This window comes from Oryx dammah, unplaced genomic scaffold (genome assembly GCF_014754425.2).
Source record: "Oryx dammah isolate SB20612 unplaced genomic scaffold, SCBI_Odam_1.1 HiC_scaffold_1, whole genome shotgun sequence".
Classification (NCBI taxonomy): Eukaryota; Metazoa; Chordata; class Mammalia; order Artiodactyla; family Bovidae; genus Oryx; species Oryx dammah.
Genome location: NW_024070185.1, coordinates 94618656 through 94690744, shown reverse-complemented (window position 1 = coordinate 94690744; position 72089 = coordinate 94618656). Strand labels below are relative to the sequence as shown.

The 72089-nt window shown below is 41.1% G+C and overlaps 1 long non-coding RNA gene and 1 pseudogene across 1 annotated transcript; one reads left to right on the top strand and one right to left on the bottom strand.

Moving 5' to 3' along the window:
• The first annotated feature begins 18234 nt into the window (after positions 1–18234).
• LOC120864576 lies at positions 18235–43722 on the top strand. Its single transcript, XR_005721204.1, has 3 exons — positions 18235–18244; positions 34788–34881; positions 43712–43722. It is a non-coding gene; the product is annotated as an uncharacterized LOC120864576 (long non-coding RNA).
• On the bottom strand, positions 35733–36269 carry LOC120864566 (annotated as a pseudogene).
• Positions 43723–72089: the final 28367 nt, after the last annotated feature.

Below are 72089 nucleotides of genomic sequence, written 5' to 3'. Positions count from 1 at the left end.
GCAATGTGGCCCAGTTTAGGAATACATATATATATATGTGTGTGTGTGTGTGTGTATATATACTTTTTAATATTCTCTTCCAATATGGCTTATTATTGAATAATGAATGTCATTCACTATGTCATGTAGTAGGAACTTATTGTTTATCCATTCTATGTGTTCAGTTCAGTTCAGTCGCTCAGTCGTGTCTGACTCTTTGCGACCCCATGAATCGCAGCACGCCAGGCCTCCCTCTCCATCACCAACTCCCGGAGTTCACTCAGACTCATGGCCATCGAGTCAGTGATGTCATCCAGCCATCTCATCCTCGGTCATCCCCTTCTCCTCCTGCCCTCAATCCCTCCCAGCATCAGAGTCTTTTCCAATGAGTCAACTCTTTGCATGAGGTGGCCAAAGTACTGGAGTTTCAGCTTTAGCATCAGTCCTTCTAAAGAAATCCCAGGGCTGATCTCCTTCAGAATGGACTGGTTGGATCTCCTTGCAGTCCAAGGAACTCTCAAGAGTCTTCTCCAACACTACAGTTCAAAAGCATCGATTCTTCGGTGCTCAGCCTTCTTCACAGTCCACTTTCACAGCCATACATGACCACTGGAAAAACCATAGCCTTGACTAGACGGACCTTAGTCGGCAAAGTAATGTCTCTGCTTTTGAATATGCTCTCTAGGTTGGTCATAACTTGTCTTCCAAGGAGTAAGTGTCTTTTAATTTCATGGCTTCAATCACCATCTGCAGTGATTTTGGAGCCCAAAAAAATAAAGTCTGACACTGTTTCCACTGTTTCCCCATCTATTTCCCGTGAAGTGATGGGACCGGATTCTATGTGTAATAGTCTGCTAATCCCAAACTCCCAGTGCATCCCTCCCCATGGAACCACCAGTCTCTTTTCAATGCCTGTGAGTCTGTTTCTGTTTAGTAGATATGTTCACTTGTGCCATATTTTAGATGCTACATTTAAGTGATATCACATTTAAGTGATATCCCTTTCTGACTTGACTTCACTTGGTGTGATAATCTCTAGGTGGATTCATGTTGCTGCAAATGGTATTATCTCATTTTGTATGGCTGAGTAGTATTCCATTTTACATATCAGGGTACATTGTTAATCAGAAGCAAAACTAGAAGTCTGACTCCAGAGTTTACATTCTTATTACAATATTTCATTTTAGGAAAATTTTGATATTATAGCATTCCATGTAGAAATAAAAGCAAACCTTGGAGCCTCTACCTGTGGTCCTTGGACACCCTACTCTTGGACAGTCTCATAAAAAGAATCTAACCTGAGATGGCAGATAAATGTTTTCATTGCTTGAGCTCACACTTACATTGAGACAGGTTTGCAGGCCAAACATATCTACGATCTAGTAATCCTTCCAAATAATCCCCAAAGGATGTTGCCCTTGCAGGCTGGAACTTGAATGTTTTGGTTGTTTTTCTTCTAATATTGCACCAATTAGAACTGCATGAGCAGCATCTGTCTTGTGAAAATTGACTTCATTAGACCTGAACTCAAATCCAGACTCTGCCTCTTACAGGAAGTAGGTATTAGGCCAATGACTGTACCAGGTGATAGCTTCCAGCTTTTGAAATGAATTCCCACTTTGTAGAGTTTTGGTGAACAACCAATGAGATGTTACATAATATCTCAACCAATGAGATATTACCAATGAGATATCACATCTTTGTAAAGATGTGACACATAAAGTATTTGAGAAGTGGGACTTCTTTTTTTATCTGATAAATGCTATATATTCTACTTAAATTTTTTTGATACTGCTGGTTGAGCGAAAAGTTTCTCCTTGTAATCTGAGCTTCTGTTTGAGATAAAAAAAAAATCACATTGAGAATGGCTTCCAAATAGTCCATCAAGTTGAAATAGCCTCCTATGTGCCTCCAGTGGGGAGTTGCATTCCAATGCCATGTGTAGCTGGGGATTTTTCATGCTTTGCACAAATATTGCAGTGTATCTTACATTTCCCCATATTGGTATCAATGATATGATTATATTTTAGACACGGCCATGTGAAATACACTTTCCTTGAGGTGCCCAGTCTTTCCATAAACACATTTGGCACCTATTATGTTCTTGCCTCAAGTAATATGACAGTGCTTATGGGGTAATGGAAGCTCTAGAATAAAATGTAAAAAAAAGATTACATTATAGAGTGTTTTGCTAACATGGAGAATAAATAAGGGCAGAAGAAGGGAAATCCTTCTACCTACCACTGACTCAAGTATTTAGACTCAGAAAAGACCTGCACAAATGAACAGTTTTATGAGTTGTGGGTGGATCTTATCATATAATTTCTTTCTTTTTCAGATTACCACAGATAGATTATTTTTCCTTCTCTGGGCAATTGGGATCATGATTAATTCTTTGTATTTCTTGACCGTTTTATACATAGAAGAGAGTATTTGGATAAGGTTGTCTATTGACACTTCTTTTTCTTTTTAAAAAAACAAGTTTATATTGTCTTAAGACATCCATATGCAGCAAATTAGCAAAATGCAGAAAAATACAAATAGAAAAAAAAGGTGAACAGTATCTGCAACTCATTATGGTAGCTTACATGGTAAAGAATCTGCCTCCAGTGTGGGAGATCTGGGTTTGATCCCTGAGTAAAGAAGGTCCTCTGGAGAAGGAAATGGCACCCACTCTAGTCTTCCTGCTTGGAGAATTCCGTGGACAGAGGAGCCTGGCAGTCTACAGTCTGTAGAGTTCTGAAGAGTGGCACATTACTGAGTGACTAATACTTTCATTTCACATGCAGAGGTTATTTCTATTAACATTTGAAAGGATTGCTTTCCATTTTTTTCCTATAAACATATATGATACATGACTGGGTTATACTATGGATATAGTTTTATATACCGCTCTTTATTTTTTTGTATAACTGAATAGTATACTGTGAACATTTTCCTGTGTTGTTATAAAAGAGAGAGTGGCTACAACCACTTTGGAGAAAGATCTGGAATTTACTTATTAACCTCCACATATACCTGCCCTATGAATCAGCAGTTCTATCCTTAAGTGTAACATCCAAGGGGAAGTAAAGCATTTGTTTACAAGAATGTTCAGAATAGTGTTATTTATAATAGTAAAAATAATCTAGGAACATCTCAAGTATCCATGAATAGGAGAATGGATAAACTAGTCAACAATAGAAAGGAACATACTATTGATACATGCAATGATGTGAGTGAATCTCCAATACCTTATGCTAAGTGAAAAAAAATCAGACTTTTAAAAAAAGCATATATTGAATTATTCCATTTATTTGAAGTTCTGGAAGCAACAAAATTTATCTAGGATCTAGGATAAAAAAAAAAAATCCCCCAGAGTGGGGGATATTGATAATATTTGTTTGCTACAGTCCATGAGCCTACAGTGACACGTGGTTATCATCCTAAGTCCATAGTTTAATATATTAGAGTTCATTCTTGATATTTTACATCCCACAGGTTTGGACAAATCATCACAGCATGATTTACAATAACCAAGATAGAGAAATAATCTAAGTGTTCATCAATGGATGAATGTATAAAGAAGATATGAAAAAATATATATAAAATATTGCTCAGCAGTTTTTAAAAGAAGATGAAATATTGCCATTTGTAACAACATGGATGGACCTTGAGTGCATTCCGTTCAGTTCAGTTCAGTCGCTCAGTCGTGTCTGACTCTTTGCGACCCCATGGACTGCAGCACGCCAGGCCTTCCTGTCCATCACCAACTCCCAGAGCTTACTCAACTCATGTTCATCAAGTCAGTGATGTCATCCAACCATCTCATCCTCTGTCATCCCCTTCTCCTCCTGCCTTCAATCTTTCCCAGCATCAGGGTCTTTTCCAATGAGTCCGTTCTTTGCATCAGGTGGCCAAAGTACTGGAACTTAAGCTTCAGCATCAGTCCTTCCAATGAATATTCAGGACTGATTTCCTTTAGGATGGACTGGTTGGATCTCCTTGCAGTCCAAGGGGCTCTCATACTGAGTGCATTATGCTAAATGAAATAAGTCAGACAGAGAAGGCAAGCAGTATGATTTCACTCATGTGGAATATAAAAAATAAGCAAACAAAATCAATGACCAAACCCCCCAAAAGAAAAAACATGCAGCTACAGAGAACAGAGTAGTGGTTACCAGAAGGGGAGGGGGTGGAGGAGGGTTGAAATGAGTAAAGGGAGTCAAGTGCATGGTGATGGATGGAAACTAAACTTTTAGTGGTGAGCCTGTTATAATGTGTACAGAATTAGAAATCTAATGTTGTGCACATGATATTTATATAATGCTATGAATCAGTGTTACTTCCAAAAAATTAATAAAATTTTACCTTTAAAACAAAAGAGAGAAAACACTGAATTTTAAGCTTCTCTTTCCTCGTCAGTGAAACCAAAACAGGGAGTTATATTTGTAAAGCATAATGCCTGTGTATAGCATTGTTCTGTTATGGACAGCAATCCTTCAAAACAGGAAAATTGCTTCAAAACAAAGAGTTAATAGGTTTAATAATAATATATAAAAAGCTCATGCAACTCACTTGTAAGAAACCACTTAAACGTCAATAGAGAAATGGGGAAAAATAAATGAAGCTAAAAATTTAGGAAATATATATAGCCTGTAACCATGAAATAATTTTCAAACTCATTTCTTAAAAATTGATAAAATAATCTCTCTTTTGTGCATTTCTGAGGGATAGAAATGTCTTGCAAGGAGAAAGGCCAATGGTTAGGTAGCCATGTTTTCATGTATCTCGTTCAGGAGGCCCTTTCTCTTTCCCCTCTTCTGTCATCTTTCCCATTGTCACTTCCTCTCCCATCTTTCTCCTTTCCAGGCTTTCTGGGCCTTCAGTGAATCCCAGGGCTCCGGAGAAGGCGCTTGGTCCGTGTTTGCATGAGGAAAGCATACGGGTTATTGCGAATGCTGTTACAACCTCTTCCCTGGGCTCCTGCCCATCCCCATACATAGTTATCTCATCTATTACGGTATTGCACTACTGTTCGTTGTTGTTCAGTGGCTCAGTCACGTCTGACTCTTTGCGACCCCATGGGGTGCTGCATGCCAAGCTTCCCTATCCTTCACCATTTCCCGGAGCTTGCTCAGACTCATGTCCAGAACCAAGGAGATGGAGTCAAGGGATTTGGCTTTAAGCTGGGCTCTGCCACTTAGTAGCTGTGTGACTTCAGACAACTCATCCAACTGCTTTGATCCTCAGTGTTCTTTGTAAGATAGGGTTAATAACTCCTGCCTCCTACAGCAGTCATTTTGTTGTTATTGTTGTCTCATGTTATTTTTGGTTTGTGTTTTGTGTGCACAGTCTTTATTTCAAATATTTGTTAAAATACCATTGGTTTATTCCTCAGCACAAGTGCAATGTCCATGCCCTGAAGAAACTTAGGAAATATTATAGAACTTTATATCATGTGAAATGCTGGAGTGGATGAATCACAACCTGGACTCAAGATTGCTGAGAGAAATATCAACAACCTCAGGTACAGAGATGATACCACGCTAATGGCAGAAAGTGAAGAGAAATTAAAGAGCTTCTTGATACCAGTGAAAGAGGAGACTAAGAAAGTTGACTTTAAAATCAACATTCAAACAACTAAGATCATGGCATCTGGTCTCATCGCTTCAAGGCAAATAGAAGGGGAACAATTGGATACAGTGACAGATCTTATTTTCTTGGGCTCCAAAATCATTGTGGATGGTGACTTAAATAAAGAAATTAAAAGCCACAAAATTAAAAGATCCTTGCTCCTTGGAAGGAAAGCCATGACAAATCTGCTGCTGCTAAGTTGCTTCAGTCGTGTCCAGCTCTGTGCAACGCCATAGACCTAGACAGCATATTAAAAAGCAGAAACATCACTTTGCTGACAAAGGTCCGTATAGTCAAAGCTATGTTTTTTTTCCATTAGTCACGTATGGATGTGACAGCTGGACCATAAGGAAGGCTGAGCACCAAAGGACTGATGCTTTTGAACTGTGGTGTTGGAGAAGACTCTTGAGAGTCCTTTGGACAGCAAGGAGATCAAATCAGTCAATCCTACTAGGAAATCAGTCCTGAATATTCTTTGGAAGAACTGATGTTGAAACTGAAGCTTCAATACTTTGGCCACTTGATGCGAAGAGCTGACTTACTGGAAAAGATCCTGATGCTGTGAAAGATGGAGGGCAGGAAGAGAAGAGGGTGACAGAGGATGAGATGGCTGGATGGCATTCTTAAGTCAATGGACATGAGTTTGAGCAAACTCTGGGAGAGAGCGAAGGGCAGAGACACCTGCCATCCTGCAGTCTATGGGGTCACAAAGACTCAGACTCAACTTAGCAACTGAACAACAGCAACAGAAAGGAGGGCAACACTTTAGCTGAAGCCTGACTGTTGCCCAGAGAGCTAAATATGATCAGGTAGGTTGATCACTTTCTATAGTGTATTATAGATACTTTTATTTTGGACTAGTTTATGTTGGTTCACAGGCTCAGTGGTGAGGTTCCTGAAATGTTGTTTTCTATCTTGTAAACAGTGAAAGTTGGTGGCATGAAGCTCTCAGAGGTGACATGGTAACTAAGAACAGGGAGGTTACTCAAATTAGGTCAGTTATTGAATATTAACACAGAAAGAAAATTTGTTACATATGGATTTAATGGAAAGTATGCCCTAATTTATGTCAAGCTGATCCATGAAACTGCTCCTGAGACTCTGTCTGGAATAATCTGTGTGATGCATTATATCAAAGATTGTATTCTGATTATATTTCTTTAATTCAATCGGAGGGATTGCCTTGGGCTGACCTATAGTAGACTGTGACATCAAATCATTACATGGAGCTAATGCACAGAATACAAATGGAGGTTTTGTCTGTTGCCTTGAGAAGCAAAATACTGAGACTATCAGGAAGTAGGTTGTTATCTAGAATTGTTTGGCTATTTGGAGTGTCCAGGGTTGTGTAGACAGGATTTCAGGATTTCAATTTGCAGTTTATGCTTTCATCAAACACTTCTATGAGCACTCACTGTGTTCCAGGCACTGTGCGAGGTGCTAGAGACCCAAAGCTGAGCAGTATACAGTTGGATACTGGCTTGAAGGAATTCACTCTTGTGGAGGAGACAAATGTAGTTTTTAAAAATATAGTTTATGTCCATGTTCTAGCACTTATCCATGTGGGGAAAGTGCTATGAGGGCATGGAGTGGAAGCAATGAATTCATCCTGGGAGAATCACAGAGATGGTGGGACTTTGGGTGGGTCTTGAAGGGCAAAAGCGGGGGTTTCCCTGAGAAGTAAGAGAGGGATGGTCATTCTTGAGGAAAAGGACACGGGCTGAAGTTGCATGGATTGGTGACAGTCACCATGTGGGTGACGGGGGGCTCAGAACACATGGTGGAACAGTGAGAGGTTGGTGAGGTCACATCATTGAAGACCTGAGCGGGTGACTTTCTACAAACTGAAGAAATATGATTCCAAAATGACATAAGTAATCAAAGTCATGCTTACTGCAAAATCTTAAAAACACTGCCAAATTGCCTGAAGTGAAATGGTAAAGTTTTGGTTCTCTTCCGCCTCCAGGCTGCAAATTCTACTCTAGAGAGACCCATGACTGACAGTATTTTTTGAGAATTCACCCCTACATTGTCCATGCATCTATTACACATATGTGTGCAGGTCTGCGTGCATTCAAAAATACATGTTTAGACAAATTGAATCAATGTTTATGTACAACTTGTTGTATTGTCCATGAAAAATTAGATTTTATACATTATTCCAAACCAGTCCATATATTTCTATCTTACTATTTTGAATGGCTGTGTGGTATTCCAGTGTTCTTGCCTGGAGAATCCCAGGGATGGAGGAGCCTGGTGGGCTTCCGTGTATGGGGAAGAGTCAGACACGACTGAAGCGACTTAGCAGCAGCAGCAGTGGTATTCCATGATCTAGATGGGCCACAATTTGACTAAGGTTCTTCTCAACTTTTAACTTTGGAAATGTCCACTGACTTTCTCAGATCTCAAGTTAAGATAGCAGTAAGATAATATTGATAATCATTCAAAATATACTTTGGGGTTAAAAGCATCCTGCTAGCAGAAGAGGATAACTGTCTTCTCAGGTCTCCTTGAGTTATTTGTCTCCACAGAAGTACTGTGCTAGTTAGTTTGATCAGAAGTTCTCAGCACCTTTCTGTTCCTGGGGGTGCTGCAGAGGAGTTGGCATCGAGGGCTAGCTGCTGAAGCGTCAACAGAGGTTCAGGGGTCAGGAACGCTTAAATCTGCCCTGAGTAGAATGCTGCTGAGCTGGATTCACGTGAGTGGTGACTGTTTTCTCATTTTAATCGGTCAATCAACAAACAATATTTGAATACTTGTGCCCAGTATCAAGCAGTAGGGCAAACATGATTCCTGCCTTTGTGTAACTTATAATCTGATTAGAGAAACGAGATTCATGAAGCAGTTAGTACCATTCATTAAGCAATATGTAAGTGGTCTTGAATTATGTCCTATAGAGAAGCACTGTAGCCACTGTTAAGAAGGACGAGGTAAGTTTGGCTAGGGTAATCGGGAAGGTCTCTCTGGGTAGAGTGAGGTGTGAATAGGTTTAGGAAGATGAGTAAGATTCCAACAAATAGGACACTAAAGAGAGGCTTTCCAGCCAAACCCAGGGTACAGTCATAACCATTCAGTTGATTGATAGGAATATTCAATCCAGCTGTTTGGTTAAATAAAAGAAAAGACCTAAATTTTCTGTCTGTAGTCTCAGACACCAAAGCATCCTACAAGTCTCCTTTGCTCATGAGTCACAAATTCTTCCTGGCAAATAAAGAAAGTAATGGTTACTTCCAAACATGAAAATAAGTTGTAGGGCTTTGATACTGTTGAGGTTTATACCCCAACCCTCCTATTTTCAGCCATGTCATCACTCATTTCCCGGCTGTCTGGAGGAGTTTGATTGGCTACTGCTTCTAAAACCAGGGCAAGACATTATGTTTGACTTTTAGATATATTGAACCATAATCAGAAGATAGCCCAAGATTTATGAAAGAAGAACTCAAATGGATAGGCTGCTGTCATGAAATCTGTTCCATTGAAAAACCATGGTGTGGGTGAGTTGGGGAAAGCCTTTGAGGATAACTTTAAGTAGTTTCTTAGTATATATTCCCAGGGTATACCTCAATCTCCCATATGGTTTCCCTAGATGTGTGTTAGGAAGAGTTCTCTTTTAACCTGGGTTATGGGAAACCAAAGGAGGTTTTTAAATCTAAGTGAACAAAGGATATGATGGAGTGAAGCCCATCCCAGGAGTTTGAAGACCTGATCTGTATCTTGAATCTGCCATTTAATTTACCTTATCTTGGTTGAGTTACGTCACTCATTTGGAAGGACTAATTTTGTGAAAATAAGAAACATTGTTCAAGCAGGCAGAATGTTGCATCTTGCTCTGAAACCCTCTCAGAAGCACAAAGTTGAAGTAGGTCAGGTGTTCTGTGTCGTTGTTTGGTCACTACGTTGTGTATGACTCTTTGCTACCCCATGGACTACAGCATGCCAGGTTTCCCTGTCCTTCACTATCTCCTGGAGTTTGTTCAGATTCATATCACTAGCTTCCCTGGTGGCTCAGAGGTTAAAGCGTCTGCCTGCAGTGTGGGAGACCTGGGTTCAATCCCTGGGTTGGGAAGATCCCCTAGAGATGGAAATGGCAACCCACTCCAGTATTCTTGCCTGGAGAATCCCATGGACTGAGGAGCTTGGTGGGCTACAGTCCACAGGGTCGCAAAGAGTCGGACACAACTGAGCAACTTCACTTTCAAGTCAGTGATACCATCCAATCGTCTCATCCTCTATCGCTCCTTTCTCTTGCCCTCAATCTTTCCAGTGAAAGTCTTTTCCAATGAATTGGCTCTTCACATCAGGTGGCCAAAGTATTGGAACTACGGGATCAGTCCTTCCAATGAATATTCAGGGTTGATTTCCTTTAGGATGGACTGGTTTGATCTCCTTGCAGGTGTTCTAGTTGTAGGGAATTATGGACGCATGTGAGGGCAGTCCTAAACTTCTTAAACTGTATGCAAAATTTGGTGTATATGTGTATGTTTCTGGGGAAAGACTCCATAGCTTTCATTTGATTTCTAAAGAAGTTCACGGCTTCCCCACAGTTAATCATCTCTGGATGATAGAAACTAAAGACATTTTAACTTTGAAAATGTTATCATCCTTTGATTTGCTATCTTTGTAGTAAGACTTACAGAGTAAATATTTTTACAGGCAGAAGGACTGGAAGAAATTCTTTAAAATCATACTTTCTTCACTTTGATCTGAGGCTAATTTCATATATGGAGGAATATATTTTCCTAGAGAATTCTTTGCAGATCAAAGTCTTATAATTTTTGTTCTATTAAACTTGGAGTTGTTTATATGCCAACTGTGTTTATTGAAGTATTAACACTGACTTCTCTAAAATGACCTTGGGAAGAAAACATTGCTCTTTAGGTACAAGAGTGTTCCCCAAGGTTTTCTATGATCTAGCCTTGAATTATGAGGTTGGGTATTCCAGGCGAAACATTTGTTCACTGTCTTACTTCCCTGAGAAAAAATGTCTTTTCTGGGTTATTTACTCTTATTTCCTCAGTGTTTACTTTTTTAGATGGTCACTATAAGGCTGTGCATTTGAACTGAGTTTCTGAGTCTTCCACAGAAGCAGAATGAAGCCACTGCTCCATGTTACCCAATGTCTACTGTATAAAATAGTCAATAAGGTCCTCTCCTTTATAAATATAGTCAATAAGATCCTTGGGAGGAAAGTCTTTGCAAAATGAATGCAATCTTTCTATTAAAAAGTGACCTATGCAATTTATTTCCCCTTTTGCTTTATCTGGCAGCACTCTCAGAGCCAGTTCATGCTAAAGGATAATTTGCAAGTGGTTATTCATTATAGGTATTTGCATGCCTCTATTTATTTTTTACTGTATTTACTCCACTATTACAATTTCTCATTTTTTTGGATTATAAAAGAATACATTTTCATTGAAAAAGAATGTACAGAAGAAAGTAAGAATCATGAGAACTCTCATCATTAGGAGAAACACTTGTTAACTTTCTGGCTTCCAGGGTTTCTTTTATGCATAGACACTCTTTTCAAGAATCAGTGCCTAAGGGGCTTGCATAACTCAGTGAAGCTGTGAGCCATGCCATGCAGAATCACCCAAGACAGACAGGTCATAGTGGAGAGTTCTGACAAAACGTGATCCACTGGAGGAGGGAACGGCAAACCATCCCAGTATACTTGCCAAGAATGCACTGGTCATAGCAAACACCCTTTTCCAGCAACACAAGAGATGACTTTACATATGGACATTACCAAGTGGTGAATATTGAAAACAAATTGATTACATTCTTTGTAGCCTAAGATGGAGAAGCTGTAAATAGTCAGCAAAAACAAGACCTGGAGTTGACTGTGGCTCAGATCATCAGCTTCTCATAGCAAAATTTAGGCTTAAACTAAAGAAAGCAGGGGAAACCACTAGGCCAGTCAGGTATGACTTAAATCAAATCCCCTATGAATATGCAGTGGAGGTGATGAATAGATTCAAGGGATTAGAACTAGTAAACAGTGTGCCTGAAAAACTATGGACAGAGCTTCGTAATATTGTACAGGAGGAAGCAAACAATGCCATCCCAAAGAAAAAGAAAAGCAAGAAGGCGAAGTGGTCATCTGAGGAGGTTTTACAAATAGATGAAGAAAGAAAAGAAGTGAAAAGCAAGGGAGCAAGGGAAAAATACACCCAACTAAATGCAAAGTTACAAAGAATAGCAAGGAGAGACAAGAAGGCCTTCTTCAATTAACACTGCATAAAAATAGAGGAAAACAGCAGACGGGGAAAGACTAGAGATCTCTTCAGGAAAACTGGAAATATCAAGGGAACGTTTCACCCAAAGATGGGCACAATAAAGGACAGAAATGGTAGAGACCTAGTAGAAGCAGAAGAGAGGAGGAAGAGATGGAGAGAATACGAGGAAGAATTGTACAAAAAAGGTCTTAATGAACCAGATAACCACAAGAGTGTGGTCAGTCACCCAGAGCCAGACACTCTGGAGTGTTAAGTCAAGAGGGCCTTAGGAAGCACTGCTGTCAATAAAGCTAGTGGATGCAATGGAATTCCAGTAGAGCTCTTCAAAACCCTAAAAGAGGATGCTGTGAAAATGTTGCACTCAATATGTCAGCAAATTTGGAAGACCCAGCAGTGGCCTCAGGGCTGGAAAATGTCAGTCCCCATCCAGATTCCCAAGAGGGGTAGTATGAAAGAATGTTCCAACCATCGGACAATTGCACTCAACTCCCATGCTAATAAGGTCATGCTTAACATCTTGCATGCTAGGCTTCAGCATTATGTAAACTGAGAACTTCCAGATGTCCAAGCTGGGTTTAGAAAAGGCAGAGGAACCAGATCAAATTGCCAACATTCTCTGGATCACAGAGAAAGCAAGGGAATTCCAGAAAAACATCTACCTCTGTTTCATTGATTTCACTAAAGCCTTTGACTGTGTGAATCATCACAACCTGTGGAAAGCTAGCTTTTAAAGAGATGGGACTACCAGACCATCTTACCTGTCTCCTGAGAAACCTGTATGCACCTCAAGAGGCAACAGTTAGAACAACTGATTGGTTCAATATGGAGAAAGGAGTACAAGAAGGCTGTCTGTTATCATCCTGTTTATTTAACTTATACGCTAAGAAGAGGTGGCAAGAATACACAGAAGAACTATACAAAAAAGATCTTCATGACCCAGATAATCACGATGGTGTGATCACTGATCTAGAGCCAGACATCCTGGAATGGGAAGTCAAGTGGGCCTTAGAAAGCATCACTACGAACAAAGCTAGTGGAGGTGATGGAATTCCAGTTGAGCTATTTCAAATCCTACGAGATGGTGCTGTGAAAGTGCTGCACTCAATATGCCAGCAAATTTGGAAAACTCAGCAGTGGCCACAGCACTGGAAAAGGTCAGTTTTCATTCCAATCCCAAAGAAAGGCAATGCCAAAGAATGCTCAAACTACCACACAGTTGCACTCATCTCACATGCTAATAAAGTAATGCTCAAAATTCTCCAACCCAGGCTTTAGCAATATGTGAACCGTGAACTTCCTGATGTTCAAGCTGGTTTTAGAAAGGACAGAGGAACCAGAGATCAAATTGCCAACATCCGCTGGATCATGGAAAAAGGAAGAGAGTTCCAGAAAAACATCTATTTCTGCTTTATTGACTATGCCAAAGCCTTTGACTGTGTGGATCACAATAAACTGGAAAATTCTGAGAGAGATGGGAATACCAGACCACCTAACCTGCCTCTTGAGAAATCTGTATGCAGGTCAGGAAGCAACATTTAGAAATGGGCATGGAACAACAGACTGGTTCCAAATAGGAAAAGGAGTACGTCAAGGCTGTATATTGTCACCCTGTTTATTTAACTTATATGCAGAGTACATCATGAGAAACGCTGGACTGGAAGAAACACAAGCTGGAATCAAGATTGCTGGGAGAAATATCAATCACCTTAGATATGCAGATGACACCACCCTTATGGCAGAAAGTGAAGAGGAACTAAAAAGCCTCTTGATGAAAGTGAAAGAGGAGAGCGAAAAAGTTGGCTTAAAGCTCAACATTCAGAAAACGAAGATCATGGCTTCGGGTCCCATCACTTCATGGGAAATAGATGGGGGAACAGTGGAAACAGTGTCAGACTTTATTTGTTTGGGGTTCAAAATCACTGCAGATGGTGATTGCAGCCTTGAAATTAAAAGATGCTTACTCCTTGGAAGAAAAGTTATGACCAACCTAGAGAGCATATTCAAAAGCAGAGATATTACTTTGCTGACTAAGGTCCGTCTAGTCAAGGCTATGGTTTTTCCAGTAGTCATGTATGGATGTGAGAGTTGGACTGTGAAGAAGGCTGAGTGCCGAAGAATTGATGCTTTTGAACTGTGGTGTTGGAGAAGACTCTTGAGATTCCCTTGGACTGCAAGGAGATCCAACCAGTCCATTCTGAAGGAGATCAACCCTGGGATTTCTTTGGAAGGAATGATGTTAAAGCTGAAACTCCAGTACTTTGGCCACCTCATGTGAAGAGCTGACTCGGAAAAGACTCTGATGCTGGGAGGGATTGGGGGCAGGAGGAGAAGGGGACGACTGAGGATGAGATGGCTGGATGGCATCACGGACTTGATGGATGTGAGTCTGAGTGAACTCTGGGAGTTGGTGATGGACAGGGAGGTCTGGCGTGCTGCATTTCATGGGGTCGCAAAGAGTCGGACATGACTGAGCGACTGAACTGAACTGAACTGAAGCATATCATGCGAAATGCCAGGCTGGATGAGATACAAGCTGGAATCAGGATAGGTGGGAGAAGCATCAACAACCTCAGATATGCAGATGATATCACCCTAATGGCAGAAAGCAAAGAGGGACTAAAAAACCCCTTGATCAGGGTGAAGGAGAAAAGTGAAAAAGCCAGCTTAAAACTAAATATTAAAAAAACCAGGATCATGGCATCTGGTCCCATTACTTCATGGAAAATAGAAAGGGAAAAGGTGGAAGCAGTGACAGATTTCCTCTTCTTGGACTCTAAAATCACTGCGGATGGTGACTGCAGCCATGAAATCAGAACTCAATTGCTTCTTTGAAGGAAAGTTATGAGAAATTTAGACAGTGTGTTGAAAAGCAGAGACATCACTCTGCCAACAAAGGTCGGTATCATCAAGCTATGTTCTTCCCAGTGGTCATGTATGGTTGTGAGAGCTGGATCATAAAGAGAGCAGAGAGCCAAAGAATTGATGCTTTTGAACTGTGATGCTGGAAAAGACTCCTGAGAATCCCTTGGACAGCAAAGAGATCAAACCAGTCAATCTTGAGGGATATCAACCCCAAAAACTCATTGGAAAGACTAATGTTGAAGCTGAATCGCGACTATTTTGGTCACTGATGTAAATATTAGACTCATTAGAAAAGTCCCTGATGCTGGGAAAGATTGAGGGCAGAAGCAGAAGAGGACATTAGAGGATGAGCTGGCTGGATGTCATCACTGATGTAATGGAGATGACCTTGGACAAACTCCAGGAGATAGTGAGGGATAGGGAGGCCTGGCATACTGTAGTCCATGGGTCACAAAAAGTCAGACATGGCTGGGCAACTGAAAAATAACAACTCTTTTCGTAAGGCTGCCAATTGTACAGGCTGTTATATAAACTCACTTTTATTTTGCTATTATTTATAATAATATATTATGAGCATTTCCCATTTATATTAATTTTCTTTATGAGCATGAGTTCTGATGATAGTATGGTATTCTATAATAAAGATCTACCATTGTTTTTAAGAATTCTAAGGTTGATATCTTTATGCATAAATGTTTGTTTTCCTTTTTATTTACTTAGAATAAATACCCAGAAGTGAAATTACTAAACTTATTTTACAGATTTTCATTACTATTGAAAATTTTCTTTCTATAAATGTAACAATTTACATTTCACACCAGAGGTGTTTGAGGGTAGCTATTTCCTCACACCATTGTTGACACTAAGGAGCATTTTTTTTTTTCCCTTCACTCATCCAATAAAAAAAGATACAGTTTGTTTGAGTTTGCATGTCTTTGATTTTAAAATGACTTAGTATCTTAAACATTTTATTAACTATTTGGAGGTTTCTATATGTGTGAACTGTCTGTTGTTGTCCTTTGCCTATTTTTCCATGGGGCACTGGCTTCTTTCCTTATTGTTTTACAAATGTTCTTTATATATTAAGAAGCATATCCTTTTGCCATCTATCTTGCATATGTTTCTCCCATTTATCTGTTGGTCATCTATTGCTGTGAGAGCCATATAATATGGGGAGTACAAATAAAGACACCAGAGCTGGATTTTCTGGATTCATAGCACAACTCTGAAATTCTTTAATACCTGTGTTCATCTCTTTCCTTATTTCTCAATTTGGATCACAGTGCCATCTTCCTGATATATCAATACTTGGAGTGGTGCCTGGATACAATGTGTACTCAGTTAATACTAACTAGTTTTATCAATTACAAATTTATCTTCAAATCCTGTGTTTTATATTGTACTGATTTCATAGCTATCTTTTATCTTTTTTTGTGGGGTGTGGACAAGGATGGGGGGAGAATCAAAAGGAGGATAAAGTGTATGAGTCAATTCCATTAGCACTTCGTGTCAGCCTTGTAAAGAAATAATACTTCTCCAATTCCAGGTTTGATTTCCACCCAAAATAAAGGTAGGTGCTTAGAAAAAAGGTAACCTGATAGGCTTGGAATGTGCTGGTCATCAAACACATGGGCTCTTGCATCTATTTAATTGTTCTGTTTTAAATGACCGATGATGTTCCAGTGACCTTTTCCTATGAGGATCTCAGGACATCCCATAGGTCTTTAATTTAAGCTTCATCCTTTCCATCCAGGAAGTAATCCAAGTAGGGCTCTCTTGTTTAAAGGGGAAGAAAATGACAGGCATACTGGGAGGTTTATTCATGAAGGAGCTGCCAGTTAGCTATCTACCCCAGAAGGACATAGAATAATTTGGCTTGAGACTGGAGACCCCACCAGCTGAAAATGAAACAAATTATGTTCCAAATCGGATTCGGAAATGAGAAGTTCAGAGCCTCCAGTTTGAAAATAATCACATCCGCTGTATCTTCATCCTCCAAATGAGGACTCTCTTCCATTTTAGTTAGTGTGAAATGTTCCTTTTATTTCTGTTCTCCAAGTCTTGACATCACTAAAAATAAGTGACTCAATTACACTTGTGCATAAGCAGCTGGAAAACTACCAAAAATCTTCCCAGCTCTAAACGGTGTAAACAGAGACACCAGAGGAGGGAAGGAGGAAAAAAGGAAACAAAAGTGAAGAGCACAGGAGAATTTTAAAAATAAAAAGTTACACAAAAGAAGGTCCCAGGGAAGAGCTGTGGAGTGTTAATTCCATGTCTTGGTTCCTGGTAGCATGTCGCAGTCGATAAACCTCTGGGTCCACAAAGCAAACCAGGTGGAAAAAAGGATCAGGAAACTTTATAAACACCTTGCAAATCAATGTGCCCAGCCAAGACACATTCCAACGCTTATCCTGGGAAAATGTTGGCAGACGCCTCCGGTCCGATGCCCCAAGGATCTTGGGGGCCTCATCTACAACTTGAGGACTAATGGGGAAAATGGAAACAGAATCCTAGCTGGCCAGCCAGCCCCAAAATACAACCACAAACCCCCATCAGTTTCCAAAGACTGGTCTTTTGTGGTAGCTCTTAGCTCAGAAGGCACAATTACAAAAATGAAATGTTCCAAGCATCCTATACACCCACAGCATTCTTTCGTTTACTGTCTTGGGTGGAAGAATATACTTTGTCTCCTAGAGTCCTCTTGCCAGGAAAGAAAAGCAGGTTTGGCCAGCAGAAACCTGATTGTCTTTATTCCTTCCTCACTGTTACTCGGGAGAGGAAGGGAAAGGTCAGATCAGCTGTGCGGTTCGGCCATATCGCCCTGTGTTGAGCTGTGTGTTATCTATATGCTTTCGGGGAGAACTTCACTGGAGATGAAAGTAGGTCACCAGGCGGTGAAAGGGGCAGGAGCCTTGACCGAGAATAAAGAGACTCAAGAGCTGGGTTAAACCCGGGGCCTGGAGCGCTCAGTGCTTCCTCTACAAAGTTGGCCAGAGAGGAAAAGGCGAGCGTTTCTCTGGGTGACCTCTCTCTCCTTCTCCCGCTGTCTCTGCCCCTGCTCTGCTCTTGTTTCAATCAGTAAATGAAGTGTCTGTGGGAGCCCAGGAATCTGTGAAGGGACCCGCAAGGGCAGTGGCAGAGAGCTTTCCTCTCTTTCCACACAAAGACAGGCCAAAGGGGAATGGTTTAAATTGCTTCCAGCAGGATTTAGGTTCGCAGGAGGAAAATCTCTCCGAGTACGATGAGCCTCTGGAATGCATTACTAAGGGAGGCAATGGAATCCACTTCAGAGATCTCCGAGGACGCCTTGGAATGCTAATCTTTCCTTAATGGCTAATATTTTGGTGTAATCAGAGGCGGAGGCATGGATGAGCTTTTAAGTCCCTTTCACTCCTGAGATTTGAGTCTGTGCTGGCAGGAAGATGAAATATCAATCGTCCTGTGACATCTTTAGTATCCAAACCCAGCTTCATGTAGACTGCCTGAGGCTCCTTGGGCATTTGCTCCCCGACTGGTGATCAGGTTTGGGACTTGAGTGTGTAGATCTGGTGGTGGGAGTGGGGGTAGGGGTGGGATGGGGGAGTGGGACTGGGAAGAAAAGAATCACATTGAAAACAACAGGAGTAAAAGGACCAGCAAGGGAGCTGGAGCCAAAATTTTTAGGAAGTGCTGAAATTTGAGTGAGGGAAATGACAATAATCTATCAAATATTCTAAGGGGTAAGAACCCTGCCAGACTGGAAAGCAGAACCAAGGCTCCCATGCTGGGTAGAAGGAAGATGAAAAGGGAGAATATTAAGAGCAGGATTCTTAACTTATGGGACCCCTGAGATGCCCAAGCTCACCATAGGTGTGTCAGAGGAGTTGAGGAGGGAGTAAATGAATGAATGAAAAAATGTATTAAAAATACAATATTAACCATAGTTAACATTCAGAAATTTACAAATGAATTGAAGAATGGCTTCAAAGAGATCTTTATAATAATGATCACTAGTTCAGTTCAGTTCAGTCGCTTAGTCATGTCCAACTCTTTGGGAACCCATGGACTGCAGCACACCAGGCCTCCCTGTCCATCACCAACTCCCAGAGTTTACTCAAACTCATGTCCATTGAGTTGGTGATGCCATCCAACCAGCTCATCCTCTGTCATCCCTTTCTCCTCCCACCTTAAATCTTTCCCAGCATCAGCGTCTTTTCAAATGAGTCAATAGGCCCTTTTAATTTTGGGGGCGAAACCTAGTGTATATGAATTTGAGGGTAAACTTGTGTTTGCTCCTGGAGGGGCTTCACATGGGTAAATGAGGGCCATGTGTTTGAGAGTTAAGGCCTGGTTCTCAGTGAAGATCTCACAGATGGATCTAACTGGCAAGACAAGCAGGTGAGTCTGTCTGGTCCCTTGGAGGTCCCCAGCTTAGTTCTAAGATATGCTTATTGGCGCACCTGCATTGTGAGGATACTTATCTGTGCAGAGTCAGCACCTTTCTTCCTCCAAAGCAATTTTGTGTATAAGAGTGCTCATTTCTACTGATTACTTTGGTAGAAACAACCTGTATGTTTATATGATGGGAGTTTGGGCTAGCCAAGATATTGCTTTCCAGTTGTTTTTTAAAACACTTTGCCTTTCCTTTATTATTTTTTAATTTATTTTTTTATGGAAGGATAATTGCTTTACAGAATTTTGTTGTTTTCTGTCAAACCTCAACATGAATCAGCCATGGGTACACATATATCCCCTCCCTTTTGAAACTCCTTCCCATCTCCCTCCCCATCCCAACCCTCTAGGTTGATACAGAGCCTCTGTTTAAGTTTCCTGAGCCATACAGCAGATTCCTGTTTGCTATCTATTTTACATATGGTAATGTAAGTTTCCATGTTACTCTTTCTTAACATCTCACCCTCTCCTCATGTCTCACCATCTCCCCATGTCCATAAGCCTATTCTCTATGTCTGTTTCTCCATTGCTGCCCTGTAAATAAATTCTTCAGTACCATTTTTCTATATTCTGTATATGTGCATTAGAATATGATATTTCTCTTTCTCTTTCTGACTCACTTCACTCTGTATAATAGGTTCTAGGTTCATCCACCTCATCAGAACTGACTCAAATGCATTCCTTATTATGGCTGAGTGATATTCCATTGTGTATATGTACCACAACTTCTTTATCCGTTCATCTGTCGATGGACATCTAGGTTGCTTCCATGTTCTAGCTATCGTAAATAGTGCTGCAATGAACAATGGGATGCATGTGTCTTTTTCAACCCTGGTTTCCTCAGGTATATGCCTAGGAGTGGGATTCCTGGGTCATATGTTTGTTTTATTCCTAGTTTTTTAAGGAATCTCCATACCGTCTTCCACAGTGGCTGTATCAATTTACATTCCCACCAACAGTGCAAGAGTGTTCCCTTTTCTCCAGACCCTCTCCAGCATTTATTGTTTGTAGACTTTTTGATGGTCATTCTGACTGGTGTGAGGTGATATCTCATTGTGGTTTTGATTTGCACTTCTCTAGTAACGAGCAATGTTGAGCATCTTTTCATGTGTTTGTTAGCCATCTGTATGTCTTCTTTCGAGAAGTGTCTGTTCAGGTCTTTTTCCTACTTTTTGATTGGGTTGTTTGTTTTTCTAGCATTAAATTGTATGAGTTGCTTGTACATTTTAGAAATTAATCCTTTGTCAGTTTTATTTGCTATTATTGTGTTCACATTCTGAAGGTTGTCTTTTCACCTTGATTATAGTTTCCTTTGCTGTACAAAAGCTTTTAAGTTTAATCAGGTCCTACTTGTTTGCTTTATTTTTTTTTCCATTACTCTAGGAGGTGGGTCACAGAGGATCTTGCTTTGATTTATGTCCTCGAGTGTTCTGCCTATGTTTTCCTCTAAGAGTTTTATAGTTTCTAGTCTTACGTTTAGGTCTTTAATCCATTTTGAGTTTATCTTTGTGTATGGTGTTAGGAAGTGTTCTAATTTCATTCTTTTACATGTAGCTGTCCAGTTTTCCCAGCACCATTTATTAAAGAGGCTGTCTTTGCCCCATTGTATATTCTTGCCTCCTTTGTCAAAAATAAGGTACCCATAGATGTATGGGTTTATTTCTGGGCTTTCCATCTTGTTGCATTAGTCTATCCCTCTGTTTTTGTGCCAGTACCATACCATTTTGATGACTGTAGCTTTGTAGTATAATCTGAAGTCAGGAAGGTTGATTTCTGCAGCTCCATTCTTCTTTCTCAAGACTGCTCTGGCTATTCGGGGTCTTTTGTGTTTCCATATGAATTGTGAATTTTTTTGTTCTAGTTCTGTGAAAAATGCTATTGGTAATTTGCTGGGGATCACATTGAATCCATAGATTGCATTTGGTAGTATAGTCATTTTCACAATATTGATTCTTCCTACCCAGGAACATGGACTATCTCTCCATCTGTTTTTGTCATCTTTGATTTCTTTCATCAATGTCTTATAGTCTTCTGGGTACAGTTCTTTTTTTCTCCTTAGGTAAGTTTATTCCTAGATATTTAATTCTTTTTGTTGCAGTGGTGAGTGGGATTGATTCCTTAATTTCACTTTCTGATTTTTCATTATTAGTATATAGAAATGCAAGTGATTTCTGTGTACTAATTTTGTATCCTGCAACCTTGCTAAATTTACTGACTAGCTCTAGTAATTTTCTGATACTATGTTTAGGGGTTTTTATGTACAGTATCATGTTATCTACAAACAGTGAGAGCTTTAATTCTTTATCCATCTGGATTCTTTTTATACCTTTTTCTTCTCTGATTTCTGTAGCTTGGGCTTCCAGAACTATGTTGAATAATAGTGGCAAAAGTGGACACCCTTGTCTTGTTCCTGATCTTAGAGGGAATGCTTTCAGTTTTTTACCATTGAGAATGTTTGCTGTAAGCTTGTCATATATGGCCTGTACTGTGTTGAGGTAGGTTCCTTCTGTGCCCATTTCTTGAAGAGTTTTAGTCATAAATGGGTGCTGAATTTTGTCAGAGGCTTTTTCAGCATCCATTGAGATTATCATATGGTTTTTATCTTTCAGTTGGTTAATATGGTGTATCACATTGATTTGCATATCTTGAAGAATCCTTGCATTTCTGGAATAAACCCAACTTGATCATGGTGTATGAGCAGTTCATCAGTGATATTGGCCTGCAGTTTTCTTTTTTTGTGTTGTCTTTGTCTGGTTTTTGTATCGGGGTAATGGTGGCCTCGTAGAATGAATTTGGAAGTGTTCCTTCCTCTGCAATTTTTTGAAACAGTTTTAGAAGAATAGACATTCAGTTCAGTTCAATTGCTTAGTCGTGTCCGACTCTTTTTGAACCCATGGACTTCAGTATGCCAGGCTTCCCTGTCCATCACCAAATCCTGGAGCCTACTTAAACTCATGTCCATTTTGTTGGTGATGCCATCCAACCATCTCATCCTCTGTCATCCCCCTCTCCTCCTGTTTTCCATCTTTTCCAGCATCAGGGTCTTTTCACAGTTCTTTGCATCAGGTGGCCAAAGTATTGGAGTTGCGGCTTCAGCATCAGTCCTTCCAATGAATATTCAGGCCTGATTTCCTTTAGGATGGACTGGTTGGATCTCCTTGCAGTCCAAGGGACTCTCAAGAGTATTCTCCAACACCACAGTTCAAAAGCATCAATTCTTCAGTGCTCAGCTTTCTTTATAGTCCAACTCTCACATCCATACATAACTACTGGAAAAACCATAGCTTTGACTAGATGGACCTTTGTTGGTAAAGTAGTGTCTCTGCTTTTTAATATGCTGTCTAGGTTGGTCATAGCTTTTCTTCCAAGGAGCAAGCATTTTTTAATTTCATGGTCACCATATGCAGTGATTTTGGCATTAGCTCTTCCCTAAATGTTTGATAGAATTCTCCTATAAAGCCATCTGGTCCTGGGCTTTTGTTTTTCGGGAGATTTTTGATCACAGCTTCAATTTCATTGCTTGTAATTGGGTTGTTCATAATTTCTATTTCTTCCTGGTTCAGTTTGGAAGATTGAACTTTTCTAAGATTCTGTCCATTTCTTCCATATAGTTTATTTATTGCCATATAGTTGTTCATAATAGTCTCTTATAATCCTTTGTATTTCTGCATTGTCTGTTGTAACCTCTCCTTTTTCATTTCTAAATTTGTTGATTTGATTCTTCTCTCTTTTCTTCTTGAGGAGTCTGGCTAAAGGTTTGTCAATTTTGTTTATCTTCTCAAAGAACCATCTTTTAGTTCTATTAATCTTTACTATTGTTTCTTTCATTTCTTTTGCATTTATTTCTGTTTGGATCTTTATGATTTCTTTCCTTCTACTAATTTTGTTTTTTTTTTTGTTGTTGTTGTTGTTCTTTTTCCAGTTGTTTTAGATGTAAAGTTAGGTTATCTATTCAATGTTTTTCTTGTTTCTTGAGGTAGGATGGTATTGCTATAAACTTCCCTCTTAGGACTGCTTTTGCTGCATCCCATAGGTTTTGAGTTGTCCTGTTTTCATTGTCATTTGTTTCTAGAAATTTTTGATTTACTTTTTTATTTCTTCAGTAACCTGTTGGTTATTTAGAAATATGTTGTTTAATCTCCATGTGTTTGTGTTTCTTACAGCATTTTCTTGTACTTGATATCTAGTCTCATAGCCTTGTGGTCAGAGAAAATGCTTGATATGATTTCAATTTTCTTAAATTTACTGAGGTTTGATCTTTAACCCAAGATGTGGTCTAACCTGGAGAATGTTTTATGTGCACCTGAGAAGAAGGTGTATTCTTCTGCATTTAGATGGAATGCCCTGAAGAAATCAATGAGATCCATCTCAACTAATGTATCATTTAAGACTTGTCTTTCCTTATTAATTTTCTGTTTTGATGATCTGTCCATTGGTGTGAGTATGGTGTTTAAGTCTCCTACTATTATTGTGTTACTGTCAATTTCTCTTTTTATGTCTATTCCTGTTGCCATTTTCTTAATTGTTTGGGGTTGATTTTGTAGATCTTTTTTCTTCTTTGGTATTTCTTGACTATATAAGTCCGTTTAACATTTGGTGTAAAGCTGGTTTGGAGGTACTGAATTCTCTTAACTTTTGCTTGTCTGAAAGCTTTTTATTTCTCCATCAATTTGAATGAGATCCTTGCTGGGTACAGTAATCTTGGTTGTAGATTTTTCCCTTTCAGTCCTTTAAATATATCCTGACATTCCCTTCTGGCCTGCAGAATTTCTGCTGAAAGATCAGCTGTTAAGTGTATGGGGTTTCCCTTGTATGTTATTTATTGCTTCTCCCTTGCTACTTTTAATATTCTTTCTTTGTGTTTAGTCTTTGTTAGTTTGATTAGTATGTGTCTTGATGTGTTTCTCCTTGGGTTTATCCTGTATGGGATTCTTTGTGCCTCTTGGACTTGATTGACTATTTCCTTTTCCATGTTGGGGAAATTTCCAACTATAATCTCTTCAAAAATTTTCTCACACCTTTTCTTTTTCTCTTCTTCTTCTAGGACCCCTATAATTCGAATGTTGGTCTATTTGATATTGTCCCAGAGGTCTCTGAGACTATCCTCAGTTCTTTTCATTCTTTTCACTTTATTCTGCTCTTCAGAAGTTATTTCCACCATTTTCTCTTTCAGCTCACTGGTTCATTTTTCTGCTCCAGATATTCTGCTACTGATTCCTTCTAGAGTGTTTTTAATTTCAGTAACTGTGTTATTTGTCTCTGTATGTTTATTCTTGCATTCTTCTAGGTCTTTGTTAATTGACTCTTGCATTTTCTCCATTTTGCTTTCAAGGTTTTTTATCATTTTTACTATCAATAATTGGTATTCTTTTTCAGGGAGTTTGCTTATTTCCTCTTCATTTACTTGGACCTCTGTGTTTCTAGCTTGTTCCTTCATTTGTGTAGTATTTCTCTGACTTTTCATTATTTTTTTTTTAACTTATTTTGAGATCTTTAACTCATTTGAGGTCTCCTTTTCCCAAGCTTCAAGGCTGAATTCTTTCTTTCTTTTTGTTTCTGCCCTCCTAAGTTTAGTCCGGTGGTTTGTATAAGTTTCTTATCAGGTGAGATTTGTGCTGAGGTTTTGTTTGTTTGATTGATTTTCCTCTGATGGGCAAGGCTGAGTGAGGTGGTAATCCTGTCTGCTGATGATTTGGTTTGTGTTTTTGTTTTGTTTGTTGTTTAGATGAGGTGTCCTGTGCAAGGTGCTGCTGGTGGTTGGGTGATGCTTGTATTCCAGTGGTTTCCTTTGTGTGACTTCTCACTATTTGATACCCACTAGGGTTAGTTCTCTGGCAGTCTAGGGTCTTGGAGTCAGTGCTCCCACTCCAAAGGCTCGGGGCTTGATCTCTGGATGCCAGCACACGCTACAGATGATCTCCTCCATTGCAGTGTGGTTTCCAAACAGAATTTGCTCATGGGTTCACTGGATGGGTCATTTCAGAAGCTCCTGGTCACTGGAAAGTCCCATGGGCAGGGGAGCCTGGTGGGCTATAGGCCATGGGGTCACAAAAGAGTTGGACATGCCTTAGCGACTGAGCACAGTAGATGGAACAAGTTAAAATGATGTCATATTGGATTACGATGGGTCCTAAATCGCATGACTGGTGTTTGAAAAATTCAGAAGACTTCCAGTTCAGTGGCTTTCAAGCTATTTTGGCCACATCTTCTATTAAAAAATGTAATTTGCATTATGACTACAGTAGGCTGAATAACGCCACTCCCTCCAAAGACATTTGAATCCTAACTTCCAGAACCTGTGAATGTCACTCTGGCCCCTTATGTCTAGGTCACATGGGTCTCCTCCTCTTGAGGGGGCCACTCAAAAACTCATGATCTGCAGAATACTGAGGACAGTAAAGAGCAAGGGAGAAGGCTACCTTACTTTTTCTGGACTCAGGAACCCCAAGGGACCGGTTCTGCACACACTCCGAGGCTGGGAGGCATGCCCTCTATTATTATTGTTAAATTGAGTTGTTTTAATTGAAGCACAGTTGATTTACAATATCATGTTCATTTCAGATGTACAACATAGTGATTCAACATTTTTATAGCATATACTCCATGTAACATTATTATGTGATATTGGTTATTTTCCCTATGTTGTATATTACTTCTTTGCACCATTTATTTTATGCCTTGTAGTTTATAACCCTTAATTCTCTCCCCCTATTGTGTCTTTGCTCCATCTCTCCTCCCACTTCCGGTTTGTGAGTTTTTGAGTTAACAAGCAAAGAGAGGTGATTAGCCACCTTTTCCCTTGTATTTCACAGTGACATTCATGCACAATTGTCCTTGTTCCATGAACTGGGCTGAGGAAAGGGGAGCTGAGGATAAATAAGACAGGGTTCCTGCCATCAAAGCAATCTATTTGGGAATAGCCATTTGTTTGCTTCAGGCTTCACTGTGGTGAAACCCAGGCAGAGAGGACAGAGGGAATGAAGCCACTGGTGATGAGCAACATGACTCCTGGCATCCCACTTTGTTTGACTAAGACACTGATGTAATGAGAGAATGTAGCTGATGGAGGTTAGCAGAAGTCAGAACCCTTGGAGAGAGAGAGTTAATATTAATACACCATACCATTTGCTTTCTTTACCCACAGGCAGACTTTTAACTGGAATATTTGAAACCCCATCATTCTCTAAGATGAAGAACTAGCTGTGTAAAACCAGTTTGAGACCACAGCAGCCAAGGAGCTCTAAGACACTACGTAAGTATTTAAACTTGGGCTTTTTCCCTTGATGCCTCTCATCAGAACGACTTTAAAATTTTCTTAGCTGTGTTCGGTCTTAGTTGCAGCATGCAGGATTTTTAGTTCTGGTCTGTGAACTCTTAGTTGTGGCGTGTGGGATCTAGTTCCCTTACCAGGGATCTCACCCGGGCCTCTGGCATTGGGAGCATGGAGTCTTAGTCTCTGGACTGCCAGGTCCCCAGAAAGGCTTTAAAGCAAGAGGCTCTGTGATTTTTCTGCTCCTTGGGAATGGGTGGAGTGACATTATGGTTGAACGGCAGGGATGATGTTAATGACCCAGGGCTGGGAGTTGTTGAACTAGTGGTAATTGTCTGAATCCCACCACTGACATTTCTAGGAAGGAATTTTGGCCCTAATGATTTTGGCTGCAAAAAGTTGGTAAGATAACCTTCTCTTCCCCCTTCCCATTTTCAGCTCCTCTGGGGAAGAGGAAAACCCCAGACACCAGCTTTCTGGTAACACAAGAAGCTTCCCATAACAGTGTACTATAAATTATAATGAGCACGACCCTTCTCTTTCTCTTCCTCTTTGTTTCGCTCCCTGAGCAATATTGTACAAGTCTACACAATCTCATAAGGGACTTGGCTGGCGATCAGTGGAAGAGACTGTTCCTTTGGCAGCAGCTCCAAGTGACTAGACTAGACTAATGTATTCCTTTTTGCTTAGTTTCTACAAAATCATATTGTGGTTCTATGCAGCTGAGGGGCTGGAGGAAGAAACCCAGGAGTAGAGAAAGTTAAGGCACAAACTGCCAAAGCCACTCAGCTAGTATTATTTCACCCATGTTAAATCACAGGGCCAGACTCAAGAAGCAGAGTTGCTGTCCCCCTGGGACATGGTCTCTGGGCAGAAGGTGAGATTCAGGGTCTCTGCCTGACCCAGAGGCAGCTGGGGCTGTGATGAAAGTCTCCAGAGAGAAAATATTCTGTATGGCACATCCCTCGTCAATGCCACCTTTTGTCTCTCAAAATCCGACTCTGTTGGGACTGAAGGATACACTTTGCACAAACACCCTTGGAAACAAAACCACCCAGCAATTTGCTCGAGAGAACTTCTTTGTGAAAGCCATTTTTGCCTATCCTGGAGTCATAAGAAGTGAATTTTCTTAATTCCAACACTTGCTACCCATGTGATCTAGGTCACGTTGTTAGCTTTTCTGCTCCCCAGTCTCTTATTTGTAACAGGATGGGGGAATATGAATGATCTCCACGTTCCCTTGTTGCTCCCTTAGAAAGAGCTGATGAAAGAAAGTCTTATTTTCTGGAAGGTGCATTATTAGCAGATGGAAATATTTCCCCTACCTCCTGAAAACCAAATAAATACACAGACTTTTATCAAAACTTAATTGAGGTTTCTAATCATGATCTTAAATTTTATTCTGTAGAAAGTGAAACAAATTCAAGCCAAATGTATTCCTACATGAAAGAAGTCAAGCTTAGTAAATTGTAGTGAGAGGGGTCAGCCTGGGTGGGTCCCCCTCAGAGGCTGGACCACATCCACAGATACTGCAGAACAGTTCAGTCCAGCATAAAAGCAAGGCTCATAGCATGTGCATGTCTGGCTCTAATGGCCTCTCGAAAGCTTTTTGCCTGCTCCATGTACTAGGTAGTTCATTAAGAGGATAGCTTCCACCCATATCCACAGTTTTAGCTCTCAACAGCCTACGCTGAATTGTTCATTGATGCCATTTTGTTGTGGCTCCATCCTGTTACTAACCTTGGTGTTTATTCCTTTGTTTCTCTACTTGCTTTGCCCTTTGGACTTGATGGTAGGTATTGTGGTCCTGACTGAGTTTCCTTCCCTAAGACTTTATTTCACCCAGATATTCTGCTTTAGGCCTCCTTGATTGAACCTGGCCTTAATCTCTCCCCATGTGAATTCTGCCACCATGGACATGACCTCAGTTTTAGTTAACTTCCTTGAGCAGCTCTTGAACATGGTCATACCTAATAGATACATGAAGTGCAAACAGTTAGAATTAAGAGTCTAACAAGATTTTAACAAAGTTTATGATGGATGCACAGAGAACATAGAGCAGGTGATACTCCAAGAACCAAGGTATATACTGGGAATCAAGCATGGACAGTAGGGAGCCAGCTACTGAACTGGAGTTCAGGGTTTTGGCTCTAGTTCACCATGGTTGTGATGGTGAGGGTTCGAACAGAATCAGCTTTCTAATGGCTCCAGAGATCTTGCAGGTCTATAATAATGATACCTTTTAGAAAACCTTAATACATAAGCATTTTTACTTATTGATCCATAATAATTACATTTCAAGTAAGGAATTCTAGCAATGGTGAGGTATTCTGCAGATGGTCTGCAATGTCTGAAGACATATAATCATGACAGTCAGTCTGGCTTGGTGCCTCCTGGGGCTCTGCTCCTTTTACCTAGCTTTTCACTGCAGGTGGCAAGGCTAACTCACATGGTCCAAATACAAGTCTAAGTCAGTTGGTCCATATTAAACTAGGTCTTAGAAATTGTGATGCTTTCAGGCTTTCTGGACCAGGTCATCAACATGCAATCAAGGTTTCCTCTTGTGAAACAGCCAATAGAAGGGTTGTCCTTGAGGGAAGTGAATTGGACTATAGGTGAGAGAGTTGGACAGCATGGGGAAGTGGGGAAGGAGTCTAGGGCATGGGCCAGGAATGAGTTAGGGGAGATGGCACTTGCTGGGGTCAAAAAGTATTTGGGAATTAATACATGAATAAACTATTGTTTCCGATTTCTCCCAGACTTAGCATGTAGGATTAAGGCTAATGATTCAAACTGATGTATCCAGTTATGACTGAACCGTCCACAGAGGTGATTCACCATTGAGTCCTATGAATCCTACTTTTCTCTCTAACTCCAGTTTTGGTTGATCTTTGGGGGCAAGTTGAGTTGTGGGGAGAGGTGTGAGGAGGCAGAGGTACACCCTGGGTAGGACTTTGCAGGGCAATGTTTTTCAGAGCCAGCGTATTTCTGGAAAAAACTATTACTTTCTAGGAAAGTGTCTATTTGCAATGTTGATCTAATACAACATTAACTTCTAAAGCATTTGTACTCATTTTGCCAATTTTCCAAACTTAAGAATGGAGTTAATAAAGTAAGAGAGACATTTTAGATGGGGAAATTCTACTTAAACAATGGCCACATGTGTTTAATTTTCCACTTGCTTCCTAAATTTCTATGCCTGAAAAGAGCCTTGAAAATCACAACCTCTTGTTTACGGACAAGAAAACTTAGGTTGTAAGAAGGAGAGAATTTGTTCAAGGTCGTATGGGTATCAAGGGAAAAGGCAGGATCAGGATCCAAGGCCTCAGACTTCCAGAAAGTGCCATTTTAACCCTATTCCAATCTTCTAATTCACGAGTGGATGCCATTGAGGGATTTTGAGAAACTGGTTTAGCATCAGAGACCAACAGTTTTGCTCCAGCTCATACCAGCTCATACCATGACTTTGACTCAGTGGGCAAGTGCAGCCATGTAGAATCATGGTCTTTTTTCTTTTTTAGGGGAATTTCAAAAGGCATGCTAAGTCTCTTTAGCTATGTCCAACGTTTTGCGACCTATGGACTGTAGCCCATCAGGCTCCTCTGTCCATGGGACTCTCCAGCCGAGAATTCTGCAGTGGGTTGCCTTTCCCTCCTCTTTGCATCTATGACTGAGCATGCATACAATTCCATATAATATGTATCTTATAAGCTGATATTTCATCTTATATCAACTATTTTGTGCTGTGCTGTCATTTATCATAATAAGCTGATTCATTCACAAGTGCATTCCACAAATACTTGTGAACATTGTCAATCAGCACCATTTTAGGGACCAGAGGGTTTAATGGTAATGAACAAGGCATCCTCAATCTTTGTTCTTACAGAGCCTGCAGCCTAGTAAAGGATTTGGAAAGCTATTTTTAAAGTCCCACTTCATTGTTCCTATCCAGAGTCCCCTGTAGACTATATTCTTGTCCAGCTCCCTGCTGTGACATTCTATTAGATAAAACACACTTCAGCAGAGTGAAAACATACTTCAGAAGAGTGAAACACTTTCCCCCAATTTAACCCTTGGTCAAATATTTCTTGGAGAAGTAGCTCTACAAACTCAGAAATCAAAGTGAGAGGAGGTGGAAAAGCCTTAAGTATCAGGAAAGTATGGAAACTGCCCAGAGCAGAAAAGTAACTTGGTCAAGACCTCAAATATTGGTAAAGTCAGGACGGGAACCAGATCCCTCGGCTCTTTCTTTATGTCTCTTTTACAAGAATGGAATCTTCTAAAATTCAGAAACTTCCCTAAAGATTTGAGCGCTGCCTTTACACAAAAGGAAAACCTTGGGACAGTACCCCATCACTCACCCCCAGCCTTGAGTCTATTTGCTTCCTGCTCTCACCCTGTGGTGGTGGTTTAGTCACTAAGTCGTGTCCAACTCTTGTGATCCCATGGACTGTAGAGCACCAGGCTCCTCTGTCCGTGGGATTTCCCAGGCAGGAATGGTGGAATGGGTTGCCGTTTCCTTCTCCAAGGGATCTTCCCGACCCAGGGATCGAACCTTCATCTCTTGCACCTCTTGCATTGCAGTTAGTTTATGCCCTGCTGAGCCACCATCTTATATCACCTATTTTGTGCTATGCTATTATTTATCATAATAAACTGGTTCATTCACAAGTATATTCCACAAATACTTGTGAATGTCAATCAGCACCATTTTAGGGACCAGAGTGTTTAACGGTGATGAATAAAGCATCCTCAATCCTTGTTCTTACGGATCCTTCAGCCTAGTAAAGGGTTTGTAAAGTTGTTTTTGCCAAGTCAAAGTAGGCATTCAATACACTTGTTACAACTGAACAAATGAATGAGTGTTGTGGACATTAATATAAAGTATGAACTTAAGTTGATCATTCACAGACACATATGAAGCGCAATTTGGAAATTCACCCATGATGCTCCTAGATGAGATTTGGGTAGGTTTTTTTGAAAATTCTGTTAAATTACACAGGAAAGGAAAATGAAAGCTATTTCTATGTAGTCTCTCTCTCCATAGGTGAAACTGAAAATGGGTTTTTGATGTAGAGTGTCAGGCTGGTCTCCAAGACTTTATAAGATCACCTTCAAACTGACTATCAGTTTCTGAAAAGAGGGTAGATATGAATGATTAATCCCTTCTTTTAAACACTGGTCAGTCTGGAAGAAACAGAAAGACATTTGAAGGGAATGAGGAGATATAGAAAAAAGAAATATATTGGTATATTACTGTTTACAAAACATTTTAATAGCCATTATCTCATATGAGACAAACAATTCTGTAAATGCGATTGTTATTCCCATTTTACAGATGAAGACACTGAAGCATAAGAGTATAAGCTAGGAAATGTCACAGCCTACACTCAAAGAGAGTTCTCCTGACTTTAGAGTTGGTGCTTTTTTAAGCGTCTCACCCTTCTTTGTACACATGGCAATATCACAGCCACCTGCATGCGTACAGCCTTTCGTCCATGAATCATGACGTGGGAGATTTTGCGGTGAATCTGTCTTAAAAATGATGGATGCTGTACATCAGTGTACATTCCCTATTTTAGTTGACAGCATCACCTTGTGGATGAAAATACATCTGGTGTGTGTTTTTATTTGTAAATATATGTATACTCTGTCGATTAGGGATAATGAGCCAAGCTATTATGCTGTCAATCAGAAGTGTTTTGGGGTTGAACTTCTTTACCAGAATTTATTTTTTAGTAATCAACTAATAAAGAAAGGTCAAATAATAATAGTTAACTGATGAGAGAACAGAATGAAAGCTGGTTTGCTTCTGGCCTCTTTGGTTAAAACTTACTGCCGTTTTGCTCTCTTAATTAATATTTTTTTGAAAAGTGGGGATTAGAATTATAGTATTTGTAGCTTTGTGGTGAGAATTAACAGGGCAAAATAAAATAACAGCAGCTTAGCAGAATCTCATTGTTTAAAACAAAAGAATGATAGGGCCTCAAGTCCAAAAATCTTGAAGTTTTGCATTTCAACTCTATGTGATTTTAAAACTCTCTTAGCTTTTAAAACTCTCTTTACCTCTAACACAGAGAAAACAATGCCAAGCTTGTGGAATGGTCATCAAATATTGGGTATCAAATATTGGGTAAGATTATAAGAGAAAGAGCCCTCGTGCATTGAAAGACAGGGGGTGAAAACTCCAGGACATCCATCCAGTGTTGCCAGAGTCCTCACCACTTAAGCAAAAATATAGATACATTTTAGCAGGCATCTTAGCTGGTTTGGGTTCTTTTGCTGCTGCAGTTTTTGGTAGACAAACAGGCTTATAGAAAATATTTTTATTATCTACAGTGAGAAATGACAAATACCCTATTTTTTCCTAAAAGGTTTTACAAATGAGAACAGAAAACTAACATCCCAACTTCTCAGTAGCAAAGTGAGGACAGTTTATTCCAATGAATAGATTATTAACAATTATAATAGATTATAATTAATTCCTAAATTTAATAATTTGGCAATTACTAACTTCAATGCTTATTTGATAGAGGATTTGGCAATCTGAATTCCACGTGCTGTCCTGATTAAATGTTTCCTGCACAAGTTTCCTTGGAACAAAGTTTTGCTTTTTTTTTTTTTTTTTTTTTTCTTTAAATTACCCTTGTCTTGTAAGAGAAAGTCTTATTGGGCAATCCATGCACAGTGGGAATGGAGTGTAAGTAATGGCTCACGGTCACAGAGTGCAAAGAGCCGGCCTCCTTAGCCGCACCACACTAGCATCTCTACAGACTGCCAGCCTCCATCCCTGCATCACCGCATCCCACTATCCCCTCCTGTATCTCCCATCTGCCCACAGCCCTGCCCTCAGAGCTGGGGGTCTTCAGGGCAAATTTTCAGTTTGAATTTCCCGGCTTTTGTCAGTTTCTGTCAGAGCCCTAGCCACCTTCTCCCACTGCCTGCAGTGGCTTTGTTTTCCCTTCTCCTGCATTTGCTCCTCGTTAGCCTGCGTCCCGTGTCGGCGCGTTTGCCGTCGGCAGAGCGCTGCTGACAGATGGTCGGGGGGCTGGGAGTGGGGCTGCCGTGGCTCCGGGCCAAAGGATGTGCCTCCCGCCGGAACGCACGGCCCACAGACTCCTCCCTGAAGCCTCGTCCCTTCGGTTTGGTTCTGTGGGCGTGTTTGTGTGTGCCGGTCCCCACGTGGCATGTTTTGTTGTGGTGGTGGCGGTGGCTGTGGCTGTTTTTGTTGTTATTTGGGCCAATGACAACAGAGGCCTCACTGGCTGGCGGCTGCTTTCCACTCTTGGCAGTTTCCAGACTCCCAGACAGGAAATTCTCCTAACGATTGCAGCTGTGAATTGGCCCATTTTTCTGGAAAGGGGATAAAGAAAAGAGTTCTGTGGGATCTTTTGCTTCTCTCGCACAAGCAGGGACACGCTGAACACAAACAGGGACCTGCAAGGAGATGGGAGTGAACTGCAGTGGGGCTGGGAGAAGAGACTGTGCCCTTGGAGCATGCACAGTGGAGCTCCCCGCGTCCTGATGTCAGGCTGCCCCGCAAGTGACATTGCTCTGGGTCCCGCTGGGGATCCAGCAGTTTGAACCCATTTGACAGCCAAGAGAGACTCACTTCCATTCATTTTTTTTTTCAGCGAAAATCCCAGCGCTCGCTATGTAGCTGGTGGTTTCCTGGGGAGTGAGGATGAGCCAGAAAACAAAACTGGCAAGGTGTACACCTCATGGAACTAACAACTGGGCAGACAAAGTACAAGTAAGCAAACACATATCACGGTCACACCCTCTTGGCAGTGTTTTCCATGCAACTTGACAGGCTGCCATGAGAGAGATGGATGGTGATGGTGATGATGGTTCCCAATTTTTAATGTGTTCTTATGTGCCAAGCACTGTTCTGAAGGCATTTCTCACTTCATAATATCTCTTTGGGATGAATACTATGCAAAAGGACATTTGGAGTGATCAGGAAAGGCCTCTCTAAGGAGAAGAAATCTGAATTGCGATGTGGAGGACACAAAAGAACCAGCCATTTAAAGAGCCAAGGGGAGGGGAGCGCAAGGACGAAGGTCCTGAGGTGGAGCAGAACTTCAGTGTATCTCGGTCACTGACAAAGACCTATAGGACAGGGGTGACCCGACCTGTGGGACAGGGTGTAGAGGTAAGATGGTGACCAGAGCGGGAATTGGGGACATTAGAATGGTATGGGGTGAACTTTTGAAGTAGTCAGGGCCCTTGTGAGGATCAGGTCCTAGAAAGGGATATGAGAATGGGAAGCATCGTTGGATTTAGAGCTGAGAAGAGACATGATTGGAATTACATTTTTTTTTTGGTTGGTTGTTTCAATTGTTTATTAACTGACCAGATTACAAAAATAATCCTGGTAGATACCTTAGTTCATCCTTCTAAAAAGCCTGTTGATCTGGTCTTCCCTGTTGCCAGCATCTCCACCTTCTACAAAATGGGTGGCCTTTTTCTTCATTCCAGCTTGTGGAGAAGACAATTTAGAGGGCCACAGGAAGTTGTTTGCTTCTTTGAAACGTTTTCCAATGGTATAGATCTCATGAATCAGATCCTCCATGCAGATGATTCCGTATTTCCCAAGAGATTGAGCAATCAATGCGTTGTCTGTCAGGGCAATATGCTTTTTGTTGATTTTGCCGTAACCATGCTTGTAGATCAATTCATTTTCAGATTTCAGATTTGGGTACCCCCAGCTCAACATTCAGAAAATGAAGATCATGGCTTCTGGTCCCATCACTTCATGGGAAATAGATGGGGAAACAGTGGAAACAGTGTCAGACTTTATTTTTGGGGGGCTCCAAAATCACTGCAGATGGTGATTGCAGCCATGAAATTAAAAGACGCTTACTCCTCGGAAGGAAAGTTATGACCAACCTAGAGAGCACATTAAAAAAAAGAGACATTACTTTGCCAACAAAGGCCTGTCTAGTCAAGGCTATGGTTTTGCCAGTGGTCATGTATGGATGTGAGAGTTGGACTGTGAAGAAAGCTGAGCGCTGAAGAATTGATGCTTTTGAACTGTGGTGTTATAGAAGACTCTTGAGAGTCCCTTGGACTGCAAGGAGATCCAACCAGTCCATTCTAAAGGAGATCAGTCCTGGGTGTTCTTTAGAAGGAATAATGCTAAAGCTGAAACTCCAGAACTTTGGGCACCTCATGCAAAGAGTTGACTCATTGTTAAAGACTCTGATGCTGGGAGGGATTGGGGGCAGGAGGAGAAGGGGACGACAGAGGATGAGATGGCTGGCTGGATGGCATCACCAACTCGATGGATGTGAGTCTGAAGGAACTCCAGGAGTTGGTGATGGATAGGGAGGCCTGGTGTGCTGCAGTTCATGGGGTCGCAAAGAGTCGGACACAACTGAGCGACTGAACTGAACTGAACTGAACTGATGCAATGTATGGCTCCACAATTCTCAGCATGTTAATTGATGCCTTGTTGAGCTTCACAAAGGTGCCACTGAAGATCTGCTGGAGGCGAAGGAGCTGTAGCACCTTTCAAAACTTTGAGCTCATACCACTGATACCTCTGATCCTGATGACAAATGCCAATTTGGGTTCTGTGGGTACATAGAAGTTGCCAGCTTTTCGTGCCATCCTAGCCATTCGAATTTCAGTTCTGTACATCTGCCTGTATTCCTTGTGGTAGTGCTTAGCTTTTTCATAGGTAAGCTTCCTCCTTCCCTTTTGAAGCATCTTTTGGGCAAACTTCCTTCTCAGGCATTTGGTCTTAAGCTCTGTGAAATTCTTTTGCTTTTTCTTAAGGGTTTCTGGCACAGCAGGAACCTTCTTTTTCTTCTCTTCTGCACCCTCCATGGTTCCAGCCGGGAAAGAGGCTGGAATTATATTTTTAAAAGATTTGTTCATCTGTATTGGGGAAAATGCAATGAATTGGATCATACAATGTGGAAGTGGAAGCATGGAAGGCTGGCAAGAAATGATGGTGACATGACTGAGGATGGAAATTACAGACATGGAGAAGTGGACGATTAGGTCTCCGTTGGGGGTGGACACAGAAGAAAGGTTGCTCAGCTAAGTTGATGAGGTCTTGAGACTGAGTAGTCATGGGAACACCCCACTTTCTGACTCTGGACATTTGATGGTGGCAGATGTGACATTTACTGGGATGGAAAGGACTGGCGATGGACCAAGTGTTCCTCCACAGACCAAGAGTGTATCTGCTTTGTACACTGGAAAGATCAGTGTCCAGTGAGGAAATCTGAGGCCTGGGATGAAGAAGAAATACCTTCCAATGAGGGGGAAAAAAGAATGACTGTATGATAGCAGGAGAATAATCCCCTTACCTTTGTGAGATGCTGTTGTGTACTTTAACATCTGTATCTTGTCTTATTTGTTCTTCACTCTAATATTGTGCCAGCATTATGATTATTTCAATTTAAGAGAAGGAGAAAATGAGACTTACAGAAGTGAACTGACTTCTCATGGTCATGCAGTTGGTAATACTAGTTATTGTCAACATGCATGGAAAACTAACTTTGTACCAAGCACTGGTTCTACATATTTTACATATGCTGGGTCTTCACAATCAACTGAGGTAGATATTACTTTTTACCCCATTTTGCAGAGGGGAAACTGAGGCACAGAATGGTTAAATAATTTGTTCGAGGTTATATAACAATCAGAATGTAACTATTTCTTTTATTATTATTACTACTTTATTTTTTGTCCACGCTGTGTCTTTGCTGTGGCAGGCAGGCTTTCCCTAGTTGTGGTGCGAGGGGGCTTCTCAATGCGATACACAGACTTCTTTAGTTGTGTTACATGGGCTCTAGAGCATGGCCTTAGTAGGGCTTCATTGCCCCGTGGCATGTGGAATCTTCCCAGAGCAGGGACTAAACCTGTGTTCCCTGCATTGGAAGGTGGATTCTCAACTACTGGACTGTTAGGGAAACCTCAGAATATTCTTTATCTCTAAATAACAAAACTAAGTTTCAAGTCTGGCTCCCTATTTGTATTGTAAACCACCATGCTCTACTAGGTATGATTGAATTAGGGCTCTGAATCTCTCAACCTCTTTACTATTCTGAGATGTTTCCTTGGTATTACTTTTGATGATTACTCTTCTTCTCCCGTGAATTTGTGTATCGAGGTCATCTGCAGGTTTGCTATAGATAGCTAGATGACTGTTCCTCAAGTATTTTCCTCCAAAGACTATATAGTATCATGATGTAACATCTGAAAAGAACTCTTTTGTTCAAGGGACATACCCGTTAATCCTATCAAAATCAAAAACTGAAAAGAAAACCTGTGAACTAATTTGGTCTATATGATGACTGATCAGAAACTGATTTTTTTTTGTTGTTGTTGTTCTGACTTTAAAATTATTATATGCATTTTGGAATAGGACTTCTCATTTTCTTGAAAGTCCTAGGGCCAAGTAGGAAGAGGGCACGTAGACATTATATTAGTTTCATTTTCCTGTCTCTTAAAAGATGGTCCATGCACATAGCAAACAAGAAAGAATTAGGCCACAGACAATCCCCACATATTTCTTGATAAGGTTCTGTGGGTGATCATCTTGGCAGCATATTGAATGGACTTCCTGTCATATTTCTTCATTGAAGGCAGATAGGAGAGCGATTACTCCAACCTTCTTTGTGCGTATGTATCTGATCAAGTTCTCTGACTGCAGGTGTGAATGGGATGATGAACATGCATTCTGGCACTTCACAGCCTTCCAGAAGGTGGTTGTATTCCTGAGTAGGGTTGAAATAACCACAGGCAATTTTCTTTTGCTATTGGTTAGTTGAGTAAGCATGGCGTTAGGTCCTCATACTGCTCATTCTGAAAACGTTCTATTGGTTTCTCGTACCCTGTTGGTGGTGAACAGCTGCCTCACCAGGGTGTTTGTTCTGAAGATGAAGTGAGATGATTTCTCCGTCTTGGCCTCCATTCAATCAGGTAGCCCGGACAAGACAGGCAAAATGCTTAACTCATAAAAAGTACTGCACAAAGCTGCTTCATGTTTTATGCAAAATATGCTCCTCCATTAGGCTTGGGAAACATTACATTTTGTTTCTGCCGTGTATTGTCATACAAAAAGCTCCGATGAGGCCTACGGTAAAGAAAGATATTTGGTTTTGCTGAACATGGTCCTTCCCAAACTATCTGCTGTCATTTGTGCTGACAATCATTTGTGTGAATCATGCCCCAGCCAGATCATTCTTTAGCCCATTCAAGGTGTATTGAGGGACTTCCTTCCCTGCTGATCCAGTGGTTAAGAATCCACCTAGCATTGCAGGGGACAGGGGCTTGATCCCTGGTAGGGGGACTAAAATCCCACATGCTGCTGAGCAGCTGAGCCAGTACGTTACAGCTGGAGAGTCTGTGCACCCCAACAATGATCCTGCGTGCTGCAACTGCAACCCAACTGCAGTATGGCTACAGCCAAATAAATAAATAAACATTAAAAAAAAAACAATGTATTATAATCAAACTCCTTAAAATAAAGCACTAAAAGAAAAAAATAATGACTAGGGTAGATTGTTTCCAGTCAGATAGCCTGAAGCTTGTGAACTGACTTAGTCTATTAGAAATTCTGTAATTTGGGGCAAACATTCTTAAATTCCTCCAGTTCTTTCATTTCTAAAATGGGAAAATGAATATTTTCTCAATTGTTGATTGTGATTTGTTTATTTACTAGTGAATGTATTCATTAAATGTTTATTGAATATATTCTCCATGCCAAGTATTGTACCAGGGACTGGGGATTCAGGAGCTAGCCAACTGTATTAGTCAGAGTTCTCTAGAGAAATAAAACTGGTAGGAGAGATCGACAGATATAGAATAAGTCATAGATATATATTATAAGGAATTGGCTCATGTATTAATAGTTATGGAAGTTGAAATATGCCAACTGCAAGCTGGAGACCCAGGAAAGCTGTGGTATAATTCAACCCAAGTTCAAAGACCTGAAGATATGAAGTTATGAGGCAGAGGAAGATCATGTCCCCCCTCAGGCATGAAAGGTCAAATCTTTCCTTTTTCTGCCTTTTTGGTCCCTCAAGGGATTGGATGATGCCCACCACATTGAGGGGGGCAAGTTACTTTATTGGATCCATGGATTCAAATGTTAATTTCATCTGGAAACACCCTCACAGACACATGTAGAAATATTTGCCAAATATATGAGCACCCCTTGAGTTAGCCAAGCTGACATGTAAAATTAGCTATCACACCAAACCACTTGAAGTTGAATTGTTTAATCACAAGAAGTCCCTGATTGACCTTTTGCCCTCATACCATCCCAAGGCATCAGTTTCCGGTCCTATTTTTTGGTATTACATAGCAAGAGAGATTCACCAGCAAGGCTGGTCTGTGGCAGACTAGGACAGATGTTTTCTGAACCTCCAAGCAGAAAGGAGTGTAACTGGCAGCCTGGATGGGTAATGTAATATGTGCCAAGATGAAGACAAGCTATTTATCAAGGTTTCTCCTACAAACATTTTAAAAACGCTATTCTGACTTCTACCCTTTGTACTGTTTATTTTTTTTAATCTTGTAGTATTCAATCTTTGTTCTTTCATTTGAGAAATTTATTTTAAAAATTGGCGTATGGAAGAGTTTCCTTTGCAGATGAATGCATTACTAAGGGGAAAGGGGAAGAAGTGGAAACGGCTGGTTCCCTTGTGTCCTGTTACTACTGGTCCCAAGATGGAGAAGATGCTGGGTCTTCTCACCTCCTCTTTCCCTCTTGATGCCCTTCTAGACTGTCAGGGAGCCCTTTTAAAAGAGATCACCCTTGAGGAAAGCACTAAATTAACCATACAGTCAATATACGGCCTTGGTAGCTAGACAGAGGGCTTATCGATCATCATGCCTTTGCTTGTGGTTCACTGACTCCTTGCTCACCTTTTGAAGAGGTTGGTCCAATAAGCTCGTCTATACCCCTGGCATGCCCTGTTCAGAGCTTCTGGCTCACAGATCCAGGGTAACTTGTAATGCTTGCAGATGGAGTGGGTACACGAATTAAAAACAAAAACAGACCTACATCTTCATCTGTGTGATTACTCAGATGGAGAGCAAGAGGACTAAAATAGATGACTGTAAATGGGAATTCAGCGAGAATGGAAAAGCTAACAACTTGTCGGCCTTTTGTTGTGTATTGCTCCCAAATAGGCTTTCTCAAACTCCATACAATTGACATTTGGGGCATAATTCTTGGTGTGTGGGTGTTGTCCTGTAGATTGTACAATGTTTAGCATAATCCCTGTTCTCTGCCCACTCAATACCAGTTGCAGCTGTTTCCAGGCATTGTCAAACGTTTCCAGGGGACAGGGACAAAATCATCCACTTTCTATTAGGGGTTACAAGCAGATGTAATACAGAAGCTGACTCAATTTGTGCTATTTTCTTAACATTAATACCTTTTAAAAGCATTTTGGCTGTGCTGGGTCTTCACTGCAGTGCACAGGCTCTTCACTACAGTGCTGCAGTGGATGGGGGTTTTCTCTAGATACAGTGCGTGGGCTTCTTGTGGTGCACGGGCCTCTCTAGTTGTAGGACACAGGCTTTTCTTGTTGTGGAACACTGGCTTTAGAGCACACAGGTTCAGTCATTGCAGTGTACAGGCTTTGCTGCCCCAGGGCATGTTGGATCTTAGTTCCCCAACCAGGAATCAAACCAGTGCCCCCTGCATTGGAAGGTGGATTCTTAACTACTGGACCACCAAGAGAATCCTAAATATTAATACCTTTCAGAAAGAATTAAAAACTGTGAATATAAAAGGATATAGCAGTTAAAAATTTAGTATGTAGAGATCTACTTATAGATCCTTATAGTAGCTGGATAGTATTCTTTATAGTAGCTGGATAGTATTCTTTATAGTAGCTGGATAGTATTCTTTATAGTAGCTGGATAGTATTCCATTGTTGCATCTCTTTATGTACCTGTCTTACTCAGGCTGTTGCAATGAATCCTCATAGACTGGTAGCTTAAACAACATTTAGTTCTTGCATTTCTAGAGGCTAGAAAGCCCTAGAACAGAGTGGCAGTCCGAGGTCAGTTTCTTGGGGAAGGCCATTTTCCTGGCTTTCAGAAGATGCTGTCACTTCCTTGTATCCTTATGTGGGAGAAATCAGAGATAGAAGGAAGCAAACTTTCGTTTGTTTCTTTTTATAAGGGCACTAGTCCTGAAGATGAGGCCCTGTTTATTTAACTAATATGTAGAGTACATCATGTGAAATGCTGGGCTGGATGAAGCATAAGCTGAAATCAAGATTGCTGGGAGAAATGTCAGTAACCTCAGATATGCAGATGACATCACCCTATGGCAGAAGGAACTAAAGACCCTCTTGATAAAGGTGAAAGAGGAGAGTGAAAAAACTGGCTTAAAACTCAACATTAAAAAATCGAAGATCATGGCATCCAGTCCCATCACTTGATGGCAAATAGATGGAGAAACGATAGAAACAGTGATGGACTTTATTTTCTTTATTTTCCAAAATCACTGCAGGTGGGGACTACAGCCATGAAATTGAAAGATGCTTGCTCTTGGAAGAAAAGCCATGACAAGCCTAGACAGCATATTAAAAAGCAAAGACATCACTTTGCTAAAGGTCCATCTAGTCAAAGCTATGGTTTTTCCAGTAGTCATGTATGGGTGTGAGAGTTGGACTATGAAGAAAGCTGAGTGTTGAAGGATTGATGCTTTTGAACTGTGGTGTTGGAGAAGACTCTTGAGTGTCCCTTGGATAGCAAGGAAAGCAAACCGGTCCATCCTAAAGGAAATCAGCCCTGAATATTCATTGGAAGGACTGATGCTGAAGCTGAAGCTCCAGTACTTTGGCCACCTGATGTGAAGAACCGACTCATTGGAAAAGACCCTGATGCTGGGAAGGATTGAAGACATGAGGAGAAGGGGATGAAAGAGAATGAGATGGTTGGATGGCACCATTGACTCAATGAACATGAGTTTGAGCAAGCTCCGGGAGATGGTGAAGGACATGGAAGCCTGGTGTGCTGCAGTGCATGGGGTTGCAAAGAGTCAGACATGACTGAACGACTAAACAACAACAACAACAACAACAACTCATTTGCTATTTCAGAATATGTCAGTGTACGTCCTTGCATATATCCCTGTATACAAGCTCGTGATAAAATTTCTGTTATTGCTTGATTATAGATTTTGAGAATTTACATTGCTCTTTAAAGAAACTATACCCTTAGTACTTTAAAGAATATTTTGAGAGAGTACCTACATGTTTTTACCAACATTCTGTACTATAAAGTTTTGATTTTTGCCCATTGAGAGGTGAAAATATTCTTTTTATTTGCATACTTGCTTTTAATAAAGTTGAACAGGTTTTCAAATCTTTTCTAGACATTTGTGTTTCCTATGAAGAAGCCTGTTCGTGATCTTTATCCATTTTCTATTGGGTTGTTAGTTTTCTTTCTTATTGAATTATACAAGCTCTTTGTATATTAAGGAGATCATACTACTTGTATGTCATATATGTTGTAGGGATTTTTTTTTTTTTTTGCTGTTTGTCATTTGACATGATATCCTCTAGATAAGTCTTTTTTAATGGTCTGTTTTTTAGAGGTTTAAAAATCAAGATGGTTCTTGGAGCTTACTCTGATTGTGTGGATGATGATGCTGGAAGTTGGATTTCAGAAGAAGCTTCTGCTTGTTTACAAGGGGATGGTGTAATACTTCTCGAGGACCTGGTTTTTGCCACTGTGAGTCATTCACATTACTGGAAAAACTGAATGACCACTGGACATCATTGGCACATTTCCCATAATTCTCCAAGGAATTGAGGGCATTCAAGAGAAAATGTTTCTCATTCCCTTTGTAACCAGTCATTACCCTGATTGATTTCAAGCTTTTGTCTCTGTGTGAAAAATTGAGGAAAAACCCAAAGCAAGAAATGTTGCCTAAGTTATCTTGAGTTTATGAAAAATAGTGTTCATCACTGGAAACAGGCATGTCTCAAGGAAGATCCAGAAGACTTACTGGAGAGCTCAGTACCTTCAGCCATCATGATTTGGTTTGCAAGCCACATAGTGAAGTGCTTAAGAGTACCTGAGCCCAAGAACACAGGACTTCCATTCATCATACAGAAATACTGATAGAAGAACTTGGCTTCAGCCTGTACCAGTGGAGAAAAATTTCATACGTAGTCACCGAGCTAAGAGGGTTGCATGGTTTTATTCTGATCCAAATTTGATAAGACAAGGCATGAAAATAAGCCCCTTACTATGGATTTTAAGGATAGACTGTTCATTTGCTGACAGATTCACCATTAGGAATAACATCAGAGATACAGGGAAGGGAAGAGCACATTTCTTCCAAGGCCATCACCAAAATAGAAAGTCCTAGCAGAGTGCATCTCTGCCATCAGGGGTCCTAGCCGATTGACCAAAAGACCATGTTTATTTAAGGGGAAAGGTGGTAGTGTGTTTACTGGTCTAAAAGGGACATTTGCCTCTCATTGCTTATGATTCCTGGCTGTCTGTTTGTACTAAGAAATAGAATGCAGTGTTGTACAGCTGTTGGCTTTTGTGGCTTAACCAGAGATAAAAAATTCTACATTAGTTCAGGTAGAGTGACCAGCTGACCCTGTTTGCCAGGACTGTCCTCGCTTTAGTACCTCCAGTGTCCTCAGACACCCCTCAATGCCAGGCAAGCTAGGAAAATTGGTCATGCTATACCTCGGTCTTATCCAGCTTAGTACTTCTTTGTGCTGTGCTCAGTTACTTCAGTCATGTCTTACTCTTTGTGACCCCATGAACTGTAGCTGGCTAGGCTCCTCTGTCCATGGGATTCCCCAGGCAAGAATACTGGAGTGGGTTGCCATGCCCTCCTCCAGGGGGATCTTCCTGACCCAGGGATCAAATCCAGGTCTCTTACATCTCCTGATTGGCAGGTGGGTTCTTTACCACTAGCACCACCTGGAAAGCACATTATTATTTCTCTAGTTCTCTTATTCTACAGAGAAATTTAAAAAGACAAAATATGTTTACATTTCAGAGGAAACTGTAGTCATAGTTCTTGACATGAGAGATACGGGAATTAGATATGCCAGACCATACTCTTAGGAAGAGAGAAACTCTTTGTGGTCACTTCTAATTCTGTAATTCCCTGATTCTTTAATACAGCTTCCATCTTCTTGGGAAAGTTAGATGAGTCATAATGAAAATAATCTTCATTGGAATTTACTGGTGCTATTACCAGTCAGCATGGTAAATTCTTTCACTTTAGTCTCATGACAGCCTTAGATATAAAAAGCTACTATAGGTATAAGTATTAAAAGCCTAAAGAGGTTATGTCATGTCTAAAGTTATGCAGATAGAAATGGTGATGACAGGATTTGAATTCAGGTCTGTGTGTCTCACACTCATTCTGTCTGCCTTCCATTATCTACCAATAGTTCAAGCAATCATTTCTGCTCTCTCTCTGATGTGCAGTTATCAGTACTGTCTATAATATGACCCCTGGAGACCAGAGAAATAGTAACACTAACAACATGGATTTGCATAACTTATTTTACATTTCAACACACTTTTACTTCTGTTTTCTAGTGTCATCATCCTGAGCATGCTGAGCAGTTGTCCCTGTTGATCTTACTTCTGTGTGAATGAGGATGGTCCACAGCTGATGGACACACAAGGAATTAGTAGCAAAACTGGACTCACAGCTACAACTCATGATCCTAAATCCTTCTGAGCACCAAGTCCATTCTGCAGAGATGAAGGAATTCTGTGGCTTTCCTGGTTGCTATCAAAGGCTTTCCAGAGTGCTGCGGAAATCAGTCCACCTACATTTCCCTCACTTCTTGTCTCCTCCACTAGATTATGACATCTGAGAAGGCCGGTTCAAGTGTCTTAACCCATTTGTTTATCTCCAGAATCTGACAGATAGATTCTCAAATAACACTTGATAGATAAAAGAACATCCTTCTCGATTCAGACGGCGGTTCCCATCCCCAACCCCCCTGCCATGTGCACTTGGCACCATATATTTTTTTCCCACTATTTTCTCTGCCTGGAATTCATGTTTTCTTCCCTCGTTTCTATATGATCTTAAAAGTATGGCTCAAATTCCACCTCCTCCAGGGAGCCATCCTAGGGTTCTCAGCCGCGCATGTTCTCTCCTTTATACCCAACATCTGCCTCTAACACCCCCTGTTTTGTTGTGCTTATATCTGTCTCTCTTTTCTTATGGGGATTTATAACTTGTGTGAGGAAAAGGAAGTCATGAGGACTGTGACTAACTATGGGATAGCTGTTCCGCCTAAAAGTGCACAACTGCTCAATTTTAGTCCATTAGATTTTCCATATTTTTTTAAAAATGAAAACGGAATTTGAGTCTTAAATCTTGGTGATTCCTACAAACCTCTAATGACACTTGCATGCTAGGTTGTGAGTCACGTCCAAATGTTTTGTGACCCCACAGACTGTCGCCCACCAGGCTTCTCTGTCCAGTGCATTCTCCAGACAAAAATACCAGAGTGGGTTGCCGTGGTCTCCAGGGGATCTTCCCAGTCCAGTCGACCTGCATCTCCTGTGGTTCCTGCACTGCGTGTGGATTCTTTAGCACAGGGGAAGCCCCTTTTATTGACACAGTGCAGGCTGAATTTGAGCCCAAGATGGCCAGTGTTCTGATATCAGCCATTCAGGGAATAGAGTAGATATGTTATTGTCTGTGAAATCATATTTTCGTTATTATTTTATGTGCTTTAATGGTTCCAAGTCACTTTCATGATTTTCCATGAGTCCTGTGAAAACCAAGTGGGACCCTGGTATTCCTCTTTTACAGAGAAGGAAACTGAAGCTCAGGATTGTTAAGCAATTTACTTAAGGACACGCAGCAAGAAAGTGGCAAAGCCTGGAAACATTCTCTAGTCTTGACACCCCCAGCCCTTTCTGTCAGTGCTGCTGCCTTATCCCTCTCCTCTTGGACATATAAGGGTAAACCCCTGTTTCTTTATTGTCATCCTCAGAGCAGTGTCTTATATATAAGAACTGCCCAATGCATGTTTGTTTGTATGAAAGGAAGAAAAAGATATAGCCTAGTGGCTCAGTGGTAAAGAATCAGCCTGCTAATGCAGGAGACATGGGTTTGATCCCTGGGTCAGGATTATCCCCTGGAGGAGGAAATGGCAACCCACTCCAGTATTCTTGCCTGGGAAATCCCATGGACAGAGGAGCCTCATGGGCTATTCTTGAGGTCCATGGGGTCACAAAGAAGAGTTGCACATGATTTAGTGACTAAACAACAACAACAATACTTAGAGGTAGAAAAATAGCCAAGATGGATTATATTTCCTTTTTTATTTCAGTGGACCAGTTGCATTATAATTTTTGTGACTGCTTTCTGTGATGTAGTGATTCACAATCAGAAACTCAAACTACTCCATTTCTTGGTGAAAATTCTTTAAACTCTCATTGTTTCCATGGAAGTATTCTGTTTTCAAAAGTGTTTCTATAAATATGTATCAATTAGCTGTGCCAAGCCTTATAAAACATTTGAACACGTATATGTGTATATGTGTGTGTGTATCCTTGTTCAAGAGAAGGAGCAGTCTGGGCTCCAGTGTGTGTTTAGTGTTAGGGAATCAAAAGAGATGAATAAGTTCTCTATATTCTAGAAGTTCACACTTCATCAAAGTTTCCAATAGGTAGACAGGGAGAAAATAGTACCGTTTTAAAGAAAGACTAGGAGAGAAGTAGATCTTAATGAATTAAGAAGAATCTATTTGATTTCAACTCAGCCCAGATATAACAACCTCTGTCTTCAAAAGATTTACTACCTCGTGGGGAGACTAAATTTTATACACATTCACATGGATACACACACTCATATTCAAACTCTCCAATTTTTACTCTCAGCCAGAAGTATCTTTACTTACCTTTTTATCTCTAAGTAATTTAGAGCTGAATCATTAATTTTTGTCCTGTATTAGTTTTTAGACACAACTGAATATTTTCAAATTATGTAATTTTGGACACCTAAATAGTTTTTCTTCTTTTCAGCCAGTCATACTCTAACCTTGTTGTTGTTCAGTTGCTCAGTCATGTCTGACTCTTCACAACCCCATGGACTGCAGCACGCCAGGCTTCCCTGTCCTTCACTGTCTCCTGGAGTTGCTCAAACTCATGTCCATTGAGTCAGTGGTGCCATCCAACCATCTCACCCTCTGTCACCCTCTTCTCCTCCTGCCCTCAGTCTTTCCCAGCATTAGAGACTTTTCCAATGAGTTTGCTCTTCATATCAGGTGGCCAAAATATTGGAGCTTCGGCTTCAGCATCAGTCCAGAATATTCAGGGTTGATTTCCTTTCAGATTGACTGGTTTGATCTCCTTGTTGTCCAGGGGACCCTCAAGAGTCTTCTCCAGCAGCATATTTCAAAAGCATCAATTCTTTAGCACTCAGCCTTCTTTATGGTCTAACTCTCACATCCGTCCACAACTACTGGGAAAACCATAGCTTTGACTAGATGGACCTTTGTCACCAAAGTGATGTCTCTGCTTTTTAAATGCTGTCTAGATTGGTCATGGCTTTTCTTCCAAGGAGCAAAGCGTCTTTTAATTTCATGGTTGTAGTCACCGTCTGCAGTGATTTTGCAGCCCAAGAAAATAAAGTCTGTCATTGTTTCCATTGTTTCTCCATCTATTTGCCATGAAGTGATGGGACCGCATGCCATGATCTTAGTTTTTTGAATGTTGAGTTTTAAGTCAGCTTTCACTTTCTTTTACCTAATTTGTGTTTTTTCCTATTTAGCTACTCTGAAAAGAAGGCAAGTTGCCATATTTTCATGTAAGAAAATCTCCTTGGTACTTTGATTTGCATGGCCAGGAGCTGTTGTTTCGAGTCTCAATTGAATTAAAATTAGTCTGTTTCTAGGAGATGCTCTTATAATGTATTGTGAGCCCCCTGCTCCCCAAACACAGTTTCTTTTCTCCTCCCTGGGGGCCAGGAGTACTTCATTTTTTATAGTTTGGGGCTCTCTAAAGGAGTTTCAGATGAACTGAACCTCTCTTCGTTTTGTACAGGCCCTATGAGTAAGCTATTGAATCCTGAGTCCATATCATGGTCTACCAAGTTCTGGGCTTCCTGAAAGAGCCCATAGTCTCTACTTTCCTGGGCATCAGCCCATACCTCAGGAAGAGTCCAGCAATGGTCTTTGCAGGCTCTTCCAGTTATAGAAAGGAGTGAGATGTGGATCTGATGGTCCAAATGTGATGCCTTCACTTGGAATCCGAAGAGGAGGGCTTGAGATACGTTACAAGGGCTTGCAGTCTCATAGCTGTTGGTCTCTAATAAGAGGTAGCCCTGCTGCATGAGGGCTTCCCTGATAGCTTGGTTGGTAAAGAATCCACCTGCAATGTGAGAGACCCCAGTTTGATTCCTGGGTTAGGAAGATCCACTGGAGAAGGGATAGACTACCTACTCCAGTATTCTTGGGTTTCCCTTGTGGCTTAGCTCGTAAAGAATCCACCTGCAATGTGGGAGACCTGGGTTCAATCCCTGGGTTGGGAAGATCCCCTGGAGAAGGGAAAGTCTACCCTCCAGCATTCTGGCCTGGAAAATTCCATGGACTGTATAGTCCATGGGGTCACAAAGAGTCACACAACTGAGTGACTTTCACTTTCACTTTCTGCTTCATGACTGTGTGCACTCTGCCCAAAGCCTCCTGTGGGGCCAACTCAATGGGATTGTCTCTGTGAGATTTTGAAAAGATTTTTGTTATTATTTTATCCCATGAAGAGTTGAAGGAAAATGTTAAAAAACTGTGGATCCAAGATAACATTGGCCTTTGAGATTTACCTCTCTGCTATAGTTATTTCAAAAGTCACATAAAAACCCATAAAACAGTTTTCAAAATTGTAGACATCAAGAGAGTATTTGAGGTCACAGGCTTTCAGGCCAGGTACTGGCTTTCAGCACAATAGTATTTGACCAGGGAATGAGGGCAAGATAATAGATTTCACATGACATTCGCTAGAGCATTTAGTAATTTATATGTGCTGTGCTCAGTCACTTAAGTCATGTCAACTCTTTGAAACCCTTTGGACTACAGCCCATGAGGCTCCTCTTTCCATGGAATTCTCCAGGCGAGAACACTGAAGTGGGTTGTCATTCCCTTCTCCAGGGGAACTTCCTGACCCAAGGATCAAACCCTCATCTCCCGCATCTCCTGCCTTGCAGGCCGATTCTTTACCCCTGAGCCACAAGGAAAGTCCCAGGAATTGATGTACTCAGGCAAAATAAAAATAATTTGCTACTTTAAAGTGTTTTCTTAGAGCAATGTTTGGTGTGGTAGGTTTTCTTATCACAAGGAACAGGTATATGACTTTGGTAAAATATGGGATACTTTTGGTTTTCATTCCAAGAAGACGAGAAGCAAACAAGGAAAAAAGGCAGGATAATCTTTGTTGTTGTCATTTAGTCACGGAATTGTGTCTGACTCTTTTGCAACCCCATGGACTATAGCGCACCAGGCTCCCCTGTCCATGGGATTTTCCAGGCAAGAACACTGGGTTTTCATTTCCTTCTCCAGGGGATCTTCCCAACTTAGGGATTGAACTCGTGTCTCCTGCATTGGCAAGTGGACTGTTTACCACTGAGCCACCAGGGATGCCCAAAGCAATTTTTACTTCCCAACAAAACTCTAAAAACGATGCCCATCTGAGTAATGATTCTTCTTCAATTGCCTGCTTTCTCATTAATTGATAAGGGGCAGAGATGTCCCTTCCCTTTCCTTTTCCAAGTCCCCTTGCTGAGCTTCACCCATCATTATAGGAGGGAAGAGGAAGGGGGTAATGTGCAAAGAGTTCATGCACACCCCTCTACTTCTCAATGGTGTGACTCTGGGCAATTTTAGTTTTTGTCTTCTCTGAGACTTTCTCCCTAATTAAATGAGACTAACAATACCTACTGCCCAGATTGTGCTGACTGAAAGAATAAAAATTCCTTTTTCTCCTGCCCCACCTGGCGTAGACCCATGACTTCATTTTAGGTTCCCTCCACCTTCCCTTGTCACTGCCCGCATTTCTTGGCATCTTCTTCCCAGAGCCCTTTCCTGTTGTCTTACATCACAGAGCATCTCTGGGCGGCCTCTCTTTGCCAACAAAGAGAGCTTTGCCACAGCCTCCGTAAACATGGTACAGAGGGGACCCTCCCATCTAGAAATTCTTATGTGGGCTTACCTGGAGAAAACTTGACTTGCAAAGTGTCTTGTTATTCTGTACATGAAGTCAAGGCAGAAGGTTAAGTTAGTGACCAACCCTTGAAAGGAGGTGTAAGATAATGAGTGAATATATAGGCTCTAAAGTGGATGCTAGTGTTTGGACTCACCTTGCTTGGGGCTCTGACAAATAATTCTAGTTACAGTTCTTACCTTTTCCTGTCCCGGGCCTCTGCCTGTACATTTTCTTCTCTTGGAGAGTCTTCCCCACTCCCGTTTGTATATGTCCTTAAAGTTCTAGTTCAGTGTCACCTCCTTCATGAAGTCTTCCTTGATTTATTTTTATTTACATGCTTTATTGGTTATTCCATGAATATGGAACAGAACACCCAGAATTTTGTATTATGTTATGTGTTGCTCCAGCCTCCAGAACCATGAGAAACAAATTTCTGTTGTCTATAATTATTAACAGCATCCCCGTCACTCTCAGGAGTATTAAATACCTTGGTGAGGGTGGTAAGTTATATGTTCACCTGAGACTGGAGGCAGCCCCCTTCACAGAGCTTTTTGTTCATTTTGTTTCATTTTTTTCCCCATTATAAAGCATCTCCTATAATTATTTCATGGTTTTAGTTTCAGTTAAGGTAAATCATATTCCTCATGAATGTAAGCATAAAACATTGGATATTTATATGCTGCATTAAGTTTTAAAAATCCCACTCTATTCTTGCCTCAATTTCTTCCCCTTTGGCAACCACAAATATGCTCTCTGTGAGTCTATTTTTGTTTTGTTGTTGCAGTTGTTCATTTGCTAAGTAGTGTCCAACTCTTTGTGACCCTATGGACTGTAGCCAGGCTTCCCTGTCCTTCACGGTCTCCTGGTGTTTGCTCAGACTCATGTCCACTGAGTCTGTGATGCTATCCAGCCATCTTACCCTCTGTCGCCTCCTTCTCCTCTTGCCTTCCATCTTTCCCAGCATTGGAGTCTTATCCAATGAGTTGGCTTTTTGCATCAGGTGGCCATTTTCTGTTTTGTAGATAGATTCATTGTGTCATATTTTAGATTCCATATAGAAGTGATCAAATGATATTCATCTCTTTCTGACTTACTTCACTTAGTATGATGGTCTCTAGTTGCATGCACGATGCTTTATATGACATTACTGCATTCTTTTTTATGATTAACAATGTACTCCATTGTACATAGTACCATATCTTCTTTGTCTTTGATATCTAGCTTTATTAGACTAGCAGCTCCTTAAAAACAGTAGATTACTTTATTTTTCATATCACTTTATTCCCAGCCTGTAGCTCAGTGCCTGATATATAGTAGGTGCCCAATAAATAGCTATTAAATGAAACTTCTTTGCTAAAAAGAGCCCCTTATGGCTATTTAAATGTAAATTAGTTAAAATTAAATAAAATTTAAACTTTTATTAATCACACTAGTGACATTTCATATTCTGCACAGCTACATGTGGCTATTCCATAGTGCACAGTGCAATTATAGAAGTTTCATATTCACAGAAAGCTATATTGATCAGTTCCACCTTAAATGTTTGCAGAAGCAAGAAATACAATGTATCTGTATCCTGTTCATATCCAAAAGGACAATGGTTAGAGTTTTCTTAAAAAAGAATCTCAGGAGATGCTATCCAGCTTGACCTGAGGATCCCTGGAGAACCTGTTATGTGAACAAAAGAAATCTGAACAAGAATCAGCAAAGAATTCTAGATGGATTTTTCACTCACTTGTTTGCATTCAACAGGTAGTTGTCATGTATTACACTGGCTACATGTAAGGGGAAAATCTGTATTAATTAAAAATTTTTATTGAACTATATAGTTGATTTACAATGTTGTAATAAGAGTTTCAGGTATATTGCAAAGTATGTATGTATATATACTATATGTATGCATGTACATATATTGCAAAGTATGTATGCACACACACACACACACACACTCTTTTTAATGTTCTTTCCCATTATGGTTTATCACAGGATATTGAATACATAAAGATTTAGAGTAGCAATGCAGGCCTATGATATAAAATACAGACTGTGAAGTCAGGAAGACCTGTATTCAAATGTTGACTCTGCTGCTCATTCATGTGTAGGGCACTGGGCAAGATTCTGAGCATCTCTGAGCATTAATTTCTCCCTGTGACAAATGGAGATTGAAGTAGTACTTAACTGATAGGGTTATTATGAGGATTAAATAAGATAAATGTGAGATGCTTTTATTAATAGTAACTTTATTATGACTCTCTTAATATTTATTCTTATTTGGGATTGGTATTAGCATTCTGCATTTTATTTGTCTATTCTTCCTAAATGCTGATAAAAATATACAAAAATTTTCTCTTTCAAAATAAATCAGGTTGCCAAGTTCTTGTAGTCCCACTAAATTCCAGCTGATAACATAGGAAGACAGACTTGCTGAAGACTCTAAGGTTTTTTTTTTTTTTTTTGCCACCAACCTTCTTGCAATGAAACAGAGCTATTGAGAGTTTTCAGAAGGGTGAAAGAGCTTTGCTTGGCTGATAGCTTCTAACTAATGGGGGATCTAATTACATACCTGCTTCAGAATCCCAGGAGACTCAAGGTGGATTCAAGGAGTTAATTTTTCATGAAGACTCTGAGCAAGATGGTAGGCTGCTATTAGGGCTGCCTTTAAAACTATAGTACATTGAAATCAAGCTTCTCATTCAGCCTTTGAACTTTTACTGTGAATCATGTGAGGGGCCGTCTGCTAGGAATTATAGATTCCAAAATAAGGAAGACATGAGCCCTGTCTTTAAGGAGGTCACAGTCTAATCAGGATGCAGAGTGATCCTAGAACTTTCATTGGAGGCTATACCACCAGGTCAGTGCTGGATAAACAGAAGGAAGTAGTGGAGAAGAGGGAGAGAGTTGCAGAAGCAAGAGTGCCATGCATGTATGCGTGGAGGAGAACGTGAGAGAGAGGGCGATGGTGGGCAGGCCGGAGATGGAAGATGGAGCTACATACATACGAAAGGGCCAGATTATGGAAGACTTTTTATTTTTATTTATTTTTTATTTTTCATCTTTAAAAAAAAAATCAAACCTGTGACAATGGGTGCAAAAAAATTTACAAATGTTGTATCTTACAATTTAATGGATCCTTTTATCATTATAAAATGTTAATCTTTATCTTTGCTAATATGTACTGATTCAAAGACTGTTTGGTCTGGCATTAATGCAAGACACCAGCCATCCTTTTAGTTTCAGCCTGTGTCCTTATATTTAAGGTCAATCTATTATTTTTTTATTTTTATTTTTTGAGAGTAATATATGTTTCTTTTATTCTAATTCAGTAACATATTCAAAGTACGGCTGAACCTAAAAGCAGCTAAATCAAATGAAATTCATCTGGAGGTAAAACTGAAAAGAAAAAGGTGACAAATTCAAATTGTGTTGTGCTAACAGTCATCTGTTACAGGACATGGAAATTTTATTTATTTATTTTTCAGGTATGACCTAAATCAAATCCCTTATGATTTTTTTTTTTTTACTTTACAATATTGTATTGGTTTTGCCATACATCAACATGAATCCGCCACGGGTGTACACGTGTTCCCTATCCTGAACCCCCTTCCCACCTCCCTCCCCATACCATCCCTCTGGGTCATCCCAGTGCACCAGACCCAAGCATCCTGTATCCTGCATCGAACCTGGACTGGCGATTAGTTTCTTATATGATATTATACATGTTTCAATGCCATTCTCCCAAATCATCCCACCCTCTCCCTCTCCCACAGAGTCCAAAAGACTGTCTATATATCTGTGTCTCTTTTGCTGTCTCGCATACAGGGTTATCGTTACCATCTTTCTAAATTTATGGAAGACTTTTAAAACCAAGCAAAGGAGTTTGGACTGAGAGCCATGGAGAGCCAGTGATGGATTTTTGCAGTGAGTGACACAATCAGACAAATCTCATTTCAGAAAGATCACTCTTACTTGCATAGAATCTATTGGAGGAGAAGAACGGAGTCAGAGAGCACTGATGGGAGGCTGATACAGTGACCCAGGTTAAGACATGATACAGGCTTCAGCTAAGGTGACAGTGCATGCATGTTAAGTCACTTCAGTCATGCTTGACTCTTTGAGACCCCGTGGATTGTAGACCCCCAGCCCCCTCTGTCTATGGGATTCTCCCGGCAAGAATACTGGAGTGAGTTGCCATTTCCTTCTCCAAGGTGACAGTAGGAAAAAGATATATAATTAAGAGATATTTACAGTCAGGACGAGTAAGTTTTATTAAGCAATTGTGCTTCCCAAGTGTGCTAGTGGTACAGAATCCTCCTGCCAATGCAGGAGACATGAGATGCGAGTTTGATCCCTGGGTTGGGAAGATCCCCTGGAGCAGGACATGGCAACCCACTCCCATATTCTTGCCTGGAGAATCCCATGCACAGAGGAACTTGGATGGGTACAGTCCATAGCATCACAAAGAGACGGACGTGGCCAAAGTGACTTACCATGCATGGATAAGTTGAGTGAGGGAGCTGGGAATCAATCATTACTTCCAGTTTTCTGGCCTGGGCAAAAGGTGTGGATAGCATTCCATCTGTTAGAAGTTCAGGAAGAGGAGGCAGGAAAAGGAAGAGTTAAGCTTTAGACTTGGGATGCTTGTAGGACAACCAGGTAGGGATGTGTACCCAGCAGATAGTAAGAAATTCATGTTGGGAGATCAGAATAAGGAGTAGGACTGTCACTAGCATCATGGAGGCTCACACCTGAGAATATTGTTTTTGTTGAGTCACTAAGTCATGCCTGACTCTTAGTGACCCCATGGACTGCAGCACAACAGGCTTCCCTGGCCTTCATTATCTCCTTGAGTTTGCTCAAACTCACGTCCATTGGGTCAGTGATGCCATCCAACCATCTCACTCACTGTTGCCCCCTTCTCCTCCTGCCTTCAGTCTTTCCCAGCATCAGGATATTTTCCAACACCCTGGACTGAATGGGAATATGAGACTGAATTTATCTCTTGAAATGAAATTTGAAACAGGGGAATAAATAAATAAAGGAAAGAAGTTATCCTTGTGACAAGCAGACGGAAGAGAGATCCAGCCATGGGGTGGGCCTTGTTTACTTTTTCTGTGACCATATATGTATTTCACCTAGTGAGGACTCACTGGTCTAGTTGGGTTAAAATGAAGATGGGAAAATACTTTGGGAAGCCACAGACATTATGCAATTCAAGATCAGGAGATTTTAAAAGATATTGTATTTTGCTTTCTTTGTAGTCAAGTTAATTGGTAGCATGTAGTCTCAGTTCAGTTCAGTTCAGTCACTCAGTCATGTCCAACTCTTTGTGACCCCATGGACTGCAGCATGCCAGGCCTTGCTGTCCATCACCAACTCCCGGAGTTTACTCATACTCATGTCCATTGAGTTGGTGATGCCATCCAACCATCTCATCCTCTGTCATCCCCTTCTCCTGCTGCCTTCAATCTTTCCCAGCATCAGAGTCTTTCCAAATGAGTCAGTTCTTTGCATCAGGTGGCCAGAGTACTGGAGTTTCAGCCTCAGCATCAGTCCTTCCAATGAATATTAAGGACTGATTTCCTTTAGGATGGACTGGTTGGACCTCCTTGCAGCCCAAATGACTCTCAAGAGTCTTCCCCAGTACCACAGTTCAAAAGCATCAGTTCTTCAGTGCTCAGCATTTTTTTATCATCCAACTCTAACAGCCATACCTGACTAGTGGAAAAACCATAGCCTTGACTAGACGGACTTTTGTTGGCAAAGTCATGTCTCTGGTTTTAATATGCTGTCTAGGTTTATCATAACTTTTCTTCCAAGGAGCAAGCATCTTTTAATTTCATGGCTGCAGTCCCCATCTACAGTGTTTTTGGAGCCCCCCAAAATAAAGTCTGTCACTGTTTCCATTGTTTCCCCATCTATTTGCCATGAAGTGATGGGACCTGATGTCATGATCTTAGTTTTCTGAATGTTGAGTTTTAAGCCAACTTTTTCACTCTCCACTTTCACTTTCATCAAGAGGCTCTTTAGTTCTTCACTTTCTGCCATAAGGGTGGTGCCATCTGCATATCTGAGGTTACTGATATTTCTCCCAGCAGTCTTGATTCCAGCTTGTGCTTCCTCCAGCCCAGTGTTTCTCATGATGTACGCTGCATGTAAGCTAAATAAGCAGGATGACAATATACAGCCTTGACATACTCCTTTCCCAATTTAGAACCAGTCTGTTGTTCCATGTCCAGTTCTTAATGTTGCTTCCTGACCTGCATACAGGTTTCTCAGGAGGCAGGTAAGGTGGTCTGGTATTCCAATCTCTTTAAGAATTTTCCAATTTGTTGTGATCCACACAGTCAAAGGCTTTGGCATAGTCAATAAAGTAGAAGTAGATGTACAGTAGGTGTAGAGTCTCAGTGAGTGTATAATCTGAAGGCCAAGTAACCAAAACTAGTTTTAAAGAGAGAGAGAAGGTTGGTTTCCTGCCTCAGTGAAGACATGAACATTAACTGGCCACAAAAATTGAAAATAATTTTCTCAGAATTGCTGACCTAATCCATGACTGGGCCCATTGTTCTCAGTCTTCAAGACCCTTAATCCTAATACAGTCACTGTCTTTTGACTAGTTCCTGGCAAGATGCTCAAAAGCAATACTAAATTTTAGTGTAAAATATGATCCATTTCTCAGTCTTGTATCTGGGAAGTACTGTTACACATCTCTACTCCCCCAGTGTAGTCCTAATCACCATAGTCCTCCTACCTCACAAATGCCAGGCTGGTGTCAAAATGAATAGAGCATTCATGGGAAGCTTCTCTCCATCAACCCTGTTCTGACAGCACCACAGAGCCTATTGCATATTCTACCTTTGCTGTAAGCTGAGCTACTCTTCACATGAATAGGACTTAAGTGCATGCCAGACATCTATATTAGGCAATGGAGACCACCACTGCGTTTCAGAGAGGAGAATTCAGCCTTAAATGATGGGGCCAGAAGTCACGCTTGGAGTTTCCAATAGTTCTTTCAGTCCCCCCAAAGCTTGCAGCTTTCATGAGAAGCTTTTTCCAAAAGCAAATATGCTAGCTTTTTCTTTTTTTTTAACTTAACAAAAATGTCCTCTGGCAACTCAAAGGCACATGAAAAGCAAGAATGTAAAAAAGTAAGGATCCTTCAGTGGGTGTTTCAGGCTTGATTCCTGACACCATGAATTTAATGCTTATCTAGGTGTGTGCACAAATCAGACTGGCCAATATGGTTTAGGCTCTAACTTTTCTGCAGTAGTCACGGGCTCAGAGAAAAAGACAAGGTTGTGTATCTCCTATATATTCAGCTACTGCTGGGCAGGTGCTCAGAGTTCTGCTTGAGAAGTTGAGAGAGTCTGGGGTTGTCATTGGAGGAATCAGTAGTTTAAGAACTGAGTTGCTGGCTGTTTTCCAGGCTGAGTCTCCTTCTTAGCATCACACATGGTGAAGAGGGAACTATTATTAGAGTCAAAGTGTACCTCTCGGTCCAGAAGTAACAACAATGATGAAAAATGAAGTTTTCTTCTATAATAAGCCCTGGGCTGGTGCTTTATAACCTGGATGCAAGTATTATTATTCTTCCTATTTTACAGATGAGGAAGTCGAGGCACAGGGAGAGTGCTTGCTCAGGTTCACACCTTTAATTAGTGGACTTGAACCCAGGTCCACCTGACTCCACAGCCTGTTGTCCCACTTTCATTTTATGCTAGAAAAGAGAAGGGTGATGCAGAGCAGAGCATGATTTTACCCTGATACAAGTATCATTACTCTAGGTTTCTTTCTATTACTGTCTGCATGGAATACCATTCTCCATCCCCTCCCTTTCAGTCTGTTTGTGTCTCTCGGTCTGAGGTGAGGCTCTTGTAGGCACAGAACTTGATTTTGTATCCATTCAGCTAGTCTGTGTCTTTTGATTGGAGCATTTAGTCTGTTTACAGATAAGGTAATTATCAGTACACATGCTCTTATTACCATTTTGTTAATTGTTTTGAATTTGTTTTTTGAAAGTCTCCTTTTTCTCTTTCTTTTGTTCTCGTGTGATGCGATGTCTATCTTTAATGTTATGTTTGGATTCCATTTTTTTTCTCTTTGTGTGTATCAATATGACCTTCCCTGATGGCTAAGTGGAAGAATCTGCCTGCCAATGCAGGAGACATGGGTTCAATCCATGGTCCAGGAAGATCCCCTGGAGAAGGGAATGGCAACCCAGTCCAGTATTCTTGCCAGGGAAGCCCCATGGACAGAGGAACCTGGTGAGCTATAGTCCATGGGGTCGCAAAGATTTCAACATGACTTAGCGACTGAGCAGCAACAACAGCAACATATCTATTAGAGAATGTTTGTGTTTGTGCATTATAGATTTTTGTATAACAGTGTATAGAAATATATGATTATTTTAAGTTTCTGATATCTTAATTTCAAATTCATTTAAAAAACCCTGAATTTGTACTCTCCTTATAACTACTGTTTTTTTCTCTTTTATTGAAATATAGTTAATTTACAATGTTGTGTTAATTTCAAGTGTGAAGCAAAGTGATTTAGTTAAGCACACACATGCACACACATTTTCAGATTCTTTTCCATTGTAGGTTATTACAAGATATTGAGTAAAAAGATACATGCACCCCAGTGTTCATTGCAGCACTGTTTACAATTGCCAGGACATGGAAGCAATGTAAATGTCCATCAAAATAGCACTGGATAAAGAAGGTGTAGTACATACATATACAATGGAATATTACTCAGCCATAAAAAAAAATGATATAATGCCATTTGTAGCAAGAAGGGTAGACCTAGAGACTGGCATACTGACTGACATAAGTCAGAGAAAGACAAATATTGTGATATCACTTATATGTGGAACCTAAAAAAAAATTGATACAAATGAACTTATTTGAACAAAGCAGAAATAGACTCAGGACTTAGGAAACAAACATGGTTTCTGACATAGTTGGGTGTGGGATCTGAGTGTCCCAAAGCTTGCGTTTGTCTACTAGTGGGCAGGGTCAGGGACCAAGTGGTCCCAGGGTGAGGTCTGCTTGCTGTAAGTAGGCTGGTTCCACAGCTGTGGGATTGTAGTTTTCTTGCCTTTGTTGTCTGCTTCCTGGTGAGTGAGGCTGGTCTAGAAGTTAGTGCAGGCTTCCTGAAGGGCGTGGCCTTTGCTTGCCCACTGATGGGTTGAGCTGAGTCATGGCCCTCTGGTGGGCAGAACCACATCTAGGGCATGTCTTGAGATGACTGTGGGCTCAAGAAGTCTTTAGGCAGCCTGTTCACTCAAGGGTGGGGCTGCCCCCACCCAGTTTTTTGTTTGGCCTGAGGCATCCCTGCACAGGCTTTTGAGTGGGGCCTGGTCTTGGCTCTAGTGAGCCAATGGTACCTCTGGCACCAGCCTTTTTAAATGGCCTCAGCTCCAGGCTTGGTGAGAGAGTTGTAGGTGTTGTTCCCAAGGTAGCCTGATTGAACTAACGACATCAACAAAAGACATCAACAGATGGATAGGCTGGCAGGGGAACTGACCACCAAGTCAGCTCTCCAGGCTGACAGTTGAGTGCAACACACAGAGAAGGGAATATTTCTGCCACCCAGACAAGCATCCCTGTTCTTGCTTTTTATCTTGGTGACTATGGCTGAGACAGGGCAGTAGCTAGAGTTCTACCAGCACAGGTGATACTGTACAGTGTAGCAGGAGCTGTAGGAACAGGAAGGCTGGCTTAACTCTGGGCTTGACTCTGGAGACAGTCACTGTTAAAGAGATAGAAGTGAGTCATGATTGTTCTGAGTCATTGCAGGAACCCAAAATAGGAGGTACTGACTTGTGTGGGGGCTGGGGCACTGGAGATTTTGCTCCAGGAAGCCCCTTTTCCTTATTTAGCACAGTCTCTCCAGATTGGCTTTTGTGTTCCTTAAACCTACTAGCCTATTCCCATCTCATGGCCTTGCTACAGCTCTGCTCAGAACTCCACCTAGAGAACTCCTTCTTGGTCTTCCTGTCTTAGTTTTGAGGTCACCCCTTTAGGAAGGCACCTTCTCATTAAGTCAGCAGCCTTTTCTCAGTACCCATGTACAAGTCACGTCAGCCACATAACCCTGCTTTCTCTATCTACAGCACTAAAATTATTAATATTCTTCCATTTGTTTACATATGTTTAGCATCTCTCCTCCTTCCTTGGAATGTAGGTTCCATTTCTTCAGGGACCATGTCTGCTTCACTCAAGGCTGCCCTCCAGCACACAGAACCATGCCTCATTTAGTAAATGCTCAAGACATTCTGCTTAAATTAATGGATGAATGAGTCAGTGAGTAGAATATAGAGGTGTTGTTTTCAAGCTTATAACCTTTTAGTGCTACCAAGCCCTCAAAGGGCTTTCCTGGTGGCTCAGACAGTAAAGAATCTGCCTGCAATGTGGGAGACCCAGGTTCGATCCCTGGGTTGGGAAGATCCCCTGGAGGAGGGCATGGCAAGCCACTTCAGTATTCTTACCTGGAATATGGAGAATTCCATGGACAGAGGAGCCTGATGGGCTACAGTCCATGGGATTGCAGAGTCGGACACGACCGAGTGACTAAGCACAGCACTAAGCACAAGCCTTCAATGGCTGGAGGAAATCTGTGTTCCCAAATGGCTAAGGGCAGGACTATCAGAAACTGAATGAGGGGAGGAAGAGATCAATCAGGTATGGCACCTTTTGTGGGCTAAGGTAATTGCGTATGTTACGTAGCTGCTGTGGGTGAAGGAATGTAGGTATAGGTTATATAGGCAGTAAGTGTAGAGGGCAGAGGTGTGCACTCAGGCCTGTGGCTCCAATGCTTTTCCTTTTTTTAAAAAAAATTATTTATTTATTTATTTATTTGGCTGTGCTGGGTCTTAGTTATGGCAGGTGAACTCTTAGTTGCAACATATGGGATCTAGTTCCTTGACCAGGGATCAAACCTGGGCCTCCTGCATTGGGAGTGCAGAATCTTAGCCACCGCACCACCAGGGAAATCCCTCCACTGCTTTTTTCCATGCAAACCAAGGGTTAGGGACAGAGGGCCAAGTAGAATTCTAAGTATTCTGTTATTGATCCTACTTTGCAAATTGAACACAGAAAGTTTTGGTAATTGGTGTAAAGTGAAAGTGAAGTTGCTCAGTCGTGTCCGACTCTGTGACCCTGTGGACTGCTCCTCCAACCATGGGATTCTCCAGGCAAGAATACTGGAGTGGGTTGCCATTTCCTTCTCCAGGGGATCTTCCCAACCCAGGGATCGAACCCAGGTCTCCTGCATTGCAGGCAGATACTTTAACCTCTGAGCCACCAGGGAAGCCGAATTGGTTTAAAGTCACAGCTAAAAAGTAGGAATAAGCTCCAAAATCCATGTTCCTAATCACTGGAATATAATGGTGTCTTTCATACCATATTAAGGGGCTTCCAAGGAGGTGTGACAGTCAATCCAGAACTATCAGGATGTGAGGGGCACATGGGAAGGGACTTCTAAACCAAGCCAATCTGTCTGATCTATAGCCTGCCATGTCCTTCCTTCCTGTCTCCTGACATTCTTACTGATCTACCTGAAATCTATATATTCTTGGAATTGTTGCTGCTTCTGATTTCTGGGTAAATGACAGAGTGGTGACTGGAGTAAACAGGTTTCATGCAGACCATGGCTTCTCTTTGAATCGTTCTCTTTGCTGTCTCTGAGATAGGTTCATGGGGGTCCTAAAGCGTAGTCTGAAACACACAGAGCCAGGAGGTCTAGCTTGGAGGTTCTGCCCTACCAAGGGTGGAGACAGTGCCCACTGTGTGGATGCTGTGTCATAGGACCCTATTTGCATGTGTAACAATTAAATAGCTTCCCAGCAGCCAGGCTGCCAGCGGGCTCACACCCCATTGCAGTATAATCACATCTAATCTCATTGAGCTCTGCTCAAAATAGCCATAATTGGTGGTTTTATCCAAATCAATAAAGACAGCTTCTACATATTGATTATCATCCGGGGTATAAAATCATCATCAGTTACCTGGAAAAGAGAAGCAGGCTGCCAAGGGAAAAGGTCAGATATTCCATTTGAACAGGGGAGGGTGGGAGGAGGTGGAACCGGTGAATTTTAAGGCAATAGTATCAAATTACCTGAAAATGCACACAGTATATTCTTGTAATTTGCAACAACAGAGATCCCAGAAATAGGTCAGTCATTTCAGTGAGTCTTCCAGCCTTTTCTCTGGGTGATGCACTGAGTGAGCTTGCTTGTGTTAGCTTAAAGGGGCTGAGGCCCACCAAGGCAGGGAGAGCCATAGGGCTCCTTCCTTCTTGCATTTTACATTTTCAGTCAAACAGATGGCTCCACCCATTTTCTTGTATCCTATTAACAACCAACAGAGATTCATCAGTGACAATGTGAAAAGTCATGAGGGGGAAGGTGACTAGACCAGCTCATTTGAACCCCAGGGGCAGAGGGTGGAGACGCTCTCTGCCAAAATGAGCTGGAAGGCATTTTCTGCAATGGTCAAAGAAGAAGGAGTCCGCCCACTTCTAGTGGTTACATTTCTAATCACAGAATTTAAAACGAACTGGTTCTGTTATTTATGGCAAGACGGAGCTCATTATTCTGTTCTTTCTAGCCAATATTAGGGCAAAATTTGCTTTAAATGATTCAATAGCATTCATGAAAAACACAGTGCAAAGAAGAGAATCCATTCATAATCATTTTATTGCAACATATAAAAACTGGCCTTGAGTAATTCTTGAGTCCAGTGTCGTCTTCTGTTAAATGAAGACAGCCATGATGACATCTTCCACATAGGGCTTTCAAATGAAGTTTAAATAAATATATATATAAAATAAATAGATGGAAGTCAACAAATAACTACAGAATTTCCTTTTAAAAATTATTTATGTAAGTTCTCTTAAAGTTTTTAATCCATATAACTCATTTTTATACAGCTATGCTTATTATAGAAATATTATTGGTATCCCCTTTAATTTCCCCCACCTAACTCTTTCTTCATAAATATGCTGTTGTAAGAGCTATATAAAATTCTGGTAAATGGATATTTATTTCCTTCAGCTCCATTTGTGAGATATTATCTTTCTATGATAGATATTATTTCAGTGACTGTCTCTGGCACACAAATTATTCTTCCTTTTGTATTTTCTCAATATAATGTGAAGTGGGATTTGGGGGTCAAAGGTATTGACTGTGTTACTGTAGGAACTACCAATAGAAAGCTTAACCTGCAAGGAAAGAAAGAAAGAAAAAAGAAGTGAAGTTGCTCAGTCGTGTCCGACTCTTTGCGACCCCATGGACTGGAGCCTACTTGGCTTCTCTGTCCATGGGATTCTCCAGGCAACAATACTGGAGTGGGTTACCATTTCCTTCTCCAGGGGATCTTCCTGACCCAGGGATCGAATCCGGGTCTCCCACATTGGAGGCAGACGCTTTAACCTCTGAGCCACCAGGGAAGCAACCTGCAAGGAAACCATACCAATAATCTTATTCTGAGAATGACAGGCAAAGTCAAAGTTAGTTTATAGTATAAGAGTATTAGTTAGAAAATCAGTACAGTTTCCATCTTATAGGTGATTTGGAGAGGATATTTAAGAACAGGCACATAAAGCAATCAAAAACTAAATAATCATCTTCACCTACTTTGATGTTATTGAGGAAAAACAGGCTAGTCAACAATATTCACGCATGTTCTAGGCTGAGTGGATATACCCTACCGGTGGAGGCTGTACTGTACTAGGAGGACAGAGTTGTGAGAGAGGAAGTGTGTAGTTTGTTGGAATAGAATCTGGAACTGGCTGACTCTTAATGAACATTAATTGTGGCATGTCCACTAATGATTCCCAGGTTTTTTTTTAATCTCTGAAAGTGGAAGACCCCAGAACTCAATTTGATGTGATGGTTACATGGGATTTCTGCCAGGTAAAGATTTGACTTCCTTTGTTCCTTTCAAGGAGGCAGGGAGAGGGGGTAGATTTTAACCTTCACCTGTTGCATTTTATTTAACTTAATTATCGCAATTATAATTGTGCATGAACTCCTAGGGGATTTTTGGTTTATGAATAATGACTAAATTTTTAGCATTTTGGAGTGTCAAATAATGAACAAAACAAAATTAGCAGAATAAATGAAGAGAATAAAATAGGATCACCAAAGGCTATTTTTTTGGCCTTGGATTGCATTTACCTTTGTAAACTAAAGTGCTCCTAGATGGCTGTGTTTAATACAAGCCTAGAAAGTGAGTAGTCTTCCAAGTATATGGTTATGAAGAAATAGGACAGAGCAACAGCCGCTGAACTGCTGGTATGGGGGCCAGGCGTTCATCCTTAGTTCCTATCTCTCCTCTCTGTACATTTTCCCTAGATAATGAGATCTGCTCCCCATGACTTCAGTTCTCTCTATGTAAGTGACTCTAGAGTCCCCATCTCCAGCTAAGATCTCTCTCACGTTCCAGACTGGTAGGGGCGTGACTAAGTGACTGACAGCAACAACAATAAAGAAATGTCCATCTCCCTGGTTATACAACTGGATATCCCTTGAGCGCCTATAATTCAGCTAAACTTTTTGACCTCCTCCATATCTTATCTGCTAAAACATCACACCCCTAACTTCTTCGGAGTGCTTCTCCTCTGTCTCGGAACTTTTTACGAATGGCTCCATCATCCACCCAGTCACCCAGCCGGACCAGGGATTTATCATTCTCTCCTTCCTCCTCCTTATGTTCAAGCCGTCACCAACTTACCCATTTTTATCTGCTCAGAGTCACTGTGATTCGCCCCCTCATCTCAATCTCTGTAATCTCTGCTCTGAGTTATTTTCTTACTGTCTGTGGCCTGGGCCAGGCTAATGGCTTCAGTGGCCTCCCTGTTTCCAGCCTTGACTCTCTTTGGTCTGTCTTTGTTTTGCTGTTAAAAGTAATATTAAATAAACCAAAGGTTACCATGTACCTTCCTTGCTTAAACCTTCTCAATGATTTAACATGAAATGCTAGGAAGTCAGTCCATAACATGCATATGTGGGTATAAAGGACTGAATGAGTGTAAGAACCTGATAGAACTCCTTAACTCCCAGAACCCTTCATGAACTGCTTCTGCCTCCATCTGTAGCCACATTTCCTGTCATCTCTAACCCACTGCTTTATATACTAGTTGTCTCACAAATATCCCTTATGGCATCACTTCTCTGGGCAGGCCTGGAAGGCTTTTCCTCATTGTCTTCATTTGGAAAATTTTTAGACTTCCTTTGGGATTTAGGTTATGTGTCACTGCCTCTGGATCATCAGAAATTTTCCTCAAACAATTAATTATCCTACTATGTGCCAGGAACTGTGTTAGGTGCTGGGAACAAAATGGCAAATTAGATCATGTCTGTTCTTGAGAAGAGAGAACAGACAGATAAGGAGATGGACATGAAAACAAATAAATATCATCCATTCATTGAAAGAAGTACTATGAGGAATACAAGGAAATGGTGAACAGGAAGGAGAAACACAAAATTGAGTTTATACACTCTACCTGTAGAAATTGAGGCATTGGTGGTTAAAAAGAAAAAAAAAAAGCCTAAGGGAAATGGACCAACATGTGTACAAACCTGGAAGTAGGGAACAAATTGGTGGGGTGATGCTATGGGTTGAATTGTGTCCCCCTAAATTCATATATTGAGGTCCTAGTCCCCAGCACACAGAATGTGGGAACTGATTTGGAAACAAGGTCTTTACAGAGGTGATAAATGGAGATTATTAGGGTGGACCCTAATCCCAATTGCCTGGAGTCCTTCTAAAAAGAGGACATTTGGGCACAGACACAAAGAGAGGGGATAACAGTGTGAAGACCCAGGGAGAAGAGCACCATCATATAAGCCAAGGAGAGAAGCCTGGAACAGATTCACCCCTCATGACCCTCAAAAGGAATCGACACCTTGATCTGGAAATTCTAGCCTCTGGAATTTGTAGGCCAATACATTTCTGTTGCTTAGCCACCTAGTCTGTAGTCCTTTGTCACAGAGGCTTTAGTAAACTAATACACATGATACTTTATTGGGGTTTGAAGATGGTAAGCATGGGCAGCGCTGAGAACAAATTATGAGAAGCGTTATAATGACACACCAAAGTTTCCTTTCCCAGTTAAAGTTTGGAAATCTACTTTGACAGTGATGAGAGCAGCAAAGACAATTAAGCAACTTAAGACTGAGTTTGAGAAAATGCATCCTGTTGGGAGGCAGAGGAGGGATCAGGGGTGGGGAAGCATGTGGAATGGTTGACTACAAAGCAATTGTGGCAAGAGTTCAGATGGGAGGCCTGAGAGCTTAGCCCAAGTCAGTGGCTGGGGGTTGCAGAAGATGAAACAGTATTTTTTTAAAAATTAAGAGGGAATGTGGCAGGACTCAGAAATTTGACCAGATGTGTGAGCGAATGGCACTGCCGAATGGCTTTGATTGCATTTATCTTTATATTACGTGGCGTAAACTGAACTATGCCTGAAAGTACAAGTGAAAAAGACCAGTCAAAGAACTCCACTGCCTCCCAAAGAGTCTCCAACCCTGATTCAGACGTCCTGGCTTGATCCTGACACTTCGAAGTCATAATCCTATTCCTTCGGTATTGAAAACAATTGGAACTTATTATAATTGATGATGTATAAAGCCTACAAACAAATGAAACTGTTAAAAGACACTCCCAAGAGAATAATAAAACCTCATTGGACTTACTTCATTCTGAAGACAGCAAAGAACATTCTTTATTCTTGCCTTTCTCCCTTCATTCATCTTTTCCTTCTTTCAACAAATAATTCCTGAGTTCCAACTTCATGTGAGGGGCTACGTTAAATGCTGTGCTACATAGAAAACAAACAAAGCTTTGTGTAAAGAGTTTATGATTTACTGGAGAGAGATGTATAAACCCAGAATCACACTATAGTGGGTTAAGAGCTGTAGGCATGCTGAGTTGCTGGGTAATGCCTGCTCTGACTGAGGGTTTGGGAAAGACTTCCCACAGGTGGTGACTCTTGACCTAGATCTTGAAGGCAGTAGGGAAGGACTCAAAGTTCTGGAGACTGGGAGAGTGTGCCTGTCTTTGGGGAAATGCACACAGTTGTGTGACTGCTGAGTTAGGTCATCTCAGAGTAGACAGAAGCCACGGGAAGAGGTTGGCAGGGCAGCCTACAGGTCTGAGCTTGCAAGCCTACCATTTTGTCCCCAGATCACCAGTGTGGACCATGATACCAGAAAACTTTTTGGCCATACTGCTTGGCATGCGGGATATTGGTTCCCCAACTAGGGATCGAATCTGTGCTCCCTGTAGTAGATGAGCAGAGTCTTAACCACTAGATGGCCAGGGAAGTCCTAAACTTGTTTTTAAATTGAAATATAGTTGATTTATCTGGGCTCCAAAATCACTGCTGATGGTGATTGCAGCCATGAAATTAACAGACGCTTACTCCTTGGAAGAAAAGTTATGACCAACCTAGATAGCATGTTAAAAAGCAGAGACATTACTTTGCCAACAAAGGTCTGTCTAGTCAAGGCTATGGTTTTTCCAGTGGTCATGTGTGGATGTGAGAGTTGGACTGTAAAGAAGGCTGAGCACCGAAGAATTGATGCTTTTGAACTGTGGTGTTGGAGAAGACTCTTGAGAGTCCCTTGGACTGCAAGGAGATCCAACCAGTCCATTCTGAAGGAGATCAGTCCTGGGTGTTCTTTGGAAGGAATGATGCTAAAGCTGAAGCTCCAGTACTTTGGCCACCTCATGCAAAGAGTTGACTCACTGGAAAAGACTCTGATGCTGGGAGGGATTGGGGGCAGGAGGAGAAGGGGACGACAGAGGATGAGATGGCTGGATGGTATCACTGACTCAATGGACGTGAGTCTGAGTGAACTGCGGGAGTTGGTGATGGACAGGGAGGCCTGGTATGCTGTGATTCATGGGGTCGCAAAGAGTCGGACATGACTGAGCAACTGAACTAAACTGAACTGATAGTTGACTTACAATGTTGTGTCAGTTTCTGGTGTACAGCAAAATGATTCAGCTATATATTCTTTGCCATTATAATTTAAGATATTAAGTATAATTCCTGTGTTATGTAATAGGTCCTTGTTGTTTATTTTATATACAGTAGTTTGTATCTGCTAAACCTAAATCCTTCATTTATCCCTCCTAACCCTTTCCCTTTGGTAACGAGAAATTTGTATTCTATGTCTGTGGGTCTGTTTCTGTTTGGTAAATAAGTTTGTTTGTATCATATTTTAGGTTGCACATAATACCCTATGATTCCGCATAAGTAATATCCTATGATATCTGTTTTTCTCTGTCTGACTTACTTCACTTAGTGTGATAGATTTAGGTCCATCCATGTTGCTTCAGATGGCATTATTTCATTCATTTTTATGGCTGAGTAATGTTCCATTGTATATATGTACCACATATTCTGTATCCATTCATCTGTCAATTGACATTTAGGTTGCTTCCACGTCTAGGCTATTGTGAATAGTGCTGCTGTGAAAACTAGGGTGCGTGTATCTTTCTGAACTAGAGTTTTCTCTGGATATATGCCCTGGAGTAGGATTGCAGAATCAGAAAAGTTTTGATTCCAGAAAGGAGAGAGGATCTTCCAGACACTCTTCTCAACCATTCAGCCTTCAAAATAATCCCAATAAGATTGTAGGTAAAGAAATGAATATAAACTCAGAGAGCTTCACTAGAGAAACAAATTCTAATCACAGTCCTGACAAATTCTTAGGTCTCACCATGGAAAACTGATCAACCTCCTTAGAGACCCTGATAACTTTTTTGTGAGACAGCATTATATGGTGGAAAAGCTATAAAATTTGGATATGAGTTGTTGCCCAGTGACTCACCTGCCTTGCCACTAGGATAAGATACATTGTTTCCCTGAGCCTTCTTGCTTCCTTCAGTTCAGTTCAGCTCAGTTCAGTTGCTCAGTCGTGTCTGACTCTTTGCGACCCCATGAATCACAGCATGCCAGGCCTCCCTGTCCATCACCAACTCCTGGAGTTCACTCAGACTCACGTCCATCGAGTCAGTGATGCCATCCAGCCATCTCATCCTCTGTCGTCCCCTTCTCCTCCTGCCTCCAATCCCTTCCAGCATCAGAGTCTTTTCCAATGAGTCAACTCTTTGCATGAGGTGGCCAAAGTACTGGAGTTTCAGCTTTAGCATCATTCCCTCCAAAGAAATCCCAGGGCCTGCTTCCTTAGAAGTCTGCATACCCTAGCCTTCAGTTAACCTCTCCTCAGGAAGCCTGCAGCCACTGCTGGACTCGGGGTTCTACAGTAAATGCACACACACGGTGAGAGAGAAAGAGAAGTGGACTCCAGTCTCTTCAGGGGTGGGTGCCAGAGCCACCAGCTGGAGTCACAATGAAAGCCTTGGGGGAATCAGAGCATGGCTTCGGCCAGCTTCCTGGGTGAAGTAAAGAATTCAGCAAATCAAAGTGTCCAGTCTGTAGCCTTTGGCTCCAACAGGGCCATTCTAGTCAAACGGCACAGTCCAGGCCTAGAAAATAGCAGACTGGAGCAATCACAGGGCACTGATACAAGGAGGAACCTTGCAGGTCATTGAGTCAAATCCTTGCATTACCCAGAGCCGAAACCAGAACTGGGAGAGTCTGGGGGTCTCAGTTAGTCAAGCATCACTAAGTACCTTGTTAATTCCCATTCTTACGAACTTTCTTAGTGGAAACCTAGTGTTGGGAAAAAATAAATCCTATTTAACCTGAGCAATTGGTGTGTTCCTTATACTTTGGTCATGGAAAACATAATTACCATTAGTATTGTCAGGTAGTATTGTCAGGGAGCATTGTCGCAAGAGTCGGACGTGACTTAGCGACTAAACCACCTAAACCACCACCACTGTCAGCTAAGATACAGGAAACCTAGATAAAGTTGAATTTCTGGTGAACAATAAATTTTTTTTTGGTATAAATATGTCCCAGATATCATATGGGACATCCTACACTAAAGTTACTCCGTTTTTAAAAACAGAAATTCAAATTTAACTTGGCATCCCATTGTTTTTATTTTTACCGTGTCTAGCAGCCCTAATCATAGGGTCATTCCAACATCCATCCTTACTCTGACTGCCAGCAAGCTTTAAGACGTATGTCTCTTATTGCCTCCTAACAGGACTTTATGCTGTGCACTTCGCTTTATCTTTCCTTCCCGTTTGTTTATATTCCCTTCTCTGTCTTTAGGCTTCCCTTGTGGCTCAGCTGGTAAAGAATCCACCTGTAATGTGGTTTCGACCTGGGTTCGAACCCTGGGTTGGGAAGAGCCCCTGGAGAAGGGAACATTTACCCACTCTAGTATTCATGTCCATTGAGTCAGTGCAAAATGGCTGACTGAGGAGGCCTTACAGATAGCTGTGAAAAGACGGGAAGTGAAAGCAAAGGAGAAAAGGAAAGATATATCCATTTAAATGCAGAGTTCCAAAGAACAGCAAAGAGAGATAAGAAAGCCTTCCTCAGCGATCAATGCAAAGAAATAGAGGAAAACAATAGAATGGGAAAGACTAGAGATCTCTTCAAAAAAAATTAGAGATACCAAGGGAACATTTCATGCAAAGATGGGCTCGATAAAGGACAGAAATGGTCTGGACCTAACAGAAGCAGAAGATATTAAGAAGAGGTGGCAAGAATAGACAGAAGAACTGTACAAAAAAGATCTTCATGACCCAGATAATCACAATAGTGTGATCACTCACCTAGAGCCAGACATCCTGGAATGCAGTCAAGTGGATCTTAGGAAGAATCACTATGAACAAAGCTAGTGGAGGTGATGGAATTCCAGTTGAGCTATTTCAAATCCTGAAAGATGATGCTGTGAAAGTGCTGCACTCAATGTGCCAGCAAATTTGGAAAACTCAGCAGTGGCCACAGGACTGGAAAAGGTCAGTTTTCATTCCAATCCCAAACAAAGGCAATGCCAAAGAATGCTCAAACTACCGCACAATTGCACTCATTTCACATGCTAGTGACGCAATGCTTAAAATTCTCCAAGCCAGGCTTCAGCAATATGTGAACCGTGAACTTCCAGATGTTCAAGCTGGTTTTAGAAAAGGCAGAGGAACCAGAGATCAAATTGCCAACATCCACTGGATCATGGAAAAAGGAAGAGAGTTCCAGAAAAACATCTATTTCTACTTTATTGACTATGCCAAAGCCTTTGACTGAGTGGATCACAACAAATTGTGGAAAATTCTGAAAGAGATGGGAATACCAGACCACCTGACCTGCCTCTTGAGAAACCTGTATGCAGGTTAGGAAGCAACAGTTAGAACTGGACATGGAACAACAGACTGGTTCCAAATAGGAAAAGGAGTACGTCAAGGCTGTATATTGTCACCCTGCTTATTTAACTTCTATGCAGAGTACATCATGAGAAACGCTGGTCTGGAGGAAGCACAAGCTGGAATTAAGATTTCCGGGAGAAATATCAATAACCTCAGATATGCAGATAACACCACCCTTAGGGCAGAAAGTGAAGAGGAACTAAAAAG